Source organism: Anas platyrhynchos, chromosome 15 (assembly GCF_047663525.1).
Source record: "Anas platyrhynchos isolate ZD024472 breed Pekin duck chromosome 15, IASCAAS_PekinDuck_T2T, whole genome shotgun sequence".
NCBI lineage: Eukaryota > Metazoa > Chordata > Aves > Anseriformes > Anatidae > Anas > Anas platyrhynchos.
In genome coordinates this window covers 4,282,197-4,351,548 of record NC_092601.1, presented here as the reverse complement: position 1 = coordinate 4,351,548, position 69,352 = coordinate 4,282,197, and the positions used below count along the sequence as shown (strand labels likewise).

Below are 69,352 nucleotides of genomic sequence, written 5' to 3'. Positions count from 1 at the left end.
TCAAACAGATTAACTTCTTCTTTTTTTTTTTTTTCCTCTTATTTTTCAAAGTAGTTAAGTATCTGTATATTGAAACAAATCTCCTGCACCATCCTCATTCCAAACACACTTAGTGTTACCAACTGTGGCACATCATGAGTCAAGATACTAAACCTGTTCTAGATGAGGTATTTCTTTACCCATATATACATATATAGTAATATATATATATATTATTTTTTTTTCCCCACTGATTCACAGCTAAGGACCTGGCACACTGCTGCTAGACAACAGAAATGAATACAAACACTCCTTTTTAAGGGAAAACATGATGTGCCATGTGGACTGGAACAATTCAATTAAAAAAAAATAAAAAAAGAGCAAGAGCAGCAAAGCTTCAGAAAAAGAACTAGAGGAATTCACAGCAGGCAGAGAAGTATATTAAACACCTGATCACATTGCTACTCCTCTGTGATGATTTGGTCTAAGAAAACCCCAAATCCAAAGCTAACTCACAAAATATCTAACAAGACCAAATGGGTGCCACTGAAAACACGTCACAGGTACCTTTGAGCCAGGTTTTACTCATAGTAAACATGAAGCTACCAAACTTGTCCTGCCAGGAGTGGTCAGGTGCAGGCTCTTCAAAACTCTGACAGAGTTAAGCTGGCAAAGAAAACCAAATAAACCCTTCAGATGTTACAAAGCACAAAAATTTCCAGTGTGATCAGCCCCTCCAGGTCCTGCAGGCTGCCATGCCCTGGGCTTCCAGCAGACCTTCCTGGTTTTGCACAAGGGTATTTTAATGGAGATTGGGAGTTTCCTGGATGGCAAAGACACATACCCATGGGGCTGGCAGCATGCTGACACAGCCTTCTGCAGCTGTGCTCCTAATGGGGACACAGAGAATTAACAATAAATTTGAACTGAGTTGTTTAAGCATGCTTGTTCATTCTACATGTTGTACTTATGGTTGTATGCATTTATGATTATGCATTTATGATTTTCCCCATCATCTGAGCAAATAATTTCTCCTTAGCAAAGGCCAATGTCTAAAAAAAACCTCCCTCCCTTCTCTTTCCTCTGTTTCCTCCCCAAAATACAATCTAAAGGAGAAGGGGTAAGTTAGCTAATATTCCACCTACAAAAGAAAAGAACAATTTAAACCACAATATTTGGCTGTCGTTTCTTAATGACATGACATTGATTCAAGCCTGCTCTGTCACCAGGATGTGTCTCACCACCTCCACATCACATGTGAGCAGTGAGCCGGTTCAGGGAACCGATCGGACTGAAAACTAGTATTTTTCAAGCACAATAAGATAAAACAAGTAGTTTTCAAGCTGATCTAGTTTGCTATGGGGTACATGATTGTAAATGCTGACATAAGAGAAACCGGGGTTAAGTTTGTATGGGAGAGGACCAGGTGACTGCCCTAACTTTGGTTAAATGTGTCTTTGTTTTTTCACTGCCCCCATCTCCCAGGAAATGAAATAGGGGTGAGCTTAAAAGCTAAAAGTAGGCAGAGATGACCCAAACTGCCTAGAGCTGCAAAGCCAGAACCAGAACTTCAAATGTGGAGTCAAATGCAAAGAAAATACAGGGGGAATTTTTTTTATATTTTTTTTAAAGAAAGGAAACATATCCCATTTCCATGTTTATTGGATGGATTCAAGGGTCTGTTTCTGTTCTATTCCCAAGAGTAAAATACGGGAAGAGTTACAGAACATTTGCTGACAACAACGGACTATAGCTGGGGGGGTGGGGGGGAATATGTTCTGGAGTAAGCTCTCCAACATCCTCATAAATCCACACTGGAACAGACTATAACCATTGTATTTCCAAGACTGTTACAACAGAGCACAGCAGGACATACTCTCACCATAGCAACTCAGAGAATTGCCCCATCCAAGTGTTTCCAGTCTCTGCAACACCAGTCTTCCCCTGTCCTTGCGTCTCAAAGAAAATTGATATATTTGGGTCTTTAAATAGCACTTGAAGCCTGAGTCCCAGCTCCAATGCCACTTAAAGTCCTTAGTACCCTACAAACAACAGCAACAGGAAGCGTTAGTAACATCTCTCTTATGCTGCAGGGAGGTATTGAAAAATGGGGTCAAACATGGGAAAGAGTCCTTCAGGTTCCTTCAGTACACATCGACCCTACGGGGCCCAGCGCTCTCTCTTTATAGAGCATAGTGGAGAGGTTGCACAGAATCACAGAATTGTCTAGGTTGGAAGAGACCTCCAAGATCACTGAGTCCAACCTCTGACCTAACACTAACCAGTCCTCCACTAAACCATATCCCTAAGCTCTACATCTAAATGTCTTTTGAAGACTTCCAGGGATGGTGACTCCACCACCTCCCTGGGCAGCCTGTTCCAGTGTCTAACAACCCTTTCCGTAAAGAAGTTCTTCCTAAGATCCAACCTAAACCTCCCCTGGCGCAACTTAAGCCCATTCCCCATTGTCCTGTCACCAGGCACATGGGAGAACAGGCCAATCCCCACCTCGCTACAGCCTCCTTTAAGGTACTTATAAAGAGCAATAAGGTCGCCCCTGAGCCTCCTTTTCTCCAGGCTGAACAAGCCCAGCTCCCTCAGCCGCTCCTCATAGGACTTGTTCTCCAGGCCCCTCACCAGCTTCGTCGCCCTTCTCTGGACCCGCTCGAGCACCTCGATGTCCTTCTTGTAGTGAGGGGCCCAAAACTGAACACGGTACTCGAGGTGCGGCCTCACCAGAGCCGAGTACAGAGCCGAGTACACTTCCCTAGCCCTGCTGGTCACACTGCTTCTTATACAAGCCAGGATGCCGTTGGCCTTCTTGGCCACCTGAGCACACTGCTGGCTCATATTCAGCCGACTAGCCACCAATACTCCCAGGTCCTTCTCTGCCTGGCAGCTCTCCAACCACTCATCTCCCAGCCTGTAGCTCTGCTTGGGGTTGTTGTGCCCCAGGTGCAGGACCCGGCACTTGGCCTTGTTGAACTTCAAACAGCTGGCCCATCGGTCCAGCCTATCCAATGACCTGTTTAATGACCTGTTGGGGCTGCATGGGATGTGGTTTTAACTGTGCTCCTCCCAATGTTACCCTCCTAGCTAGCCCTTGATAAAGGGGTCCCAGTTCAGCGCTTGCCCTTGATGGAGGTGATTTTGGACAGACAGTGGCTGGGATGGTGAGAGGTGACATTCAGGCTCACGCACAGCTCTACTCCCCCTGCCCCTGCTTCTGGCACATGCCAGCCAGGCAGCTGGAGGTGATAAGGCCATGTTATGTCTGTTAATCCAGAACTGGTCTGTTAGACCGCTCATTCTTTAGTATTTCAGTAGTGTTTCATTCTAAATATTTCGTTAAAACTTCATGACAAACACCTCTTTCTTGTGTAATTTTCCTGGGGAAAAAAGACATTTAATTGCATGCTTACCGTGTGAATAGGACACCACTCTTACTTTCCTTGAACTAGAAAAAAAAGCATTTCAGAAGAGAAAACACAGACATCATCCCCTGAAACTGATAAACTAGTCCTTAGTTCCTACAAACAGGAATTACTCTGTTAACTTCCCCAGCTTACTGTCACGTCCTGTTTACTCAGGACAAACTAATAAGAAGATTTTAAAGAACTGGCAATATTGTGATCCCCGAAGAGATGGTCTTAATTCCATGCTTGTAATGGAATAGAAATTTATTATCTCCTTTACATAGGTGGATAATTTAGCAGAGAAGCTAGAAGACCCATTTTTGGGAGTTCTGTGCATCCTACTCCCACACAAACTAAATGAAGTCTTCCCTGGCCAGGGTCCCACGAGATTACTGGTATTCAAACAACTATTGAATCCTCCAATAGCTGAGCTGCAGAACTGCAAATATTATATTTAGCACTTCAAATGCTTTAAACTCGAACAGTCAGTCCTTACAACATGGGAGTAGGTGGTTTGATTTATTTTTTTTTGTCTACAAATTAGAAGAGTGTGGGGAGAGATGTGCCTTTTGAAAAAATCTGGTCAAGCAAGAAAGGACATTGCTGCTTAAGTTGGAATCAGAGATTTTGTATCTATCTCTGTCCATATTACTGATCACCTCTAGGCACATGCATTATAGGCATGCTTGCTCGTGTAAAGAAACATTTCAGTCAAATTCAGATGTCCTTGAGCAAGCAAAACGCCAGTGGCTTCAGTGGGGTTCTGCTGAGCCTCAAAGTTTTATCCAGGAGTTTGCTTTTCATGGCTTATTAGGCCTGCTAATCCCACTGAAAATGCCTCCTACAGAGCTCTGTAGGCACAGCTGAATCAGGCCCTCCTGCACTCCTGTTCATGTGATCTAGTCCAGTTGTGGGACCTGTGAGTGCAGCTGGGACAAACTCAGCTGTAGGACTGATGTGTGCTACTAGATAAAGGGAGGAAAATTATTCTTGTTTGTAACAGCATCAGGTGCAAAAACATTACGGGATCACTGCTTTTCAAAGCTATCTCCAGCAGTATAAAATGAGACTTGTTATGACAGTACCCAAAAATGTTATGTACCTGTCTACCTGCCACCCTGTACTCTACCTGCCACACAGTTTCTTCATAAAAGAAGCATTGAGTTATACAACATTACGATATGTATGCAGGTAAGTGTATGACAGAAAAATAAAGTTATTGGGATGGGACACTGGGTAGAAACAAAAAAACTCTGAGCACAGGGTTAACACAAGAAACACTCCTGCTGTCTGTGATTTCCAAACACTCTGCAAAGCCTGATACAGTAAGCTACTTTTTCTCCTATGGTCTATGATGCTCTAAAAAAAAAAAAAAAAAAAAAAAAAGACCTAAATGCTGATGTGATTTGTAACTGCCTTTGAGAGCATGCAGGCAACCTCCTGTAGACCTTTGGCATCCCGCTGATCCTTCAACTAATGAGCGACACTAAGTGGTGGAGGGCCCGCCAGCGGCAGCAATTCAGATAGTGCCAAATATCTCAACATCACACCACAAGATCTCTCAACATCACACCACAAGATCTCATGGAGACTTCTGCTTTCATTTATACTCTATTAAGGATTTTTAAAAGTCTTGGCTTCCTGTCTCATGAAGGCACAGGAGCAAGTCATGTACTCTACAAGCAAAGGAAACTCCACTCAGATGACCCACACAAGACGGCTTTTTCCAATATTTCATTTATTCTGTAGCCTTTTTGTTTTATAGGCCAGTCATATATCTGCACTAAGTGATCTAAGTGATTCAGACACTTTACAGTTAGACTTTGACCTGCAGTAATCAGAGATTATTGGATATTGCTTCTCCTCATGGACTGAATCTGCAGCCTTGGACCTGGCTTTGTGATTGGGTTTTGGGTAAAAACTTCCAAATTGGGCCAATAGTTATGGTAATCCCTTACTACTGACAATACTAGCTTCTGTATACACTAATAAACTCGTGTTATTAGACAGAGCAGTCAGCTGCTCATTCATTGTGTATCATGAAAATATGATACTGTCTTTTTTCTTTCTTTGTGTTTTAATTGCTAGTCTTTCACATCAGAAATTGTCTTTATTTGTGTACAACACACAGCAATAGGATCTTGTTCTTGAATATTATTGGGCTATGCAGAAATCATTTTTATTTCTGATGATGCACTGGAGATTTGAATCTGGGAAAAAAATGAAAAAAAAAAGTACTATTAACAAGCAGAGTTCTCCTTTCTGAGTGGGTCCTAAGGCATGAAGAAACATCAGGCTGCTCTGGAGTCCCAAGCAAAAGAACAACTGCATATTCACCATGTGCTTTACCTTGCTTTGCAAGAAACAGCATTTATTTCAGAATGAAACACATGGCAAGGTACCACCCAGTAAAAGAGAAAACTAAGTCTGCTTGGTAGGACTGGAATTCACACGTCAATGACCTGCACTTCTGTGCAGATGTGTGGCCTTTCTGACAAAAGGAGTCTTGCTCCTTGTCTGGACTGTGTAATCGTCTCAGTAACAGAGCCTCCATGTGAGGTTTTGAGAATCTTGTTCCCACCGAGTCAAACTGCTTTTCAACATAAGCTGGGAAAGAAATAGTTTTATCCTATTTCCCTTCTTTCCTGCTTCACAGGTTTTCTTCTTGTTCAGGTTATTCAGTGAGGAATAGTAGTAACAAGTCAATATATACATGTATAAAAGCCTAACGGATTACGTCAATAACAGGTTAAACAGTCTTGATTATCTGGTATGCTACAGTCAGCGTGCCATGTTCTTTGTAAGCCAGACTTCTCAGAGAAGAAACCTGCTGCTGGTTTGCTCCTGCTTACTTCAGCTTGACTTGGGCTGAAAACTTTTGCCTGAGAAACATTGCAATTTCCAGTTGAGCAATTTCCTTCCCTGCTTCCCTGCTTTTATTTACTTTTTTTTTTTATTATTTTTTTTTTAATTTTTTAGGATAGCATACCTAGAGTCTGATCCCAAAGGACGAAATAGAGAGGAGAAATGAAAATACTGTCACTCAGACAGGTTATTTTTAAGCTTTGGTGAAATGAATAGCTGATCTCTTCAGTTCCCCCAGTAGCCTAACCCATCATGAAAGTTCTCTTGTACAAGTATTCACAATTTTGGCCATAGCACTGAGGAACCATTTTCATGTCTACAATCAACCATCGAAACATTTAAATATTAAAAAATATTAGTGTTCCCTTTGAATACATGCCAGTCAATAAACCCTCCTCCTCTCCCAATTCTGTATTTTCCTATTTAAAAAATGTTTTTCATTATTTATCATTAAATTCAACTCCCAGTTAGAGTCTGCATAAGGGAATAAAACAAGTCTTCAGAGCCGTTTACAATTAGAATACCCTCATCATGCTCCAGTAATTATCCCCCCAGAGACTTCAGTTGGGATGCCACACTTCTCTCATCACTACCATGCTCCCATGGGGGAAATTAAGAGGCAAAACACCAAGATTACTCAGGTGCCACATTTGCCGTGCACAAATCAGTGATCTTTTAGTCTTTTTGCATTTGACTCTAGCCAACAAATGACTTACCAGCAACCAATAACAGCACAGCTGTGTTTGTTCCAGGCCACTTATGGCAGGTCATGATGGATTAGCACAGAACTTGTTCTTTATTTACAGAGAGGAAAAATTCTTTAATAAATCAATATTGCTTCACTTCTTTCCCAGGTCCCTATCTTCTTCCCTTTTTATCTTCATGTGGCATAAGGAAGTTAGTGTTGACCACATGAAAGTTCTTTAATCCATACTATCAAAAATGACATTTTCTCATTTTATGAACTACATGTAATTAAAATCTCTAAATCTGATCACATGCAGGAAAATTCAATACGCCAGTTCTCAACTATGCTAAGTGTCTTCCCACTACCGTCCCAGAAATTGCTTTAGTACAACTCAAATGTTACCCATCACCATTGATGTAATACACGTAGAAAGGCAAACAACCCTCTTAAAATCTCAGCAGTTTCTATCATATGTAGATATTTCCAAGAACTCTGTGTATCCAGGTCTCTCTAAACGAAACCAGGAAATTTGGCTGCTGTATTTTTACTCAGGATTATGTAACCTAGTGATGGCTTACATCTCCCTGCTTGATTTATACTGAATGGGCATCAGTCATAGCCAAATTTCAGGACTGCATGCTTGATAAATCATGACTAACACTACATTGTATTGCAGTAACCAACTGTTTATTTCAAAGTTGCCAACATTATGCAACTCTTTACAAATATTCAGAAAAACAGATGTGTTTCAAACAAAGTCCAGGATAACCACGTTCCCTGCTACACCAAGCTACATACACTCACTTCTGATCTCACACCTTACAGAGTGCAACTGCAAAACCCGCTGAAGTTGACAGAAGCATTTCTGCTCACCTTTTGATCAAGGTCTGATAAGATGGATTTAGTATTCTATTTATGGGAGTACTTGACTGCAATCCCATCACACATTCCTATTTGATGCCTTAAACAAATTAATAACCTAAAGAACGAATGTTTCCAAGTTGTAGGTAGTTTGTAAGAAATGATATTCAGTGGAGTGGATAGTTGATTTTTCTTTCATTCCTTTTTTCCCTTAACACAGCTGCACAGGAGAAAAATCCATTTCTCACAATAATACATACTAACTGGCTTACTGCTCAATATATGACTTACAAAGCAGAATTTTATTTATTGTCAACATTTAAGCTTTTATTTATTTATTTATTATTATTTTTGTAGTCTTTGTACATTCATAAAGGACCAATAGCTTGTACCTAGGCCTACTCCTAAGCCTGATGAAGTTATTAATCCTAAAGATGGACTTGACAGAGACATACCTAAAACGAAAACTAATATCCATGCTTCTGTGTACATACATTAAAAAAGCCAATGCCACAACTTCAGGTTAGAACACATGCACAGAGGCATGGATACTTTCCTCCTGTCTACTTACGTGTAGTAGCATAGCATAACCCAGAAGCAGGATGTCTCTAGTCTCAGTGGTCTAAATAAGATGATAGCCTGCAGCTTTAGTTTTTAGTAGTCTTCAAAGATCAAAAAAAAACACCGCACATGCAGTTCTCCTAACTATTTCTTCATGCCATCTCCTCCTCCACTACATATGCTTTTAGGCCTGATTACTCGTATGTTTTGGAAAGTTGTACGAAGATCCAGGTTCAAAATGAGAACAAGTATGGACTGAATGAAAAAGACGGTCCAGAGAGGAAACAATTCATAATGTTTGTGTTTCCAACATGTAGTGGGTTTGGGTCAGATGGATATGCATTACTATTAGTTTATGTATAACACCAGTTTAATAATATGGAAGAGCTGGTCTGAAATCCACTTTTTCACATGCAGCCTTGGCTCTGCAAACTTTGGGCAGAGGATATAAAACCAGCTGCAGGCGTATTTAGACTTTGCACCAGAGCAAAAACAAACAAACAAAACAAAACCCCCAAACCACCCAAAAGATGAGAAATCCTGCTTGGTATATGAAGATTGGCCATAAAGCAATGGAGGGACATTGGTTTTTATCATAATTCAGCCTGACCCATAAAATAACTTTTATGTCTTGGGAACAAAGTGATATAAACCTATTTTAATTCCACTTTAAATATCTCTAGAAGCATAAAGGACCTTGATGTTGCCCAACATCCTATATGACTCAGAGTATATTGTGCTGCTCACAAGACTAGTACAAGGAAAACTAAGGAAGCATTCTTGGAACTGCTGTAGTTGACATCAACACCATCCAGGAATTTTGGTAATTAAGAACAGCACAACTAGCTTACGTTGTAGCTGTGAAGTAACTTTGACTCACTGAGTTCCTACCTTAGGGCTGCATTAGAAAAAAACAAACAAACAAACAAACAAACCCCAAACAGTTAAATAAATGTTACAGCTAGCACGACAGTAAATTATATATCTATTGGTATCTAGCCTGTATCAGTATTTCCAGCTCCAGAATAGGGAATTACATACTTCCACGGGTATCATGCTTGTGCTAAAATTAAGATGCAGTAACTAGCTCAGTTCCCCTCTTCACCTGAGTGCGTCCTTGAGGTACAATTTCAGATATAAGCTTCTTCTTTTCTTTGGGATTGAAAGAAGTGGGTGGAGGCTTCACAGGAATTGCATCACCACTGTACTTCTCTTTCCCCTACTGAATCCACCGCCAGCCTCATCTCAGTCACGCACAAAACCCAGTCTTCTCCTAGGAAGCCAGAAGCTACCACGGCCCGTCCAGCCTCACGCCGGCGAAGGCTGCTCAATCTGCCGACTTCCCTGCTCGTTCTTGGCCCGGCTGCCTTGGAGACAGCACCTCGCTGAAGTCATCCTCCTCCTTCCTCGCTCTGACACACACATTCAGTCGTCTTCCCCCAGGTCTCCTCACTGGGCTGAGGAAATTTCATCCCTTGTGTTCCTCAGGCACTGCAGCACCGCCAGCAGTTCCCTGGCAGCTCTTGGAAACTACAACTCCCACAGTGCTGCACTCGGCGGGTGGCCGCAGCGCGGAGCTGAACCGGGCTCTGCCTTCAGACCGTGTGCTGGCTGCTGGCCCTGGGGGGATCCCCGCTCCCAGAGGATCCCCGTTCCCCTGGGGGCGCTGCGTTATGTCGGCTGCTCTGTCACTGGAGCCGTTTGTTGAGCTCCAAGTATTTCACAGAGGACACAGAGAGGCAAGCACAACGTGCCCGCCGACTCTTCGGTATTTCTACAGAAAATCACGGCGTGTCTTGCACAGGGGCTTGGAGGGGCATGAGTGTGACTTCAGCAGTTAAGACGTGAACGCGATTTCCACAGCTTTATTTTGAAGAGTGTGAGGTAAATGAGGGGCTTAGACACAAAGAAACTCCGGTTGCCAACACCTGATGGGAGCCGTGCCTCACGCCGCGCAAACGGACGATGCACAACGGCGACCCCCCGGCGGTGCAGCAGGGCCGCCCGGCAGCCATCTTCCCCGGGCAGCAGGGCCTAGGCCGGGCGGCGGCGGCGCCGTGCGGGGCGGGGACGAGCCCCGCCGCCGGGTCAGGGGGCGGCCGCCTGTCAGTGCCGGCAGCCGGGGGAAGCCCGAGGCGGGGCAACGCCTCGCCCGGCTCGGGGACGGCTCCGACGCCAAGATGGCAGGACCGTCCCGCCCCGCCCCGCCCCGCCCTCACGGCCCCGCGCCGCCGCCGCCTCAGGGCCCCCGGGGCCGCTCAGGGCCGCGGTCCCGGCGGGGGGCGAGGGGCGGCCGCGGGCGGAGCCGCCTCAGGGCTCCCGCCAGCGGGAGGGGCAAGGCCGGGCCGACGGCCGGGGGGAGGGGGCGGGAGGGGAGCCCCACTGCGCCTGCGCCTGGCGGCCGGCAACGTCTGCGCACGGGTCTGTGACGGGGTGACCAATCCGCGGCCCGCCCCCGCCCCTCGTGACGCGGCGCATTGATGGACGTGCGGGGCAGCCAATGGGACGGGGCGCTGCCGTTCAAACCGGAGGTGCCGGGGCAGCAGCGGCCAGTTGTGCTGCGGGGCGGGCGTTGGGCGGCGGCGCGTTCCCGGGCGGCTCCGCCGGGCTTTTACTGTGCTCGGGGCGGCGCCGGCGCTCAGTGTGTGCGCAGCCGACTGACGGAGCGGGCCGGGCCGCGCCCGGGAGCATGGGGGTGAGGTAGGGCCGGGCCGGGCGAGGAGGAAGAGGCGAGCGGGGCCGGCCGGCGGGGCCGGGCCTGCGCGGCGGGGTCGCGGAGCCGGCCGGAGGATGGAGGACAAGAAGGAGGAGGGCGAGGCGGAGATCCAGGAGCACGGCCCCGAGCACTGGTTCAGCAAGTGGGAGCGGCAGTGCCTGGCCGAGGCCGAGCAGGAGGAGGCGCTGGCCCCGGAGCTGCAGGACGAGGCGGCGGCGCAGCCCGAGCACAAGCAGCAGAAGCTCTGGCACCTCTTCCAGAACTCGGCCACCGCCGTGGCGCAGCTCTACAAGGGTGAGCGGGGACGGGGGGCACCCGCGGGGGGGGGGGCTGGGGGCGGTGGGAAGGGCCGGGGACGAGGGGGCGGCCGGCCCCGAGCGAGGCCGGGCGGGGGCCGCGCACAGCGGAGGGGGGAGCCCGGCGGTGCGGGGCCGGGCCGGGAGTGGGGCCCCGGGGTCGGGAGCGGGGCCGCGAAGGGGCTGCTGCGGCGACAGCGGCCCGGGCAGGGGGAGGAGCGGGCTTCCGGCCCGGGGCTCCGCGCCCGTCCATAGAGGCAGCCGGGAAAACAAAATGGCGTGAGGGGCGAGCCGCCGCCGCTGCCCGGCCCGAGCCCGTAGCGGCCCCCAGCGGAGGGGCCCGGGCCGGCTGCCGAGGCCCGGCCGGGGGCTCGGCCCCGGGGGGAGGCCGGAGAGGGCCCCGGGGCGCCCGGCGGCGGCTCCGGGAGAGGGCGGCCTCGACGGGGGGCCGCGCCCGGAGGGTGCCGGGCAGCGGGGGCGAGCCCCGCGGAGGGCCCGGGGAGCTGCGGGGGCGGGAGGGTTGGGGGGAGGCCGGCCCTGCCCGCGGCGGCTCCTGCCGCCCAGCCCGGGGAAGAGGCTCCGACAAAATGGCGAAGTGAGGGGCCGGCCCCATTGTGCGGCGGGGGCTGCGGGCGGGGGCAGGGCACGGCGCTTCCCCGTCGGGCTGCGGCCTCCGCCGTGCCCGGTGCCCCGGTCCGGGCAGCAGCCGGTCCGTCCCTCCCGGCCCCGCTCCCGAGTTGCCTTTGGAAGGTGGAACAAAATGGCGAAACCTAACATGGCCGTTCGGAGTTAGTGACTCCAAAATAAACAGCGTGTGTCCTTCCTTCCCTGCAGACCGGGTGTGCCAGCAGCCGGGGCTCTCCCTCTGGGTCCCCTTCCAGAATGCAGCCACTGCGGTCACCAACCTCTACAAAGGTAAGGGGCTGCTCCCACTGCCCTGGCAGCCCTCCTTGCCGAGTCCCACTCGGCCTCCTGCCTCGGCTTACTCATAAATAGGGACTGTTAATGTCTCTTATTCATGCTGATAAAATCTAACCCGAGACTGCTTCCTGAATCTTGCAAGTTTTCCCAGGGCCACTTTAGCTGACAGTAGTTGAATCTTTTCTGTTGCCTGATGCTAGTGATTAACAACTTAAAAGCTGTTTTATTCTGAGATCCTTGAAAGTGGGCGCTACTAATCTGCCTTGTGAATTCAAGGGGAGAGTGCAATAGCTTCTTCAGTACTAAAATTTCCTGCATATCGTGTATTTCATGGTGTATTAAATGTTGGGATATCAGTATGATAAATGCATATCTGTGAAGTATAAGTTAAGTTTAGTATTTGCAGAGTCCTGCATAGTTGCTTTGTGGCGAAAATAAAACTTGTTCTTGTGACAGTGAGGCTTCCTAAATAAGCCTCCTGGTTTATTTTAAGCACCTGAATCATGTAATGACTGTGTCTAGGGTGTCTATAAGAAAGCAATGTTAGCCAGAGCTTTGATAAGAATGCACTTTGTACATGGCTGTGCTTTTGTGCTGTTTGACTGTTTCTGTTGATCAAGGCCTGCTTCTGAACTCTGATGTTCTTTGGGTTGACACAAGAATTCTTTGCTGCAGAAGAATCAGTCAGTGGCTTCTAATTTGGTCAAAAGATTGTACAGAAATAATTTGAGTAGAGGCTTGAATTGGCACAGTATGAATCCCATTATTACTGTCTTCCATTACTGGGAAGAAACAGTAAGTTCCAAACTTCTTCTTCTGATAGAAGTTTTCCATGCTTTTTGAGTGTTTGGGGTGTTTTTTCCTTGGTTTGTACAGTAATACTTGTACATCCTGCAAGTTTTTTGCTTGAGTTCCCTGGTTTGTGGGAATTGCTTTAAACAACTGAATTTAGTAATGTTTGTGATAGCTTATCATGTTTCTGACAAATGTGGGGAAAGCAAAGAGTAAATGAAGGTAAATAACCTTCACTGATAGAGACTTGACTCTCCTGCAAAAAGTGCATGTGAATATTGTATATGTGTGATAGGTTGTATAAAGGGGCATTAGTTAACAGCACAAAGTTGGCCTGAGAGAGTTGGTCACTAAAACGTGGCCTGGGACACCAGTCATGTGAGCATGCAGCTGGAGTAGCAGTGGATATTTGTCTGTTTCACAAAATGTGTTGGCTTTTACAGCATCCTTGCTACAAAGTCTAAGGCTGCTTATTTTTGCTGAAATCAGTTGATTACTTTTGTTATAGGCAAAATGAGGCCTATCTTTCCCTGCAATAATGTGATTAACAGCTGAATGTGTGGTTTGTCAAGGATCGGGAAACAAGAATTTAAGTAGGAAGCAGTCTTCAGCCAGGTATGACTTAATACTTCAAAAGTAGCTCTGGAAGTCTTTCCTTAGAATGGTCTCAGTGCTGAAGTAATAGTACAGTCTGTCTTGGAATTTTCACTTAACTTCCTAAGTGGAGATATTTGAGAACATGCCTAGAACCATCTATGACCAATGTCATACCCCATAAGTTGGAGTTTCTTAAAGTGAATTTGCCTTTAGTCATAAACTGCTCATAAATATCCTGTGGCTTCTCCCATACTGAGGTTTGATTTGGAAGAATTTTGACAAAGCATTGTAGAACTACTTGGTATGGCTAAGGGTTGCAAACTGTCTTGCCCCATTAACAGATTTCTGATTTGCTAACTGAGGCATCCAAAGCTTTACAGTAGCAACACAAGGAACAATGTGTTAGGAGAATGTCATGGTATCTTGAATATCAGTGTTTTTTTTCTTTAAAATAGATTAAAAGTTGAATATACCACAGTGTGCAGGCCTTGGATTGCCAGTCTCAGAATGGGTGCTGGTGATCAAGGCCTAACTGAAAGACAAGACAACAGACTTTCTTCCAGGTGGCAGTGAAGAAGTGAAGGTTTGTTTTCTAAGGTAGGGCTTGGAACTTCAGAGCACTGTAGAAAGTTTTAGTCATTAGAATGACTTTCTGAGCCTATTGTTTACCTTATTAATAAATGCTGTATTTTTGGTGGTGGTAGTACTTCATAATTGCAAAATGTAGGCAGCTTGACTGCGTGTGTATTTTGCCATCTGAACTTTGTAAACAAAGCAGCTGTAGCTTTTAATGCAAGTCTAATCTTTCCCAGGGTAACAATGCTTGAAATTTGTCCAGGGTACATCAGTAGTCAGTGTTTGACCTCATAACAATTTCTAGTTAGCCCTTTGTTAAGTGTTCTTGTATACAAGAGCAGGTTGTTGATGTAAAGTTGGGCTCTTTATTTCTTAGGACTTTCTCAAGGTATTTCAGGAAGGGATTAAAGGAATGCTGCCAGTTTCCAAACTAGCTGTGAAGTGTTTGGGTAGCTTTTAGTAGTGCATTGGAGTCTTAGATGCTGTGGAGCATAAAATGGCTGGAGGAGTCATCTGTCATGTTGCCATTGCTTTGACAGGAATTAGCAATTGTAAGTCTTCTAGTCCTTTGGTTACAAAGCAGCATAGGGAAAAATTCTCTTAATAAAGAGTGGAAGTAATGTGTTAATGTTCTCAGTGTACCTGTACAGCTTACAGTAAAGTCTTGCGGCTTTTAAAGTATGATTAGTTTGAGATGTTTCTCCTGGTAAGTTGTATTCTGTTTGGAGAGCATTTGGTAGCGTTGGTTTTAGTGCTCTCTTCTGGGGGTTGTGCACTGGTGACTTAAATGTCTTTCTTAAACATTTTAAGTGATTATTCTTCATTTTTGTATGTGAGAACTATGTTAGATGTATATGTCAATTTGCCTGCAAACTAGTGTCTTGAACAGCTGTTCTTAAAAGCTGGCTGCCCAGAACAGTATTACATTAGACTTCATTAGTAATGCAAGAATACAAAAAGCAGTTTTAATTATCTTTGCCAGGTAAAAAAATATGGAAAATAGAGTAAGTGGAATTGGAGTGGATACTATTTTGCTTTTAATGGAGTAAGAGCTAACATGGTGGCAGCTTCTATAAAATTGAAACAGTTGCTGGCAAAGCTCTGAATCTATCTCAAGATAGGCATTACTGAGTAGAGAAATATGGCTTGTCCCACCTTTTACTTTTCTGTGAAATTTTCTTGTTATTAAACTAGTAGCCAGAAATGTACTTACTGAAGTTTGAAAGCAATGCAAATAATTTAGGAGTGCCTTTTAGAGGTGAAATGTACTTTTGTACGCGGATGACCATTAACATGAATGGGGAATTAAATTGCTTTTTGTAGCAGGTTTAATTACAAGCAGCACACTTCAAGCTTCTGTGTATAAAAATTCTAATGGGCCCTAAATAGGGAAAGAAAACTTGAGGCTTCCTTTGTGAATGTTGCTGCTTAATGGAGAGTCATTGGGGATACTGCTTTATTTTTTCATAAACTATGGTCTCCTGCAAATTGTTTCTGCAGAGAACTTAAATTAGAAGGACTCTAAAGAAATTGGAGTTTCCTGAAAATTCCTTCTGTTGGAATTGAGAAAATGTTATTCCTTTATGTGGGTTTTTCTAACTGTGCTGATCTCCTTCAAGAACGCAGTCAAAACATGCAGCTGCTCCTTAAGCCAATACTTGTCTGTTAAGTACCTGTTTCAGACTGACGACCTCTGATCTTAATGTTAATGCAGTATGATTTACTAACTAGTGCTGTGCTGTTGACATGTAGTATAGCAAATGTGCTATTTCTGTGGTGTTTGGGTTGTTAACTTTCTGACTTGTAACATTGGGTGGGAAGTGGAACTCCTTCTGTTAGTGTTCTGTTCCGGTTTAATATGCATCATTCCATAATGACAGGTAGAAGAAATGCTTAATGCTTACGGTTGACAGGAAGCCATATCGGTGATGTACCATGCTATATGTTTCACCTGTAACATGTACTAAGAATACTTTTCTGTCTTCTTGCAGAGAGTGTGGATGCCCATCAGCGAAGCTTTGATGTAGGAATTCAGATTGGCTATCAGCGTCGGAATAAGGATGTGTTAGCGTGGGTTAAAAAACGCAGAAGAACTATTCGTAGAGAAGACTTGATCAGCTTCCTATGTGGAAAAGTTCCTCCTCCAAGAAATTCTAGAGCTCCCCCAAGACTGACTGTAGTATCCCCTAACCGAGCTACTTCCACAGAAACTAGCTCATCTGTAGAGACTGATTTGCAACCCTTCCGTGAAGCCATAGCTCTGCATGGTAACAGTAATTTTTTCAATACTACTTGGTTAAAATTGGGTGGGGATTCTTAAAGTGTCTTCCTCTTATGCTTTGGCACTTGGTCACTGTTGGTGTCCTAATGTCATGTATGTGAGTTCCAGCTGATGGTATTTACCTAATTCTCTAAGAGCAGTTCTGCATGTATAAAGCTTGTTAGTAACTAAAAAGTTGCATTGTCACATTGTGAGTAAGGAAAAGGTACTGTATAAAAATATACTTTGGATCCTAACAGAGTTCAGAGCTATAGAACTAAGTATCAACTTCTGGTAGCATTTTTGAAGCACAAAGACTTGACATTTGTACCAATGCTAAAGTAAACAGAATTCTTGGAAAATGATAATACTATGCTAGCAACTAGTTAAATATTAAGTTTTGGCTAGTCACAAGTAGCTAACAGATCTGTGCAGGGTAGGGGAGGTAATCCAATGTCTGGAATTTTGTCTTTGGGGAGCCTTACCTCACTCTAGTGTCCTTTTTTGTTTTGCACAAGTTAACACAGTGGTCTTCTGCTTCAAGAAGTACACTGGAAAGGGGTGTTGTAGGCTCACCTCACGGCAAGAGTCCTGTTCAGAACTCAGTTCTAGTTCCCTGTCTTAGTATGTGAGAATTTTGAAGACACTGAGCTTCCTTGCTGTCATCAGCAATGGTGGTGGTGTAGATTTTTCTAAGGTAAGGATGTTCAGTAGCTAGTTCTATAATCCTCAGTGGGAATAGAATTAATGAGTTAACTAGATGAGTGGATTCCTGAAAATGCAGTCTTTGCTTCTGCTTTGTGGCAGTTTATCAAGATACGTAAGCCAGACACTGTTACTGTCTAGGTGACAGCCTAATACCAGCAGCCTGGTATTGTTTGCTGCTCTGTTGCCATTTCAATGAAGCATGCTGCTGCCACCTAGTCATGTAGTATTTGGCAGTTTTCCTTCTCATACTGGAGGCTGGCTAGAGAATTGTGTACCAGTACTGCTTATTCACTAGGTTAAGCTGATTTCATCAAGGCAACTGCTGCAGATACATATCAATGCAGATAGTTCTCTCAAGCACAGTCAGCTTGTGTTTTCACTGGTAGTATAGTTATTGTCACAATCACAGAATTGAAGGGGTTGGAAGGGACCCTGAAAGATCATTGGGTCCAACTCCCCTGCCAGAACAGGTTCCTTAGAGCAGATCCTTGTTTCTTAGCATCTGCTTGATAGAGGTATTTCATGGAAGTCACAAAACTGAAGGAGGAGTTAATGCAATATGAAAGACGTAAGGTTCAAGAGCACTGTGGGAAGTTCTCTGCACTGTAATGCATTGTAGGGGCTGGAAGTGTATTTGCCATCAGGTGGTTGATGAGATTACATGTTTGTCACCTGGATTAATTTTTCCCCAATATCAGTTTATATCTGGTCTTTCTTACTACTTATGCTACATCTTTAGTGACTAAGCTTGTGTTGGGCCCTATAATTGTTTCTAGGCTGTTGCTTACAATGAGCATTCCTACATCTACTTCCTGTCCTTTAGGGAACTAGTGACCAAACTACTCCTGAACTATTATCCTATTTATTGTTGGTCTTCTCAGAACTATTTTTGAAACCTGTGAATGATCTGCAGGTGTTCATGATTTGAAGTACTTTGTAGGGCTGTGCATGTGCATTTTTGTCAGGCTGTTTAAATGTGATCTGCTTCTAAGCATTGTGAGAAAACTTGATGGTAGTGAGTAGTAATCTTAGCCAGTGTTCAGGATTAAGGCTTTAAGCAGAGTTTTTGGCTACTGTGTAAAGAAGTGGCTTTTTATGCTGATAGGTTTCCTGTGGAAGTGGAGTATTTCCTCTGTTGGTAGCATGGATGGGTTGAAACAGTTGAGGGTGATACTGAAACTTGCTGTTTTAAGCATAGTCTCGTTTAATGGAACAGATAAGCATGCGTGTAAGACACAAAATAAGCTATGAAGCTTTAAGCTGTAGCTGTGCATGAAAGTGTTCTAAAACTGTATTTTTAACCTTGCTTCCGCAGTGTTAAACCTCGTTTTATCTGGCCTATATTGTAGCTTAGCAAGATGGTTAATGGCTTTCTTGACAAAAGCTAGGAATTTCAAAACAAACTTCATTTTGTGATACTTGGGGAAGACTCTTCACAGTAGCTAAAAACAATGTTAAGGCAAGCTACACTTGGAAAAAGCTTTTATAGTATGTGATCTATCTCTTCACAGTGTAGTTATATCAGTAATTGACCTGTTACTGAAATCCTGTAGTGTAACTTATAGGTACTGTAGGATGAGTTTTTTGGAATGAACTAATACTGAGAGAGTCTACTCTGGCAAGTAGAAATGTTAGCCCTCCATTATTGTTGTACTGGAGGGTACCCTTGAAATCAAGTATGGCTAGAAACTCAATATTAAAGACTAACTTTTCAGATCTTAAACACTGAGCAGTTAGCTCAAGGTAATGTATGATCTCTTACCCCAAGGTCCAAGTGGATGTTTCTGAAATGTGAAGAACTGCATCTAATGTCAATGAACTCTTAGATGTGATACTGAAATATGTTTTTGTTCAGCTCTTCAAAGTTGAGTTTTAACATCCACCTAACCCTAAATCATTCTTGCAGTTAGCATAGATGTAGATGCATTTTTATGTACTTCCTGAATGTGTATTAATGTATCCCAGTTCTGTAAAAGAAGACTTTCAAATAAAGATTACATCAAATTGAGCTGACAGTAGTAAAATTCCCCAAAGTTGACATGTGCCTGGTTGCTTCTTGTCTTGATACAGCTAACATGCTATGTTTGTCTGCAGGACTACATGTTGTGTGCTGGTGGTTCTCCACATCCTGCTTGTAAATGATATCTGATTTTAATCTGGGATGCTATCCATGCTCTACAAACCAGTCTTTCAGCATAATGGGAGAAAGTGCTATCACTTCAGCAAGATGTGAAGCAAGCCTAGGAAGGCAATATTGAAAAGCAGTATACTTAATACTAAAAGCATTAAGGGGATGCATTGGGGTCAACAGCACAGTGAGGGAGTGTTAGTGCTTTTGCTTGTTAGCTTTAATGTTGATGTATATCACTAATTCAGTCCCAAACAAGTGGGGCAAACCCTTATGTTACTATGTGTATGTGTGTGGCTTGGTTCCTTTAAAACCCTAAACTTCCATTAGGTCTTATCTTGTCTTGAAATATTAAATTGCAATATAGAGTGTCTTTAGTTTTAAAAAAAAGTGGTGAAGAAACAGCTGGTGGAAGTTGAGATGGGAGGACAGTACAGGTTAGTTTCATAGGGTTTAAATTGGCATGAAGATTCTGTATATGCATGTCATAGGATTGTGTTACGTGCTGCTGAAAGTTGGTCTATGAGCAGTAATGTAGAAGTACAGCATAGAAGGGTGAGAAGGATCTATGTATTGTTCTGTATGTATCTTGGGTTAATTCCTGCTTTAGGTGAACTTAAGGTGGATGTTCCTTTTGATACTTGCTGATTAAAACATCTGGAAAACAGTAGTTAATACTGCTGTGCTGAGCAGTAGTTAATCAGGATGTGATCCTTTGGTAGTGACCTGAAGTAACTTATTGTGGACATACATGTATATAGTGCAGGTAAAACTTCAACTTGTAGTTCATAAAGCTTCAGTTAAGTCAGTGCTAATATATACTATGACTGTAAATGAGAAGTTCGAAGCAGTGTGATGGTGTGATAGCCATATTCCTACTTTTCCTAGTAGTGTTATAAAATGATCTACATGCATTTTTCAGAAGCAAGTAGGTTTTTGTGAAAAAAGGAAGAGCAGGAATAAGAATGTAAGTAGTACTGTAAAGTATTTTGGATATGGCATGCAGTTCTGTCAAGTTTTAAAAAGGAGAGAAATACATGTTTCTTAAGTGTCTGTAGCGAAAAAGATTTCTAATGTAGGAAGTGAGAGACTTCAGAGGTAAGCATGGGGTAAGGAAAGAACTAAAGCCTTAGTAGCTATTTGAATCTGTCTTGTTGTGTAGATAAAAACTAATGTGCCTGTGATTAGGTCCTGTTAATCACAGTATAGAAGTTTGAGGCTGTGAAACGGTGTCGCTAACAATCATGTAATCTTTCTTAGTATATATATTACTGCCTCCTTTACTGCTTTAAATGTTTAAATGCTTTGGTAGATGTGTTGAAATACATTGAAAACTTTATCTCAGAATAATTCACAATAAATGGGTTTTGAGATTCTTTTTACATGACCACTTCTTTACTAGAAGAAATGAACTGTGGATCATTGCTTCAAAAAGGTGCTCTGTCAACAAGAACCACATCTCTTCAGTTGCATTGCTGAGTGTCTTTGAAGACACTGCTTCCATGAAATGGCAACTCGAGGTTTCAGTACATGCCTTGAATTTTCTTTGACTCTCCCATATTAATTTGATTGCTTGGTCTTAAACTGTAATGCGTTTGTAATGCTATGTAATACAGTAACTGAGACAACAGACTCACAGTAACAATTTTAGTGTACTATGTAAAGACTTGCTTATTACATCAGTATTACTAAATGTTGGTACCAGATGCAAAATTAAACAGTAATAGAAGTATGATATAATGCCCTCAAGTTCTGATCTCTGTAGAAACTAAATCAAAACAACTCTTCTGCCATTGGCACCAGGTTTGATTGAAGTTTTTACCTTCCAAATAGTTTCCTAGAGGGTGGTGTTGAATTTAAATTTGCATTGGTTCAGTATTATGTAAATATTGAAGAATAAATGCCTGCTTGAGGCATTGCTTGCAAACCTTGTCAGTGTGTTTTAGAATGTGTTGCAGCATATTGGATATGTATTTTAATTCTAAATTTGTATCTATTGTTTTAAAATGCTCCTTACTTGATAAAGCTCTATTTAAAAACAGCTCTTGGGTGCCTAAAAACATGTTCTTACCTCACAGGACAGTTTTTTGTTTTATTTAGAATACACTTGTGATTTTTTAGAAAAAGAACACAATGACCATTTAATTAAGAGCTGCATGTAACAACAGTAGATGACTGATGTAAGTAGTGTAAGCTGGTGATTCTCAGTGGAGGTAACAGTACTGAATCTGTGTTCAGAGCAGTTTGTGAAAACTTCCCCACACTGATTCCAAATCAAAGTATCAACTAGGCTTTGAAATGATGTCAGAACATCCACCCTCTGTGCTGTCAGTTTTTCCAACTGAAATGCATGGCATGAACTCATGCTTTAAGGTATATTGTATCAGTTGAAATTAAACTTGCTGCTGTCTTTGAATTGTGCAGTGATTTGTAACCTCCCCAAGTTTCTGCTCAAGTACTTTCTGCCACTGTAGATGGCAGATGACTACAGGATTCTAGTCAGGCTTTAAATCATGCTTCTTCTAAGTATGCACGGTATATCCTGTAATACTGAAAGAATGAGCTTTAAATATTAATTCAGCATTATTGTACAACAGTGAAATGGCTGGACCTGCCCCATCCTGATTTGTGTATTCACCTGCTGTCACTGCAGCTAGGTTTAGAAGCAATTTATCTTCTACCTGAGGTATTTAGTGTTTTTTTGTCTTAAACTCTTTGTCAGGAGATACTGTGTACTGTAGATAGCAGTCTAGGTGCTATTTCATAATTTGACAAGTGGTCAGGTTTCTGACTGGTTTGTTTAATGGCAGAGATATTCAGGGACCAAACCTGAAACAGTGGAGATTATCTAACCTAATACATGCTGACTGAGGGAATGTGTATGCTGTGTGCTGCATTTGTTGCAATGCAGCCTAGCTCTGGTAAAGAATAGGAATATCAGACTTTCAGAGCACACTTCTAATACTTTAATACTTACATGGAATGTAGTTCATCTGGTCAAGAAACATGCAGGATGTAAGCTGTTCTGTCAACTGTTCTGCCAGGTAACTGAATTTCTCCTAACCCCAAAGCAGAGCTTGTGTATAAGGTAGCTTCTACAGCTGAGCTTCACAGAGCCTTTGAAGCCAGTTGTTTGACCTATTGGCAGCTGATAGGTAGGGTTGGGTTAGGCTTTACTTGTCCCTGTGTGGCTGCTGGCTGCCTAGCTGCATATGATGTGGCAGTGCACACAGATCAGAGTGTGTGTGATGGCTGGACAAAGGTACAGGGTGCTTGTGACTGGTGAAGACATTGAAGAGCTCAAGATCGTCAGGGTTACTAATAAGGAAGTCTTATTGGAGAACTTAATTTGCTTGTTCTTACTGCTAGAAAGTCTACTGATCTAGATTTTGTTCTGTCAGTCTCACAATTCCTGCTGTGGTAGTTTTCTAGGGCTAGTAGACTTTTGTACTCTTTAATATTGGTATGAAGCAGTTAGGGCAGTGAAGATACTAAGCTCTTGCTTAGATTATAGCCTGAATTTCAAGTAGAGAAGGACTGTTAGTCTTGCATGTCCTGACCCTGTTGTGGAATGTCCTGTTCTTGCTAGCTAAGTTGTAATAGTAATGTTACTGAAGAGATGTTTAAATCAGCATGATGTATCTACAAGAAATTTATTTTAAACAAGAAAAATAAACAGTAACACCCTGCTGTTGCTTTGCTTTATGTTCAGGTTACTTGTGACATTGTTTTGGATCAGAACTGCCAGTAGTAAATTTTGGGGGTTTGACATGTGGTTTTGCTTTGCTGATTAAATGCTCTTCTGAATACTAATGTGTTGGCTAATAGTGGTAGCCCTAAAGTAGTTTTTCATTATTTAAATGAGTTGCTGTGCAAATGTATCTATAATCTGATGTCATACTGCAGTTTTCTTCAGAATTAAGGGGCCTTGATAAATAAACCCCTAGTTGGGAGACTTTCCTTCTGTGAAACTAATGGTTTAGGCTGAAGCCTTCACATTGAAGTAGCCTGTTCTGTGTGGTGTGTACACACTGCATAGCATGTCACTTGCTTATGGAGCTACCATTTATTCCAGTGTGCTGTTACAACCTGCTGTATAAGATCACTCTAAATATAAAAAGTGGTTCTTCTGATTTCTAGATGCACTAAATGCTGGGAAGGTGGACTAGACTTCACATAAGTAGGTGTGGTACAAACAGAATGAAGTGCCTGTAATATATCACTAAGTTAACTCAGTATCATCCCTTTTACACAGAAGTGAACTTTCTTTACTGTTTGACCTAAATGCTCTTTCTGTTTTTCCCCCTAGGTCTTAGTGGTGCAATGGCTAGTATAAGTGTTCGCTCAAGTACCCCAGGCTCTCCTACTCACGTGAGCAGTGGCTCCAATGCTAGTCGAAGGAGAAATGGACTCCATGATGTTGATTTGAACACTTTCATATCAGAAGAAATGGCACTCCACTTGGACAATGGTGGAACTAGAAAGCGTACCTCAGCCCAGTGTGGCGATGTCATTACAGACTCACCAACTCATAAACGCAACAGAATGATCTAAACTGCAAAAATTTCAAACCCACCATGCTGCTTGAAAGCCACTTGATCCTCAGAGTACTATTGAAAGGAAACGTGAGGCCATCTTCCCATATTCACTGTTTAAGACAAATGAATTCAATAATTGCCATAAGAAGTTTTAGATATTACATTAGATGCCTCTTGTTACTGCGGCTTTCTTAAACTATATTCTTAGCAGAGGACATCAGATATTGTGTAGTAGTTAGCAAGATCATCATAGGTGAACATGTATCCGTTCCAAGGCTAAAAGTGACCTTACTTGTATTCTTAAAGGGAAAGGAAATTTCAGATGTTTATTTGGTTATAGAATGCTTTTTTTGTCCTTTATTTCCTGCTGTGTTGAGTATTTGCTTAAACAGTATTGCCAGTTTGACTGAAATTGTCTACAACATGACTTGGCATCTTTGTCAAAACTGCAGGCTTCCATTTTTGCAGCACTGTACCATGCACCTAGTTTCTCTATAGTAACAGTGTGCAAGTTAAATATTGGACTGTACCCTTTTTAGTTTTTAAAAGCAGTTGATAATTCTGGTGATTGTGTGATAATGTAAAGAGGTGCTATGATGGTCATGCAATTAATACTTAATATTGAATCAATACAAGGATCTTTATTGGATTCACTTTGTGTGTTTTAGTGCTCTGAAGTAGCAATATTAAACTTCCCCAATTAACTTCATAGGCTTTTAAAACTTCAGTTTGAAGAAAATATATGTACTTATTGGTATTATCCTTGTGGTGGTAATACACAGTGCAGACTGCACCAGTGCTGACCTAAATTTAGAGGAAGATGTCCTGTAATTGGAAAATAGGCTTTTCTGTTCAGTATTAGTGGAGGGTAGGTTTTGTGTACACCCATATCCCATTTTACATTTCTTGTGAAGTAATTGCCCATTGCTGGGGAGGGGTGGGAGGAGAGGGAGTGCGGGGGAGTAGTTGGAAAAGGGGTGTTATCTTAACAAGTAAGACTTATGGTCATGTGGAAACTTGGGACTAACTTAAGGGTCTGTGTGATGCTATTTCCCTTGGGAGATGCACACAGGTTCTCTAAAGTGCTAAGAAAATAATTTAAAACTGGAAGTTAAAGATCTGGATAAACATGCTGTAAGGCTGAATTAAAAAGGATAAATGGCTTTCTTTTTGTGTTGAGCTTACATTCATAGGATCAAACTCTGGCTGCCATAACTTAAGCATAATCTACAATTGAAATGAAGATCAAGATTGATCTGCAAATCGGTTTCTGAATGGGGAAGGATATGTCTAAGAACTTTTATGTAGCTACAAGAAGTATTTCCTTTTGGGTGGAGATAGAATTTCTGCCAAAGGAGGGGATAATACAGGAGGAATAAAACAATGAAGAGATCCAAACCTGCAAGTTGGGAAAGGGATATTAGTGAGGTGGTATGCATGCCTAACTGGAAGCATATGCTGGTTTCTCTTACGTGAAATCTAGCTATGCTAGATCCACAATACTAAATTCTGGTGTTCTAGCGAAGTTAAGGCACCTTGAGTTCTAATATACAGCTCTTCAAGACTTATGTGCTTGTACACTCAGATCTTTTTTCATATTATCTTCCCTGTTATTTGAGGCAGACTTAACTGTAGTCTTGTTTCTTTTTACTCTGATGTCCTTTCATTGGTGTTCTGTAGTCAAGGCAGGACAGCAATGATGCATTTAAAATTCTTAGAATTCAAGGCTCTTTAAGAGCATGATTTCCTTGCTTTGTGGTGCTTCCATCAAATTTCTTTACATTGAAGAGCTCTCAAAGGTGTCAACAGTTGCACAGAGTTGCACAATATTATAGCTAGAGCTTTTGTAGTTTATGGGGCAAATGTAAGATCTTTCCAAAGCAAGATAGTAAAAACTGTTCAAAACTCCCTACCTGTGTTACATAGCTGAACTTGCACATCACCTGAAGACTGAGTATACGTTACTTTCAGTTACTGCTAATAACTACGATTCATAAGACTTTATGTAAAATATTAATACTGCATAAAACTAGTATTCATCTGGAGGCTACACTTTCAACTGGGACTTTGAAATAAGATAGTATCTAAATGTTAGTATTTATTTGGCTGAGAGAAGGATTTTTGTCCCAAAAGGAGAATCACAGGTTTGGAATTGTGAACATAGAGGACACATGTGGAAACTATTCTTCATCTATTCTGTTTGTTCATTAACTGGCTTGTACAATTAAGATGCTTATGCTCTGCAGCTTCTAACACTTTACTATTACATATAGTAAAGGTAACATACTGGTGTCAGAGTTCTGCATACAGCAGTGCTTCTGGTCTAGCCCAAATAGACAGAGCCTTTTCAATTATTTCTTTCTTGCAGTTAAATTCTATTAATATTCTGAAGCATTATTTCAGTCTAGCACCACATAAAACAAAATTTATCTATTTTTATTTGGTTTGTGCCATTTTTGAGAGAAAACATTAAACTAGTTGCAGTAATAGTTTTGCTTGTACTTTAAAGCTGTACCTTAAAGTATTTGGCAACTTGTTTGTTTTCCCATTTTAGTACCCTTTATTTGCTCTGTTAACCTCTGCCACAATGATCAAAAATGCATGTATTTACCTGATAAACACAGGGAGGACAGATTGTCTCAAGATGACAAAAGTTAAAGCCCAGTACCTATTGCTTGGAAGATTTCCTGTGCTAGTGTAGAAAATTGATGTGGAAAAATAGCATTTTGCTGTTATCCAAACTGTGGCTCCTGGAGCCAGAAACAAGTTGACTTTATGTAAGAAACACTGATTTGAGAACTGTTTTTGATTATTAAAAAAAAAGGTGCTTACTTTGCTTTCTCCTATGAATCGTATAGTTGACCGGTCTCTTCTCCATGTACATCAAATCTAACATGAATGTGCGGCAAGTTACATACAGTACATCCTGCACTGAAGCTACTGAGCTTGGCTTGCTTATTAATGAAGTAAGTTTTAAATGTTAAATTTAAAGCTATATTACAATAAAGTAATGCAAAAATGATTTTGGCTGAAACTGAAGTCCTGCAGTTAAACTTACTCAAATGTGGTTTACCCAGCTGGAGTAATAGAAACTAAGTCATAATAAACCTAATAAAAAAATAAATACAAATGTTAAGGCTGCTTGTAGTTATTGAGTAACATAGTCCACCGGAAAACCCCAAACTAGAAGATTAAAACCCACACCAGAAGATTAGAATGAGTTAGGCTTGTTTCTGCAGAGTAGAATTGTTCTTTAAGATTGTATTTTGATGGTGGTAGCTGTTTAAAACTAGTTATGCTTAGGCTTTCTGTTGCCTCTTGGATCACAAGCTGCTCTCTTACAGGCTCTACTTACAAACTCCAAAGTCTTAAGAATTGGGATGTTCTCTTTGCATTTGCACAAGGAATTTTGCAGAGTTCCCATGTCACACATCTAGGAAAAATGTTCAACTTTCTTAGAAATTTGTAATGTTAATTTTAGTAGTATAGCTTTTCTCTGGCCAGAGGACTTCTTGGATGTATGCGTAGCTTTTTCTTCATGTGGCAGTCCCTAAACCCGTAAATGTTTTTCCACTTATTTTACTAGCAGGCCTTTGAATTTGTTTTTTAAGGGAAGCTTTATTTTACAGGAACTTCAGGTTAAAAATGTTAATATTTTCCAACTTACAGTTATAATGTTCTAGGGGTGACCTAAAACTATTTTGAAGTGAGTCCTGATAAGTCTTGCCAATGTTAGCCTAGAGCTAGTAATTTGATGGTAACTTTTTTGGCAACATTAGGGAATGTACACCTGCCTTGTTCCACTGAATTCATTGCACCAGGTGGGGCTGATGTGTTTATCTGGGGAAGCCACAAGGCCCTGTGACTTTCTCCTTCCAGGTCCTCTCATTATTGAAGGTAATGGGGAAGGTGCTGGCACTTGTTAGGAACTATTTTAACACCTGTCTTTGAGTTTCCCTGTGTGCATTACAACTCCTTACAATGGAAGGGTCAAGCTGTGGATAGTGGGAGGCTGTTGAACTCCTTGACAGCTCACAAAGAAGTGGCTCTGTAGTGACCCTGATGCTTTCTGCTGTCTCATGTTGGGCCCCTTTCAGACAATCTCAAAAGAAAAATCTGTCTCAAGCTCACAATAAAAGTAGTGAATAAACAAAGTGTACTTGTTTCTGTGTAGCATGGAAGCATCACCAAGGTCTGTTATAGAAGTGGCTAGGAGAATGAATGCTTTTGAGTGGGGAAGTAAATTTCACAGTTTTCTATAACTGTTCTGACCAGTGATGCTGCTTTTGTAGTTCATGCAGCAGTATCTTGGGTGGGTGTTGGAACACTGGGACTCATGCACAGAGGCTGCATTTCATTGTCCAAGCTGGGGGTTGTGGTGAGGGAATGTGCAAGAATATGGCCTTGTTGGAGCTGGCTCTGGCACTTGTGCATATGCTAGTTTGTAGTATGGGGAGTACTGGTTAATTGGTTGTAGCTAGGGCAGTTTTTAATCATGTTTTGTAATATTTCACTGTTCTTGTATCAACCTTTTCTAATGTGAAGGTGGAAAAGGTGAAGTTGGTTTTGAATGCCGTATGAGCGGGGGTAGTAAATCATGCATAAAAAGAACAAGACTGAGGGCTGTCTTTGTATCATTATGGTATAACAGTGTTGTGTCTGTCAGCAGCTGGTGGTGTTCCAGTTCAAATCACTAAGCCATGGGAGTTGTTCCTGTATCTTTATTAATAGTGTCCTTTTCATAAAGCATCAAAGCAGGTGATACAAGATATTTATATTTAAGGTAGATGCATTAAATCTCTTAAAGCTTTTACTGGGGTTTTGACAGGGTCATTTCTAGCTCCTAACCACAGTCATGCTTAGCTTGGGCTCACAGAACATGATCAATTTTGAAAAGTTTAAAGGTCAACATTTGTTGCTTTTAATACATTCCTTCTTATGTTGATAACTATTTGAACCAAGCTTTATCTTTTTAAGTGAATTCTTTGTCTTACCTGACTTAACTGAAATACAGTATATGAGTAGGATTAATACTGTGAGAAAGTCCTAGGTTTGTTCTTTGTTTATCTGAACAATTCCTGGAATACAGTTAGTAATTCCATGCATCTATAGCATTGCTGCTTTACCAATTGATATTTTTAGACCACTTTAAAACCATGAATCTTCGAATCTTTAGAATGCTTTAGGGTGTTTTTAGTTTTTTTTTTTTTTTTTAAGATGCTCATGAATAGCTAGAACTGTAAAGCCCTGGGGAGGAATTTTTCTACAAGTTGGTGACAAATTTTTATATCTATTTTGTAAGGTGCAGCTGAAGATATCTAATGCTGTCTTCAGAAGTTTTCTACAGTCTGGTTTCCTCTTTTTTTAAACAGCACTGAGAAAAAGAAATGTGGGGATTGTACTTAGAGGTGAGGGGACTTAGCACAGGTGAACTTATAGACACTTGTATTGCATGTCCTGTCAGTAACTTAACCTTTAATTTTACTGAAGGAACCATAACATATATATGTAAATTTTGTTTGTCTCCAAGCTTTTTTTGCTAGAAAAGCTCATGCTAAGTCATGGCAATGTTTAAATGACTCTTGTGGAAGTGCATCTGCCATCTTTCATGTTAGGTATGCTATTTACCCCCCTCTTTCCAAAGAAACTTGTAGTTAACATGAATCACTGGAGATGTATTTCTCTGCTAAAATGAACTGAAGTCCTTGACTTAGGTGTTATGTGTTGGGTGTTCCTGAGTAGGAAACTACTGAAGATGCTCTTGAGTATTCTAGCCACAGAAACTTGCGTGCCACAGGATGACAGCGCAGCTCATCTAGATTTTAGCATATTCATTAAAAACTGATTATGGACTGACCTGATTCTTCAGATAGCTTAGCTTGCAAACAAATAAAGATTACAAGCTGTAGTGGGTTTATGTGGCAAGGTTTTGGTAGCAGGGGCCATAGGGGTGGCTTCTGTCGGAAGAATCTAGAAGCTGCCCTGTGTTAGGTAAGGGCCCTGCTGCTGACCAGAGCCAAGCCAATAAGTGATGTTGTTTTGCACCTCTGTGAGAGCATGTTTAAGAAAGGGAAACAAATACTGCATTGCACAGCAGCTGGGAGAGTGAGAGGAGCGAGAAACAGCCTTGCAGGCACCAAGGTCAGTGAAGGAGGAAGGGGAGAGGTGCTCCAGGCGCTGGAGCAGAAGTCCCCTGCAGCCTGTGGTGAGGACCATGGTGAAGCAGGATGTCCTCCTGCAGACCATGGAGTACCGCAGTGGAGCAGGGTTTGATGCTGCAGCCATTGGAAGACACTATGGTGGAGCAGGTGGCCCTGCACTGACGGGGGCTGCTGCCTGTGGAGGACTCCCCCAGGAGCAGGCCCCAGGTTGGACCTGTAGGCTGGTGAGAGGAGCCCATACAGGAGCAGGTGACCTGGCAGGAGCTGCTGCCCATGGGGGAACCAGGTTGGAGAAGTTTGCTCCTGATGGATGGACCCTGTGGTACACACCCATGCCTGGAGCAGTTCTTGAAGAGCTGCTGCCTGTGGGCAGCCCATGCTGGATCAGTTTGGGAAGGATGGCATCCCATCAGAGGGACCCCACAGCACAGGGGATGACAGTGACCGAGAAGGAGCGGCAGAGATGAAGTGCTGTAGACTGACCATAACCCCCATTCCCCTGCACTGCTCAGGGGGAGGAGGAGGAAGAGGGCAGATGGGGGGGAAGGTGTTTTTGGTTTCTTTCCCTTGTTTCTCATTTCTCTAGCTTGTTAGTTAGCAATAGGCAATGAATCTTACCATCTCCCTATGTTGAGTCTCTTTTGCCTGTCATAATTGTTGAGCGATCTTCCCGTCCTTATCACAGCCCTTGAGCTCCTTGCATCATATTTTCTCCCTCTTCCCCTTTGAGGAGGGGGAGTGAGAGAGCCACTGAGGTGGAGCTCAGCTGCCCACGAAGTAAAACCATCACAGTTCTTTTTGGCACCCAACATGTGGCTCAAACCCATGACCCTGGGATTCAAGAGCCCCATGCTCTACTGAATGGGCCATCCAGAGATCTGGATGGGAAGATTGCTTAACAATTACTGTGACAGGCAAAACAGACTCAGCATAGGGAGATAGTAAGATTTATTACCTATTGCTAACAGTGCAGGGCCACCTGCTCCACCATAGTGTCTTCCAATGGCTGCAGCGTGGAACCCTGCTCCACCGTGGTACTCCATGGGCTGCAGGGGGACATCCTGCTTCACCATGGTCCTCACCACAGGCTGCAGGGGACTTCTGCTCCAGCGCCTGGAGCACCTCTCCCCTTCCTCCTTCACTGACCTTGGTGCCTGCAAGGCTGTTTCTCGCTCCTCTCACTCTCCCAGCTGCTGTGCAATGCAGTATTTGTTTCCCTTTCTTAAACATGCTCTCACAGAGGTGCAAACAACATCACTTATTGGCTTGGCTCTGGTCAGCAGCAGGGCCCTTACCTAACACAGGGCAGCTTCTAGATTCTTCCGACAGAAGCCACCCCTATGGCCCCTGCTACCAAAACCTTGCCACGTAAACCCACTACAGAAGCAATGGACTGCCAGGCAAACCATTGCAAGCCCCAGAAGGAAGTGGCCTAGTTTGCCTCTACTTGCCTTTTAGTAGAACTTTGCATATGGTCTTGTCAAAATTCAGATTTCCTTAGGCCTAGGTGTATTTCCTAAAATACAGTCTCTCACACATTGAGCTTACTCGTCTGGAAATGTTCTACACATTTAAATTCCAGTAGTTGGGAATAAAAGCCTAAGAGTTCCTTCAGAGCTACTTTTCCATTTTTTTCCTAAAATGTACGCACATTATGTGTACATCTACATTTTCTCTCCTCTGCTCATGACTATGGTCCTTTTTGACCTCTTATGTGAAGTCTTGCGCCAAATGCAGCCTGACTTGTGAGGAAAAGCACTACAGAACATCTAGATATTTCTGGTAAGTGTACGCAATACATGTGATGTTTCCTTTAAATGAACATGGTCTTAGGTTGCCTATAGAAACTGTGTGGTCTTCAATCCTGGAGACAGTCACAACTCAACTAGACAGCTTAGAGCATCCTGCTCTTGTTGGACCTGCTTTGAACATGGATGGCCACAGAGAAATTTCAAGGCTCCCTTTTCACTTGAATTGGTCTGATTCTGATGGTTTGCAGCAGATTTATTCAGGAGGGAGGTTTAAGAAAAACAACCAACCAACCAAAAAAAAAAACCCCACAACTGTCCTTGTTGCCAAATAACAGATGATAATTTAACAGATGAATTTTCCTTTCCTTTGAGGCGTAGGCTATTTTGGAAATTTAAGGGTTATTCTATCAAAATTGCTGCTCTGTACTTTCCAAAGAATGCACAGCCCTGCTAAGTTGAAGCTGGTCTCAAATATGGAAACTGATCTCAAATCTGGCTACTTCAGCTCCTTGCCTGTCTTGTGTGTTTCATGGGCTTCAGAGTAGTAGAGCAGATCGAGGCTGAGTTGCAAAGTGGCCTCTGCATGATGGGTGTTTACAATCTCTGCCTGGCAGATGAAACATCAGCCTCTAGAGGGCAGGAAAGCATCTGCCCGAGCTTGGTTTTGGTAAGGCACAAAAATGGGTGTTTGGGCAATCTTGTAGGAGGTGATATTTTAGCTAGAAGTAATTAAGTGTTTTTATATCAAGGTCAAACCCTGTTAAAAATGTTCTGGTAGACTGGCAACTGATATTGGGAAATTTGTCATAAAAATGTGCGTGTTAGATGCTGTTGGTATGTTCTGAATCAATCAATCTATAGGGAAAGCAGGGTACAGATGTGAGGCTGTCAATTAAAAATAGACAATCATTTAACACTCTAATTGTAGTTACATCTGTTTCTCATGATTTATTGGAGACATCTGATAAAAATTACATCAGTTATAAAGGTCTAAAACTTTCAGCTTGCTAGATGTAGTCTATTCTGAAGATTCAGATAAGCATTAGGTGGACTAATGGCTTCTTGAAAGTGTTTTTTACAAACCTGGGATATTGCCTGGAAAGTAAAAGCTGTATTAATTACTTTGTTCCTGTCTACAGTCTCCAGAAATTCATTTTTTTTTCAAGTTGTTCCAGTGCCTGAGTTTGTTGGCTCTGAACTGAAATGCCTGAAACTGCGTTACTTTTCACTTCCTGAAATGCCTTCTGCATTTTCCACATAGACTAAGCAGCAGGTCCCAGCTATGCCTCCTTCCTTTCATGGGTGCTTCTAACTCGCAACAGAAACTGGTGGCACTCTAAAGCAAATGTAAAAAATCACATTGAATGTACATCAAATATTCCAGCTTGGGAGGAACCTAACTACCACCTGTTGGCCAAAAGCCCTTGCAAGTGTGTGCTGCAGTGTGTCTATGTTTTCCTTATCTATTTAACCAAATACCAGTATTTTGACTTCCAGGTTATGGCTTTGTTCATGGCATGCTGGAATATGTTCAACTCAGCCAGCAGTCACATTTTCTTGGATCTCCATAAATGGGCTTTACAGATCATAAATGTCACTGGAGCATGTCAAATAGGGTGGCAGACTGGAGATGGGTGGGTATGTTTGGCATCTGTGTGCACCAGTCTGATCTGACACCATTTGGAATAATGAGGCATCATCAGACTTGATCATGCTGACTTTTGCAGCTGTATTTCATTGGCTGTGAGCCACGTGAGGTTCCCTAACATGAGGTGACTAACTAGTCATACCAGAGTAACTATTGACTAAATAGTCACATGAGGTGACTAACCCTCCATGTTGCCTTTCTACCAGTTGACCAAAGGCTTATGAAATGAATATTGACTTTCAATTCCACCATTTACCTGTGCATGCACATCTGAGATGCTATTGTTAACTTTAAGTTCTGCCCACATTTTTGTGGCTATTTTGCCACAGCTGTTCTGAACAAAGATGACAAAGCTAAAATCAGTTTTACCCAACCTGCACTGCCAAAACCTTGCCCAATGCAGTGCTCCAGATCAAGCTGTAAATCCTTGTGGTAGTGGCATTAATGTGGAGCTAGAAGGCCATGTGGAGGCTCCAAGATGTTTTTTTTTTTTTTTTTAGCAGGAGTCTTGAGGAATGTAAAAACTATGTGATGGGAAAGAGGTGGCACAGAGGTTTGTGGAGGTAAAGTGAACTTGCCCACCTGCTCTTACAGCACTTAACTGCAACAGCTCCTTAGCCTGGACTGGATTAGCTTTGTATTCCTGTAGTCCAGCATTGGCTGTACTGGCTAATTGATGACTTCAAAAAAAGTAGTTTACAACTCTTGCATTGCTTAGAGCTAAATAAAACAAGTGGCTTAAGTTCCTGAATAAAGGTATGCTGCACTCCTAGGGAGAAGAATCCTTTCTCTTTAAGCTGTAGTTTGGTAAGTGGTTTAGGCTCAGTGGAGATGTCTCCATTTCAAAATATCACTGTGGGATTTTGCAGGGGTGATGCTGATGCTTTAAAGAATCTGAGTTTCTCAAAGCTTTAAAGGAATGCAAAGAGCCATTGGGATTACTTAACTAGCATGCCCAGTCCCTTTACCCAATTTGAAAACCAGTCGTTCAGCATGCAGAAACAATCCCTCGGGTGATTGTTTCTTGCCAGTGATTTTGAAATGGTTCTTTGTAAAGCAAAACATCCAGAGTTACATGAGCTGCACTCAGAGGCAGGAAGATGACACCGGAGCATGGGTCTAAAAACTGCTGATATGCTCTTGCTGCACCAAACATCTCATTGCTGCTTGCAGAAAAAACATGTACTGGCTATGAAAATGAAGTTTTGGCCTGAGGAATTTGTAGCTGTTGCAGATTAGGTGTCAGCTGTTTGTGGGCTGTGGTGTGGGGCAAAGTGGCAGGAATGCTTTGCCGCAGGCTTCCAGGAACACTGGGAAACTTGTCAGATGGCTGGAGAAGAAAGTTCAGCTCCTGCTGCCTAAGTGTTGCAGGGAGAGCAGATGCAGGTGGAGTCAACAATTGTTTTCTGCAAGACTGTTTGGTAATGGATACAATCTGCATGTGGAGGGAGAACAAGGTGTAACTCATCAGAAACAAACAAAAAAAAACCTCACAGATTATACAATAACATTTTATGCAAATTCAGCCTTTCCATATGGCTGTAGCTGGTTGCACTCATTAACATAACTGACCTGAAGTAGGGAGAGGGGACTTAACAAATCCTTATTCTATTCCTGCTCTCTCTCCAGACTACCTGATAAGCACTTGGATAGATACAAATAAAGATCTCTTGAAGGAATACAAAAAGGGCCACCAGAGGCCACCACCTTGAACTTGTCCTTTCAGGCATTATCTTTAAGTGTGGTCCCTCAGAGCAATCCAGCTGGCAACCTCTAGGTAAGCTCATCACAACCTCAGATAAAACTACTGTGAAGCAGAGCCAGATCTTCAGCTGCTTTATGGTGCTGTGCCTGTTCCCACTGCTTGGGAGTATGGATCACAGGAGCTTCTTCATGTGGTGAAGCCTTACAGCAGATTGGCAGCAGAAAAGAAGAGGTGAACCTTCCAGTGATGGGCAGGCTGCAGTTCCCTGATATTCATGGTGTGCAGGTAGAGAGGAAGAGGAGGAAATCCAGTGCAGACACTACGCCCTATAAATCCTCTGCGGTGGTAGAGCCCCTCATGTTCCAGGAACCATATGTCAGTGCATTCCACACACTGCTTCAGTGATTTGGCTGCTGCCTTTCTTAGGAGCAATCTGAAGCTCCAGTTGTTAACCATCAGATGTATCGAATGACTATCAGGGAGTCCTAACCGCTCATTTTTGCATCTTTCAGCCCTAGTTTCTGGACAGTGCATAGGAAATGTCTTCAAGTAGCATGAATCCTTGCATTAACTGGCAGAGAAAAAGATTAGATGACCTGAATGGTCCAAGGCATATGGAATGAACTCTAGCTCTCCTGAGCTCTGGAGGAATTCTGTTGCTTGTTTTTGTTTTAGCCCTGTTTTTTTCTTTTGTTTTTGGCATCCAGCATCTTGTGCCGTTAGCTGTGCTGCACTGTGCAGTGGCACTACTTGGGTTTGCATCTGTCACCAATGGATTTGCATTCTTCACCAGTGGGTTTGCTTCCAAATTATTCCTTTGCCTTCTAGTGCTTCAGATTGTTTTCCTCTGTATAACTGCTGAGGAATTAACACTTTTTTTAGCTGATGAACTAAGAACATCAGATGAACAGAACTATGGAACAGAAAAGCTCTCTTGAATTTACTAGCTGTATTTGTGTCCTTAAAGAGCTGTGTGTTGTCATCTGTCTTTTGTGAAGATTAAAATATATCTTGACAGATTGCTTTCCTACTTTCTCTGTGGCTGAGGGCAACTTTGCTGGCCCCTGGTACTGAAACTGTCACTTTTTGTTAATCCTACATGTTTTATGCATTAAAACTTTCAAATAAATCAGTAGAGTTGTTGTAATCTCCATAATCATAACATTATACAAGAATAATTCTTGCATGTCAAGCCCAAAGTTAGATTAGGCAGCTGTAAAATATAGGATGAGATGGCCAAGGTAGTACCTTTCGGATAACTTGGTTTTCTTGGTGAACCTGTGTCTTTGTGGCAGTGCCAACTGTCATTCCACATGCTGGTTTGCACCTCTTGCCTCAGAGGCCCAAGTACTCCTGTCTTGCTTGTGTCATTTACTGATTCACTTCCGGCTCATCCCCTGTGAAGCAGAGAATGTTATCTATTATTATAATAATGCTGTCTATATTGTTTACACACAGGCAGGAAACAGTGAGAGAGAGACTAAGAGCAGACACAAACAGTGCTACTGCCCAGCTGGGAAGTGCTCCGGCATGGACCTTCATCATATCAGGGTAATACGTGAGGCAGTGGATGGAGTTTTGACTTTTGTCTTGTGTTTTCCTGCTTCTGCAACTATCTCTTCAGTTCTATTTTTTTGAAGACACATTGTTTCTGTCACCTGCTAGAGTGACATTTAAACCTTCTAGCAAAATCCAGGTTTACCATTTCACATAATGAAACTTTGTTAATAAATTATGAATTAAATGACATTATTTGCTTTCTCCTTTGAACTTTGTTTTTATACAGAACACAAATAAATGCAAGATGGGGAAAAGAAAGTTGGTATTAATTGATGGTAAAATATTAATGCTCCTTCAAAATCAAAGGTGGAATAAATGACTTGATTTTCTTCTGCATGGCCTCAGGCCTGGAGAATTTCATTCCCAGGAATGAACTGCAAAGCTCATCGTAGCACAGGGATCTGCAGGTGAAGCTGGAGAGCAGAGTGAAAGGCAAGAGCAATCAAGGAGAGAAAAAACATCCAATATGAATTAGCAGGCATCCTCTTTCTCTCTTTTAGAGGAAAGGGTTGAGACTGGAGCAGGGCCTGGAGGAAGGGCCTGTTCATATGTCCTAAGAGTCATGGTAGTGGAGAAGCCTGCTCATAGGAGATGTATGGACAAGGTAGCATAGAGCAGTGTTTCATCACTACATCAGTTTTCACTGTCTGTGGGGAGACAGCTGTCCCCACCTGTACTTACCTTTGCAGGTCTCTCCAGATGGCAGGATGTGCCTGTTAACCCCGTGGGATCCTCACCTTGCCCAGCAGGTTTGGGATGCTGCTGGCTGGCAGCACCCCAAGTTTGACAGGTAAATAATATGAAAATCCCTTCAACTTTCTCTCCAACCTGCTTTGGAGTTCACACAGGGCTCTGGCACAGTGAGGCCCTGTATGGTACCTGTCGTATGTGCTGGCAGGGAAATGGCACCTGGCGCCATTTGCTGCAGCATGGGGCCTTTACAACTCCTTTTGGGCTGTGCTTGTGCTGCTGTCAGGTAGCGTACCAGGAACGTGTCTGTGAGCTGGGTCCCCAAAAAGCTGCTCATCCCTCTGACATGTGCTTGATGGGTGGCGGTGCTCATCTGGCCTATGAAAAGGATGAGCCACGTGCCCAGCACTATGGATAGATAGGGTGGTCAGAGGGAGAAGGGCCTGTGGGGCTGTGTGGTGGCTGCTTCGGGCTGGCCTGCACTGTGCCCCCATGCTAATGCCCTCTCTGTGCTTCTGGGCAGTGGTTTTCCTTGTGTCCAGGTGGGCACCTGGAGTGCGAAAAAAGACATACCTTCAGCAAGCTTACTGTAAGGTATGTGAGTACTGAAATGAGTAAAGTTATTTTAAGGTCTGGGCCGGACCTATGAACGTACTAGACAAATAGACATAGACTTTCCCCTGTTAAGACCGTCATCTTTACCCTATGGTTCAGCCTGCTGGTTACACGAAGCTGGTACATTTACAGGAGGTTTATTGCCATTATTATGACAGAAATGTGTGCCAATAGTAGAATGGAGCAGGCCATTCCCTCAGCTCTTTGCTGGCCATGCTTGCAGAGCTGGCTCCGTATGTAGCCAGCAAGCACAGTGGAGTTTAACCACAAGCTTTGTTTCAACTTTGTTAGGAAATGTCTTGGCTCACACTACACCTCTCTTCTTGTTCAGTCTCTTAGATTTATGTATTTCTTTGTTAAAGATTGAGGCCTTCAAGCAGGATTTATGTGGACATCTCAAGCAGATTTCTTCTGGTACGCTGTGTGTCAAAGCAGGCCGAGGGCCCAGGACGGATTTTGAGACACGTTCTTTGAATCATGCTGCCATCTAGGGTGTGAGCATGTAAAGACTTTTTCACAGACACAGGCATTCACATTCTCCAAATATTTTCCACAGAGTTTTCCAGATTGTTTACTCCCCGGGCAGGGTGGATGTACTGCCAGACCTCAGCCCACCTGGGCTGCTGGGGCAGAGCGCTGCTTGGAGATTAAACACACATCTAGGACGTTACACAATATTATTCCATGGAAAAAGATGCATAAAAAAAATGCAGAGCAGCATTACTTTGTGGCTCAGGAGTTAACATGGTGTTGGGAGACCAGGAACGAATTCTTGGCTTTGATGTTGGCCTCCTGCTTGGCCACTGGTGAAACCATTGCCACTTTCACTTGATGCAGGCTGTGGGTGGGCTGCCCCTACTGGGATTAGAGGTCTGATCTCAAATCATCCTTTTACACGTGCCCAGGCACATACAGTTATTTTTTTTTTTTACAAGTACCTGTACAGCTTGTCAGGTTTAGTGGAAGATATTAGGCTCTTGTTTAAGTCATAGGCTAACGGCTTTCTGTGGAGCAAGCCTTACTTGTGGTGCATATTCACGCTGTGCAAAATGTTGCTTAGCAGCTCCAGGGTTGTGCTTTTGCACCTTACAAAAAAATTTGCCTTGCTTTTATGTTAAATAGCCTTTTTTTTTTTTTTTGTAGGTCCAAGAAATTTTTACACATATGTAGGGAAAAACTGAGCCAAGGCCTGGCTACCAACCAGTTTCTGCCTGGGCTTGCAGGCATGGTTAGGGAACAGATGTTCAATTCAGCCTGAAATCCCGTGCTTGAAATCTGTACTAATGGCTCTGACCCCACATCAAGGACATTGAAGTAGAGTTTTTTTTATTATTATTTTTTTTATTTCCAGTTCAGGTGTAACTGAAATTGTTTAACAGAATATTTCCTGCAGACTTTGCATTTGTAAAGCCCAGCAACTGAGTCTCTCACTTTTCTGATTTAAACTTGAGCCTGTTTGAATTTGCTGAAGCTGCGTGTGTTTACCGTAAGCTTACCTTGGTGTATGAGTTAAAGACCTCAGTAAATCCAGCTGGTATTTTACCCTGAGCTCAAATTCCTAGTTAAATGAATTTATATACAGTCTTAAATTCCTCCTAGCTGGCTGTCTCAGTCAGAGACAGTCAAAGAGTGGCTGCCAGGGCTGTTTTGCAGTCCATCTGTATAGACAAACTTGGCACTTAATAGTCCAGATCAATACCTATTTTAATTCTTCCACAGTTATATTACTTTGACCTTCCTGATTGAAGTAATGGTATCTGGAAAAGCATGTGCCCTTTGGAAAGGGGAATATGGCAGATGTAGTGAAGTGAGTATATTTTTTTAAAATGCCTTTTATTTTTAACTGTTTATGGCTGTAAAGCAAAGGGTGTAGAGTTTACTAAGGATCTCCATCCTATTCCTGCATATCCCTTCCCCCTTATGTCCTTCTGTCAGTACCTTGCAGGGGTGGTTTGGAAATGGGTAGCCCAAGGAGCCCTGATGGCTTTGTTCTTTCCTGTCGCAGCCACTGACTTCTCCAGACAGTGGAGCAACATCATCACTTAGAAGCCCTTACCTTTGTGTGGTGCTAACAACTCCAAGACAGTTTTACCCAGGCAAGGTGACAGGAAGGAGAGAGAACCTGTAATCTCAGATCTCTCTGTGCGTGCAGGACTTCTGCCTGGGTGGGATTACTTAGGCTGTTCTGCATGTATTTTTCCACTGAAAATTTACTTAAAAACTCACTTTATTGACAAGCTGGACACAGGACTTTTTCCTCTGAAAGCAGTGGTTAATATTTTGGGGCTTATCTCAAGAGAAGCCTCTCGAGGGTACTTTCAAAGCTGTGTCATGTCCCAAGTCACTAGGTTAGTCACTGCTGCCACTTTCTGCCCATACCAACCAGGGAGCTCAGCTACATTGCACTGAAATCTGCCCAGAAAAAGCAGTTGCCATATTTTCATGGTGGGCAGCTGCAGTACCGTGCCTCGGCATGCCAGCAAGGAGACAGTGATAAGAAATATGGGCTGTCAGAGAAGCTTGGACAGACCCAGACAAAACTCACAGCCTAGATCCAGACCAAGCTTGGCTGTTTGAATAGCTCAGATGTAGCTCATGGAAATCTCTGGGGAAGGAATTACTACTGTGTGTATGAGATGTACGGTGTGGGCTGAATGTGCTCAGGACATCTCATCTGGGTCCTCCTAAATGCTTTGGGAAGTATAACCCTGAGCCCTGAAGTACACCTGTAGGCAGATTGCTTCCTAATCTCCTGGCTGCTAGGGGCATCTGAGTCTGATGGCTGCACTGGGAAGAACGATTCCAGACAGGAGTGCCATGGGGCACAGGAGGAACATGAGGAGGCCAGCCATGGTATTTTTATTGGAAAATCCTTGGATCTCTGTACTCTGTATCTCATCTAATTTGTTCCTCTAGTTGAAGCTGGTGCTTTGACTTGGACCATTTCAACATGTAATTCTCTAGATGCTGCCTCAGTTCAGTGGGTCTGGACTTATTTGAAAATAGTTTTTGCTTCAGTAGCCCCATACTGGCTCATATGGAGCATCTCATTTGATTCAAAAGATGTGTCAGTCCCTAATGCTCTCATCCATCATTTCTTTAAACTACAAAACCCCCATTAACCCAAAGTTAAGTTTCTGTTAAGGCCATGACAGCAAGAGACATAAAAACTCAATGGTGAAACTTATAGCTGTCTTTGCTCTTCTTTAGCCAACTCTGGGGCTTTCTATCCCTGTTCCACAGCAAGAAAGCAGAAGGAAGGTAATGGTTTCATACATCTGTGGGAGAGGTCCTTCACAGGTGTTTTTGTGTTATTTTAAACAACATTGTGATAAATTGATTGCATATTCCATAGTATTTATGGAGTTGAGGCAAAATTCACTGAAGGGCTAGCAGGAATTGTGTGCTCATTTGGTTTTATTGTTGCCTGTTTTTATTCTGATGAATTTTGACAACTTAGAGCACAGACTCTGGCATATTTTTAATATACTGTATGTAGAGCAAACTACAGATCAGGCTTCAAAAGCCCTAGCACATTTGAAATGATTTAACATATATTTATGGGTAGTCTCATGAAGGTATTTAAGCCATGCAGGTAATTTTCCCCTCTCCCCCTTTTTCTGCGAATCCATTCTGTATACAGATGCTGCAACCATTTGCTCTTTTGCAAATGTGGGGTTGATCAAACCTTAATATATCTTCAGTAGTGGATGCACAATTTGAAACCTGCAAGACCACATTGGAGTGAATTTGGCTGTTTTTTCTCATGGGTCAGATCTAGTTTTACACTGAGACTTTTTAAGGTTTATAGCTGGAGGTCTTGCCACATCTCTGAAATGCCTTTTGGAGTCCTGAAGTGCCAGTATGTTGGGTGACTCTGTTGTTTAAAAAAAAAATAAAAATAAAAATGTCTAGCTGTAGCTTTTTACAGTATTTTTCTTCAGATTCATCTCAAAGAGGTATTGCTAATGCAGTACTGATTTCAACATGCTTTGAACTTGACCTTTTTGTTATTTGTTAATGTATGTAGTTATCAGATAATTATTACAGATGGACTGAAATCTATCTGTTAATCAGAGCAATTAAATGCATCATTCTTTCTGGTATTTTAGACAGAGGCTAGTGACTTTATTATGAATGCATTTTTCACAGCTATCATACGTTATGCTCTTATTTATGAATTCTGTATGACTTGAACTGATGCTCTTTGGCAGTTAAGAGAAAAATCAAGTGTTTTGCTGAAGAAGCTGAACATGAAACACCAAGGATGGAGCTGTCCCTGCAGTGGTGATGCTATAACCCCAACACGTCCCTCCCCTGAACCAAATGCAGTTGCTGTTTCACTAGGGTAACCACTGCCTAAACCTGCCCTGACCACGTGGACCTGAGAAGTTCTGGAAACCACGCTCCCTGCAGGGCAGGCAGAAAGAGGGCTCTGGATGCCAGCCATGATTTCATGGAGAAAAGCTGCTTTTTAGACACAGACATCAGCTGGGAGTGGAAATTTCAGGAGAGACCTGTTGTGCTACAGATGTCTTTAAAGTCTATTGGTTAAATAATGTTTGTGTACTAGGTCATCTTCAGCAGCCTCCCTTGGTTTAAGGGAGAGTCATGGGGAGGAAAAGAAAAAGGATTTTTTGTAGACCCTGTCAACAGTGCTCTGAATCCATTTTGTGCTGGCAGATGTGGAGATGCAGAGTGTCTCAGATGCAGGGTGTGTGTCCACCTTCAACATCTGTAACCAGTCCTCATTGCCTCCTGAAAGGATGGCTCCATCCATGCCCTGGGTTGTGCCCTGACTGGTACCCTGTAGGTGATGCCTGCTCTTACAGCATATGAACTAGCTCAAGAAAATTTCAAGTTCAGCTGCTGCCATTTCAGTCCAGAAGATCCCCAAATCTGGTGTTTTTGGTATTAAGGAGCAGCAGCCTCCTGTACCTGATCTAACCAAGATGCTCTTCAGTCAGGTAGGCTCCTTGATATACTTCTTTCCCTTCATATATCAATTTAGGATTGATTTTACCAGAAATGTGGTATTATTTCCTGCTTGTACATATTTCTATGGTACAGCGACTGAATATGGAAATCTGTTGATGGCCTTTTCCAAGGAGGATTATTGCAATGCTACTGGTGTTTATAGTTACAGCCACAAACCACCTATTCATGGCTCCTTTTGAACTCCATCTAACCCAACTTATGGTACAGAAACACCTTTAGTGTCTTCTAAACCTAAATTCATTTTGATGTTCCCCTAGTTTCTGAAGTGCAGCCCTGCTTCATGGTCTGGAGTTCACAGCCCATGGGGTCTCCACTCCTAAAAGGTACTGCCTGTAAATAGGTTTATAGAAAGAAAATGACAGGAGACTTGGCAGCTGGTAACAAAATAATCATTTGTTATTTCTAATGGGTAGAGTACAAAGAATTAATTTAAGCTACCATACAGGTTACAACAACTTCTAAATTTTGGCAGACTATAGAAATACTGCTACTGATGAACTGGGAAATATTTTGGTACAGAGTTTTGGCTGACCTTTTAGTTTTATGTGGCATGGCAGCGGAGAAATATAAAGAGAAATATCCCATTTAAGGCTGCCCGTCACTGATCATAGAGGCTCTGTTCTCGCACTGGCCGTTCCTGATTCTTACTGGTGATGGTGAGAATAAGTCTAAAACCATGGAAGCAGCACAAAAAACACATTAGAGGGTGAACCACAACCACCTGCTCATCTGAACCCTGTGTTTAGACTAGTCAAACTGGTACTGTTCCAGTGGTAGCAACTTAAGTTTCAGAAGTCAGAGCATCCCCAGGAGTGAAGTGTGACTTGTCAGGTGGTACAGTCCACTCCTGACTGCCCATGGACGACTTCTCACTGTGCTGATGGCAACGGTGTCAACAAAGCCCTGCTCTGCCCAGCAGTGTCTGGAGTAGCTCCAGTTTCCTGCACAAGTCTGCTTGCAAGCTTGCTAAAGGTGAAAATGTGATAAATATGTTTGCACTGCTTAACTTGCATGTTTTTTGCTGTCCATATGTTCAGCATATTAGTATTTTCTTAGCCTGGCTGATGAGTTACACAGAGAATATATTTTTAATATGGTGGAAACAAAAACAACTGCTTTTTATGGAGGTGCAAAGGTGGTGGTAAGGGAGAGGTACTAATATATATATATATATTTTCATACAATAATGAAAAAAAAAATCCATTATCTGCTCAGGAAACCATTAAAAAACAAACAAACAAAACAACACCAAAACACTAATTTGAAATGTTTCTACTGACACAAAGTGCATTTTCTGTGTAAATGAGACAGTCCCTGCATTTCTTCCATTAGTTTAACAGTCAAAAACCATGCAGCAGTTTTATTTCATCCTTCCCATCCTTAGCCATTGGCTGGATCCAGCCCTGGCCACTGGAAAACCTAGGAATATATTAACACTGTGGCATTGACTGTGATGTGAAACAAATGGAAACTACTGACGATAGAAATATAGGTCAGTAAGTAGAGAATCCTATTTAATAGAAATGTCTTCACTGCTCAGTTTGCCTTGCAAGGTTGCTGATGTGCTCTGGAAGTCAGATATTGCTGGAGTTTGTTTTGGGGAGTTTTGAGTTTTTATTTGTCTTCTGAGTTTTGAGCCATAAAGTATCACTCTTCTCCAAGCACAAGAGTTAGAAACATTTTATTGTAATAGCCTGGCAACTGAAATTTTCACATTACAGCATGACTCCAGGCAGTGGTGATACAGAAGAAAAAGTTCCATCTAACGTGTCAGTAACAGTTCTGCGATTTCATTCCTGTCTGTCTAAGTTTTGACCATCCTAAGGCATCTGAGAGACCTTGTCTCTGGGAATAGTTCTGTCTTCCAACAGTGGAAAGGTTTGCTTCTTGTTCTTTTGATTCCCTCAGCTGTTTTACCATGGATGATAATATTGAACCAGAAAGCAACGTCATCAGAGGTCTTCTTGAGAAATCCTCAGGATGACTGAAAAGGGAGTTGTTGGAAAACATTCGGTAGCATCACCACTGCTTTTGCTGCTGTGGTAAAATGAGGATGAGTCTGTGCTGTTATTAAGGAATGGTGTGAAAAGTCTGGAATACAGTCCAGGTATAAAGGGAGTACAAACTACCCTGACTTCAGGCCTGCTAACAGCTTCCCTTTGGCTTCAGTTTCCTCCTCTGTGACTTTGAGAATGCATTAGACAGTGGCTGGAGTTCAAGTTACAGACACAAAGTGTAACTGCATGTCATTGCAGATGTGTGTTGGAAAGAAAATCCAAGCCTGCTTTACTTAATGGAATTAGATAGTTTGAGGATTACTTCTTCCTAAATGGCCCAGAGCAAGTGATAATTTTTCTGGGCTGTGACGAAGGGGATGCAGTGTCTAGGTAAGTTCTGCCACATTTTCACGTTTCTGCTAGCCACTATTTATTACTCTGTAGAGGAATGTCAGGCTATGTTTGGGAATATTTTCCACCAGCCTCTAGACACATGCAGACGTGCTGTGAAATGCATAGCTGGTGCACACTGAACAGGAGAGGGCACTGGCACTCCAGCAGTGGTGCCGGGGCTCAGCACCCTGCCGCAGCACGCTCTCTGTAAATGCGTCGGCTGTGCAGGACGAGCACCCAAGGTTTGATTTATTGCACTTCAGTGCACACTCTCTTCATCTTGCATGCTTAATATAAGGCAAGAGCCTAAAAAAAGTGAGTGAAGGAACTGCATTTGTTGTCTGTATATCTCCAGAGGCAGGGAAATCAAGGGTTAGGGCTAACTAGCACCAGCTGAGAATCTGCCCCTTTCTGTTTAGCACAGGCACATTCATCTGCTGTTGTCTGCTGGTATGTCTCCTCTGAGTTTTTTGAAAAGCTCTGATTTAGTGTTTCTATCTGTTTTGCACCTACATCAGGCATTTAATACAGAAGCTAATTTGACACTGTGACATTTGTGTTGTCCAAGGGAACCTCAGGAATTCACTGATTCTTCTGAGGCTGTAAAGGTGTGCGGTTCTTCACCCTGAGAGGCAGCATTTGCTGCTTCTCCACCTCCCCTTTCAGCCATCAGAAACTATGAAACACTGAATTTTCTTCCAGCTTCACAGCATTAACAAACAAAGCTGCGAAGCCATGAACACATGCACCCTAACAAGCAGGCAAAGAGTGCTTGGTCAGGATTTGTCCCTCTGGCTGCAGTCCTGGCATCTGCCAGCTCCACTGGTGATGCTGGTGAAGGGCTCCCTGCCCTGAGTCAAAAAACTGGGAACAGAACCTTGATTTTCTTAATTTCCATCCTTGTTTTCAACTCTTGGCCTTTTTGCTCAGCACATGTAAAGTGCCTGTAGTGTCAGGAAGGACCAAGTTCTGTTTGTTTTCCACTCTAATACATCTTAATTAGACCAAAAGTAAAGATCTAGTGAAGCTGTCAGCATAATTATGGGCTTCCATCCCAACCTGAAGCCTCCAAGGAGGTCTGATGCTGAAGGAGGAATGGGCTGGCTGTGGTTCAGTGAAGGGGAGGGGTTGTTTCAAACCTAGACCCAGCCTCTCATCTCCCTGATCCCATCAAAGTGTGGCAGAGGGATGGGAGGTGAGACAGGTGGCAGCGACCTGTTCGTTTCTCTTCCAAATCCCTTTGAAATTTGTTCCTGCACCACTTGAAGGTTTGCAGACAGCGAAGCAGAAAGTGTGTCTGACTGTGTTGGAGAGAAATATATCTAGAAACATGAAAAATACGAATGGAAAATAGTTTGTTTACATTATTCACCAGCTTCTATTTATGTTGCTGTATCACCGTATCACTTCTGCATCACTGCATAAGTCCCTCCCCTTCCCCCCCCCCCCCCCCCACTCCAAATAATTTTGCTTCTGGAGGGTGGCTTTATATTGCTGCAGCCTGTCTTTTAAATAGTCTCTGTATGTGAGACCTTGTTTGGCTATTTCATTGCTGCTTGGTTTAAATGATGAGTATGTCAGGTTGGGCTTAGACATGAATCCACAAACCTCAGTGACATTTGTGGCACCACCTTGTCCTCAGGCTCACCTAAACCAGAAGGCACCTCCTGGTCAGCCAAGGCCCGCTTGGGTCTTGCATAGGTGTGTTTAAGAGGTCACTGCTACCCAGTGGTGTTCTTGATGGGCTAAGGAGCAGCTGGTATTTCTGTCGGTATTTATCTCATCAGTCTTGATGTGCTCCTGCTTTGTGTCAAGGGCACAGGGATCACCTGGGGACAGTTATCTCATCTGTGGGTGGAAAAGGGAGGCTATATTGTTCTGACTCACCCTCAGAACGGGTTTAGGAGATATCTTCCATTTCTCCTTTGCTACTGTAGGCACAACCCCAGTTCATCAAGAAACTGGGACTTGCCCCCTTGTGTGGGTTTCCCCCGGCTCTGGCCAGCCTCAGAGATCTGCAGTTCCACACAGCAACAGCGCTTGGTTTAAGGGAAGCCCAACAAGTTAGGAGACATTTCTTGCATCTCTTTACAGACCCCAAGTTATTCCTCCTGCAGGTGCTTGTTTGCCTCCTCGATACAGGCAGAAGGAGAGGTGTGTGGTGCTTGGTTCCCTGTTGCTGTTTGGCAGATTTGTAGGAGCACCATCTCAGGGCAGTCCCTTGTTGCTACTGCAAGTGCTGCCTGGTGCTTCTACTATATATTTCTTTTTATTCATGAGACAAGCAAAACTTCTAGCTTGTCTAAATCTGCTTGTAGGACCTATTCCTTCTAATCTCTCTCCACTGGCAAGTATTTGCAGATATGCAAGAAAAACCTTATGTACTTGCAGGTTCTCATTCAGGTTCGGTTGTGCCACATGCCTCCTCTAATGAGGGTCTGCCTGGAAACCCAGCCTCAGTGTCCATCTGAAACAGGTGAACCCTTAAAGCCTCGGAAAAAATAACCAAAAATGTTTCTCTTTGAGGATGCATAAATATTCAAATGCTAAACTAAAAGGGCTCTCAATTCATCCTACAAGCCATTTGAGAGCATTGCTCATTCAGTCACAGGAGTATTTTAGTACTTAAAAAAAAAAAAAGCCACAAAACATCTGCAGTCTGCAAAGAGCTGTTCTGAAAAGCATCTTGTAGGCATTCTGTGATGTGTCCCCAAAGGATTTATTACCTCCAGTTGGCTGACTTGCAGCAAGTTCTCCTCTCTTCATCTAGATGGCACTCTGCAGTCTGAAAAAGCCTTTCACCGATTAATGTGGAGAGCAAACTTTCTGCAATGACAGCAGAGAGCCTGGATTTTTAGTTTTAATTTTGTCAAACTGGTTACATGAATGGGCAGGAAAGGAAAGGGAGGAGAAGAGAGGGAAAAAGTGACATCAATGGGATTTTTTTAGGTTTTATGAGCTCTGTGAAATTAGAGAAAAAGTCTTTTCTCCTGGAACAGGTGCTGGTCCTGTACCATTCCCTTGATAAATACATGCTGCGTATTTCAGAAAGCTGGTGCACAGTTGGATCTGCTTATCTTATCCTTAAAGGACCTGTTCCACCACTCACGCACTGATTTCTCGTCCTTGTAGGCTGTCCTACTTCTGAACCTTTCTGTTACAGAATACTTGGCCCATCCAGGATCGTTTGTTCTCTTCCTCAGGTCCCTACGTGTCATTCAAAGGCTTACAAGTAAGCACAGCGGGTTAGAAAACCAGGCCAAATGCTTCCTGTTTACATACAGCTATACTGCAGAAAGCAGTGCTAGTAGGACGGTGCTTTCTTCCTTCTTAAGGCAAATTTGTTGCCCTTTTCAAGTTTATTTTTTTTTCTGGCTATTCTAAGACAGCAATGGGAATGACTGGGGGACCAGATACAAAGCAGAATGTGACAAAGGCTGTTTGTGGAGGATGAGAAAAGGACATATGGGACATTTTACAATGACCAGGAGAATGTACAGTGAGATGGAAGTAAGAAGGAAGGCTCTTGTAACAGCAATGTGCATTTTAAAACTGTATTAAAATGCCTGGATCCCCAGTGGAAGCAGAACACCACTACTACAATCCTTCTGACAGTCTGAGCTCATGACATGGATGCAATTTAGACAGATAATGTCAAGCAGCCTTAATTTTTGGCCGAGCAGATGTCCAGGGGTGCCCAGGGTACATATGCCACATGTATATGTGATTCAAGGCTTGCTATAAAATTGTGGAATTTATTGGTCTAAATAGAAGGAAAGGTGAATATAGGGTGTGACTTCCTGGTGATTTCCTTACCTTAGCATGTGTTGGTGAAGGGAATTTTTGTCCATCCATATGGTCCTTGCCTGATAGGGAAACTGTGGCTGAGCATTCAACTGAGCATTTGCTAAATCTGGTGCAACTCTGTCAGGGGCCTTTGCTCAGAGTAAGACGGCTTCTAATTGAAGACATCAGTGCTGGAGATGGTGTCTGGGGACACTTAATTGAGGTATTTCACTGCAAGTCTCCCGTTGCTGCTTTAAGTGAGCTCTCTGACCACTGGTGACTCGTTTAGCTTTCACCAAGCACTCAGATCATCCCGAGCCCCTGGGGAAGCTGCCTTCCTCTGTGCTGTAGAGCACAGACCTGGCCATGGCCTCATCCCAGTACAAATCTCCAGTATACACAGACTTTTCAGTGGGCAGCATTTTGCTGGGTGGCAATTAGCAGAGGAGCAATAGGTTTGTCAATCCCATATCCATTTTCACCAGCTTGAGGTTCTGCCCCTAGCTGCCTACACATGGTGTCTGGGGACGGTGATGTGAGCGTGGCTCTCCCAGTCGTCCTCTTCCAGCTTCCTCCAGCTCCCTGCCTGTGGTCTTACTGGCATGATCGTGTGTGTGTCTGGATGTGTTTCCTGGAGTTACCTTTGCCCCTAAACGCTGTGCCTCTAGTGAGGGCTGTGTCTTGAGTCCAGCTGCTTTGTTCTGGTTTAGTTTGCAAAACCCACGTGCCTTCTTTGTTGTTCTGCATTTCCCTTGATGTTTGTCACCTGCCCGGGGCTAATGAGAGCTCTGGCATAGGGTTTTGTAAAGCTGCTGCCCTGTCCTTCAAATCTCTGCCCTTGAGGTTCATTACTGCGAAGGCAGAAGTTGTGCCAATTGGAAGATGTAAATAAAATGGCATGTTTTAAGGTTTGGCATACTCTCCCTACTTCTTGTGTCTGTCAACAGATGATGTGGCAAAAGAAAACCTAAATATGTGCGTGCATAATGGCCATCCTGGCTGCTCTGTCCCCATCCCTGTCCTTGTCCCCTTCCATTGGTCCCTTCCACAAAGTGCTTTCTTTTGAGCAATGCTTTGCCTTGCAGCTCAGAGCCTCACCTGTGTGCTCCTAAAATTGATAGGTACTCCAAAACCACGGTTGATGGTGGGCTTGTGTGGACCCACTTTCTTCAGAGTTGCTTGCTGCTGGTTTGGACAGTTTTTACATCTCATCTCTGGCTGCTACACCCCGTTTTCCAAGTTGCTTGAGGGCTGTCTGCCTCGCAGGGATGGTGGCAGGAGAAGAGTGCTGGGCATGGTCTGAGCAGGTTGTCACTTGTCACAGGGGCTGGGAGGTGTGACTGGATGGACCACAGGGCTGCTCATGCAGGATGTGAGTAACCTGAAGGAGCTGTCCTGATGCAGAGCAATTGGGGAGTGAGTAAGAGGTGACTGGTCATGCTGTCATGGAGAACCAAAACTAACTCCAGGCTCGGCAGAGGTGCAGCTGATGTGGCAAGAGGAGGAATTTCAGGCTTTTGGCAGTGTGGGGTGGCAGGGCTCCAGGTGGGGTTCCAGCATTTCCTCCTCCTCTAGGTTGGTTTAGGGGCTGTCCTGGCTCTGCTCTGCTGCCTTCCTTCTCGTCCCTGTGACCATTCTTACGTGCTTTGTCCGTACAAGGAATCTCTTGTACTAATGTGTGCAAAACATGTCTTAATTTGCTCTAATTATTCCAGTGTACAACTTGATTGTTAGGAGCTTGGTCTGCTGGCAAGCCTGTCTTTGGCCTGTCTTTGCATACAACAATCCTTACATTTTATCTTAAATAGAGCAAGGGGTTCAGGGCTAGAGCAGGGAGGAGGCAGTGGGTCCTCCAGAGGGTTTTCAGGATAAGTGCACGTACGGTGGAAGATGCAGTGGCTGTAGAAACACCAGCTTTTACCCTCCCTTTTTAATGGAAGTTTTATTTTAGAAAGCTTTAGTTAACGTCGTCATAAAGTTTATTGGAAATAAAATGGAGTTTTGTTTATTTTTGAAATAAACAGGCTATAATGCTCCTGGCTGGGCTTTCCAGTTTTGCTGGCTGGGGAGGAGAGGTGAGTTGGCTGCTGATCTCCTGTGGGGATGCTCCTGGCACTGCTCAGCCTGTTTCAGCTGGCAGCGCCTTGCAGCCTGACCTACCTATGGCTGTGACTCATCTGCTGCTGCTTTGGGGCAGGCGAGGATGTAAGGTGCACTCTTACAGCCTCAGGAGTTGTATCTATAGCATGCAACGCTTCATGCAAAACCCCTGGTGTGTGGGTTCCCTGCCAGCATTTATTTCCTGCCCATTTGGGTTTCCTTTGTTTCCTGGGCTGCTGATGCCCAAGCCTGTATACTCTTGCCAAAGTCCTCGTTAATGAAGGAATGATGAATCCATGTTTTGGTTACATGGCTGAGGCAGATGCTGCTGCCCTTGCTGGTGACCTGAGTGTTTTCATGGGGTTGAAGCAGCAGTCAGGGACCTGGGGCTGTGTCTGGGCAGTGCTGGCATATGGGGACTTGAACATCCCTGGTCCAAAATGTAGCACAAGGACAAAAATCTGCAACACTGCCAGGCAGGAGCTTGGTGTCATCTGGGGGCATCTCTGAGCAACAGGAGTGACCTGGAGTGGCTGCTGTAGCAGATATTTCACTTACATCAAACAGGCACAAGCAGAGTGCTTGCGCTTGGCCTCTGTGTTAGGCACAGGGCTGGCTGCACTGCCTGGAGCCAGGAAACATCACCCGCAGCAGGTAGGAGGGCGATGACTTCATGTTCTCATGGCAAACTTGGCTGAGAGCTATGCTGTTGACCCCCCTCCAGTTGTACTGGTGGCTACTGGTCTTGATCCTGACCATTTGGCTTTCCAAGGTAAGATTTTTTTGGTCAGATTTTGGGAATCTGTTTGGATTTCAGGCATTTCTATCAGTACAGCACTCAGCACGTGTGAGCCTGTCTCAGGGTCTGCTGTTTGATGCCTACGGCCAGAGGAGCTTCCAGTCTCAGAGTGCACTTTCTTCACCCAGTTTATTGCAACAATCTATTCAAATGAAAACAAATGGTGACGCTTATATGTTGAGACTTTGCACTGTCTTCTCTCTGCTCCTCTTATCTTGGCTGGATCAGTCACTCCCTGGAACGATGTCAATATACAAGTACACCTGAGCACTTTGTTGTTAAAGGTCTTTTTCAGTGATGCCAAATGTGTGGCATCTGAGTTGCATGTAATGTAAGCTTCTACTGAAGCAAGAGAGAGGCTCTTGGGTGGCAGTGCTCAATCTCAGGGATCTTGAGGTTTGCCCATCCCTTGCTTCTGCCTCCTGCTTTGCTCCCAGCAGCAGCATCCCACTCTCTTGGTGCATCAGCACCATTGGCCATGCTGTGAATGGATTCTACTTAAAAATAAAACAGAACAAAGGTTTCTTGGAGGATAGGTCAGGTCAGGAGTGATGGGAGCAGAGGTGGATGGGAACAGTATTGTGAAGCCAAGTTTGTGGGGCTGGCAGGTGAGGAGAGAGGTTTTTTTTTTTCCCTTTTCAGGCTGTTAACACAATATCAAAGTGCTGCTTTTTATCCTTAAGTGTTTCAACAGAGCAACATGTCTGATGGCATCAACCTGCATCACCAGGGATGTGCTGCAGATCCACAGTGCTCCTTGAAATGTATCATTCTAGAAACATCTTTTTCTCTAAGATTATTATTATTATTATTTGGTCAAGTAGCACTATGGATTTCATTCTATATATTTCAGTGTTCTTAGTAATTCTGAAAAAGAAAAACCTATAAAGTTGTTATTATTTTTTTTTTAATAGGCAACACTGGCACACAATAGGCTCTGACTTAAGAGCATTCATGTAAATGCAGCATTTGGGTCCTCAGGCTGAGCCCAGCACCATGTTAGGATGTTTGGACCCTAATAATCCCTTGTGCAGGCTGGATCTGGGTTTGCTAGTTTTGTTATTTTTCCATTTTCTTACCTGGAATTAGGGGAATGCTTAGAGTTATGAGCCTATGAATAAAGCTAAATCAAAACAATAAAGCATTTAATTCCAGACAGAGAGCATCCGCACAAGAATAACTACTCCAGAATAATTTATCACACAGGTGATCTATTTTAAACAGAAAAAAAAGGGAACAGAGCTTTGGGAGTCAAGCACGGCTCCTGAAAACACATGAATCACAGATCACAATAGGCTCTTTAAGAGCTATAGAAATGATAGCACTGTTTTTTGGTAACGGCACATAATGAGCCCAGCTATACATGCATGTAATATATTTATACTTCAGACACATATATTCCAATTTTTATTTCTATAATATAAGGATTCCAATTTGCTAGTGTGCACTTTAATTAAGAACTCTGACTTGTAATTTTTAGTAAAGAAATAATATGATAGGAAGGTGGTAATTTATCAGAAAAGACTGGTGAATTTATGATAGGAACAGAGAGATAATAGGATTTCTGAGATTGTATGGATGCTCTTTGAGGTGATTTAAGAGGATGAGATATGGAGGAACTTCAGTGAAAGAGTTCTCTTTTCCCTGAGATTGTTTTAAACCTAATCTATTTGCACTCCTCTCTTATTTTATGGATGCACACAGATTCTTATGTGAATACTGAATTTTTTAGAACATTTATTGTAACAAGTCTTTTCCGCCTGGAAAAGGTCTCATGCTGCAAGCCTCTGTTAATGCTGACAATATATCCTTTTGCAGTGCAAGTGTGTGTGTGGTTTTAAAAATCTTTCTATCAAATTCCAGGCTTGAATTAAAACTGCTGTTATGATATCTCCCCCTTTGCGACCTCGCCTCATCACTCTGGAGGTCTGTCACATTCTTTCTTCCTTGTAATCAGGCCATGTGTTGGGTCCTACCAGCTACTGAATGCACTAGGTGTGATTTAACTGCTCGTGACACTTTGGAAAGCACAACAGTCATGTGAGTGGATGTGGTAGCTCATTTCTGTATAATTAGGTGTGAAGGCTTGATGAGTCCTTCTGTGTTCCACTTGTGTGTGATAACTTGACCCCGGTGGACTTGCTAATGAATAAAAGAATATTTCTGCCTGCAACCCAGCTCTTCATTAGGTTGTTTTTGCTGTGTTTACAGCAAAAGCAACCTAATGTGATTACAGGTTTCTCTAAAGCAATCTGCAGTGACTCGGTAAGGCTTTCCTCTACAGGAGGCTTCTGTAATTTCTTTTTTGACCTGTTCATCCCCTTAGCGTGGTCACTTCGCACAGTGGCTGTTGGTGGAGGCCGTGGTTGCTGGTTTATTCCTCTGCACCCTGTGATGGTCTCAGCAGGGAGGGACAGCAATGCCACGTCTTTGTGCTGTGCACGAGTCCTCTTACAGGAATAAAACCCCAATGACCTCAATACCCTCCCTGCTGCAAATGGCTTGGGTGGCCAAAGCAGATGCCTCCACCAATACCTGTGGTGGCAGCAGGGCTCTGACTCACAGGTTTTGGCTCGGGTGGGTGCTTGACTAGCGCTGTGTGGGCTGAGGTTAGTGGCGCAGGGATGCTCCCGATGGAAGCAACCGTGTGTGCCTGTACCCTCCTCTGATGAGCATGGCATTTGTAGGTGTTGTCTCTGCATTCATTGGAAGAAAACCACATGTACCTTGTTCTGTTTAAAGTTATGGTGCCCCATAAGCACTGACATGGGTTAGTAAGCAGTGATGTAATTAAAATTTTGCTTATGGGCAAAAAGGAAAATCACCTTTATATAGATACGTATATATATTTACAGATATGAAAAGCCAAGAATATTATTTTAATACCATTGACATCTTAATCTTATTCAAGAATAATTACTAGTCTAGACTTAATTATTGGAGGAAAAAGTTTAGATAGGAATAACATAGATAAAATTGTTCTACACATCCCGATTTCTGCCCCTTTTCCTAACATTGTGCTCACATTGCCTGTGCTCCTCTGGGTCCTGGGGTCAGTGGCGACCCCCTGGGCTGCAGTGCCCTGGTCACCTGCCATGGCTATGATGTTCATCTGCCTCCTTTCAAGACACCATACAATGTGGTACCATATAAAGATGAGAAAAGGCAAACTGGTGATGGTGTGTAGAGGGTGGCTCACTCCGGCAGGCAGTGGCAGAGCTGGAGGCATGCCCCACGCACCCACCTGGGGCGGCCTTGAGCAGCCCTCGGCACAGTGCGTGAATGCTCCAGGCACCAGGGCTGAGGACTGGCCACGTTCTCCTTGAAGCCTTCCAACTGCTGCTCTCCTCATTTTCGGTACTGTAAAGGGATGCTGGAGCACATGGGACAGAGATGGGGCAGCAGGGGAGGTGATTTAAGCACAGCTGTGTGGTTTCTCACCCGCAGGACACCCAGAGCCTCCTGTGTGTGGATGTCCAATCTGGAAGGTGGGCTACAACTTCTGCCTGAGCACTGGCATTTTCTCCACATGTCACCCAAGCTTTTTGCTAAACTTCTTAGAGCTGATCGTATCCCAGGGCTGTGCTTCCAATGACTACTTGCCCTCTGCTTTAAAATATTTGCTTCACTTACTACTTCTGCAATGTATTAATTCTGGTTAGTCTAAGAGCTGTGTGCTATCAGAGTTTCTTCTTCTGGGACATAATTGTAGACTGCGGCTGAATTATCCCTGCTACCACTTGGGAAAACAGCACAGGCTGAGATTTGAAAGCCTCTTACTCTAAGGCAAGTTTTCCAGAGTCTTGTCTGAATCCTTCATATGCGTTCAAGACTATCCTTGAAATATGGTCACTAGAGCTGCTCACAGCTTTTAGTAATGGTTTCTTGGACAGATACCGAAATAGCACCGCTTCCTTGAGCTGGCTGGTTCATCTCCTATTTCTGTATCCCTGGATTGCTTCGACCCTCTTAGTAACAGCTTTCCGTTAGGAGTATGTGTGGCTGACTCTATGCAAACCTTCCCATTTCTTTTTCTTAATTGCTAATGACAAAAATCCTATCTTCCCTGTTGTTAGAGAGACCTGTGTGCTTGGTGCTGAGATAGGTGACGTGCCAGTCACCATTCAGAGCACTTTGTTCGGATGAGCTGGTGCCACCGAGCTTTCCAGATCTGCCCCCATCATTAATGCTGTGCCTGGCACGGAACTCTGCCACGCACAAATGGTATCAGCAGTGGTTTCATGTGCTTTCCAGATAGTTGGGGAATGTGCTGAATAGGGTTGGGTCAAGGATGGAAACTATTTGGCTAATTGTGTTTTTCATGTAGTGCCTATTGGAAAACTAGTTTTAAAGTATTTTGGATAGCCTTTTTTGTATAAATATGTTTAGATTGAAAATTTAGTGCTCATGAAAGTCAGCTTCAGGCTCTTGCACTTCACGCTCTCGTCAAACAGAGCTGACACAATTTAAATACCTGATTTGTCTGACGCTTAATTTTCCATGGTTGAGGATGATGTGCGCTAATGGTGCCACCGCCTTCTCCCACACACTGCTTTATGTGCCATATTGCTCTTCACCAGGTTTTTGCCCAGCACAGATTCAGACTGACTGGCTTTAGTTCCCAGATACCCTATATATATGTGTGTGTGTGTGTATATAATATATATATATATATATATATATATATATATAAAATTAATGGCTGGTGCTGAGTTTCATCCACAGTCCTCAGATGGATTTCACTATAGTTTTCAGATGTATTAATATGTTTGTATCAACTATTCAGGAGTCTCCTTGGGCACCTATTCTTCACGTTTTTGCTGAGAAGTGATAATACAAACCTGTTTAGGTAGCTTGTCATCAGAGAAGGGATTCTGGCCAGAGGTCTGAGTCCCAGCAGTACAGCAAAATGCGCTGTCATTTAAATTACAGCACTGCCACTGGTGACAACCAGCATCTTTAACCGCTACCTGCTCTGTGAGCCCTTCTGGAAGGGTTTGGCCCAGCTGGTGAGGGGACTTCTCACCCAGGAGGTGGCTGTGAGGGCAGTGCATGGGCACCATGGGCTGGCTCGAGGGAGGGGTGGCTCCGCAGTGTCCCTGGCTGCAGGCTCCCAGCTTAACCGTTCCCCAGCTAGTTTTAATAACAGAACAGCTCAGCTGCTCCTCAGGGTCTCTGAGCTTGAGCGAGGTGCCGACTGCAAATTCTGCTGTAGGTCACCAAACTTTGGTAACAGTCTGAAATGCTGGTGCCACCTTTTGGGGCAGTGCAAAGCCATGCCGTGGGCCAGCCTGGCCCAGCATGCAGAACAGGGGCCAGATGCCCAGTGCCTGAAGCTGTGGCAAACAGCCCCGGATCTGAAGCGAGGTGATTTCGCCAGCAGCCCGTCTCACATGTGTTTAAGCACCTATGGAGAATTATTGCTCCTACAAACGGGAAGGACTGGAGTGGCCCGGTTTGGGTTTCTATTTCAATGCTAATGAGCTTCACTCTGCAGCTTCCCCAGAGAGAGCGCAAATAATATTGGCTTTTATTCTCCTCCAGGGAGAGCATCTCTCGGTTGCAGGGGGCGAGTGAGCCTCAGCAGGAGCAGGGGGAGCACTTTGCCAGCTCTGAGGAACTGCATTCAAGCAGCCTGTGCCTAAAACTATAAGAAGCCACCTTGTCAGTAGGTGCAAAGCGCTGTTCACAGCCTTGGCTGGCTGTTGCCTGCCTCCTGAGCCTGAAGCTGAGTCTGGGCAGAGGCAAAGTGACCGGCCAGGTTGGCAGCACCGGTACCCATTGCATGTAGGCAGCAGGTGAGGAAACAAATGCAAAGCCCTCTCCATCACTCGCACCTATAAACTGCAAAAGGTAGAAACTGCTAGCCCCTAGGGCACAGTGCAAACAGGGAGTATTTTGCTTTGCTTCTGCAGCATGTGCTGCTGCAGCTGTTTTTGTACCTGGGTGCTTAAAAAGGGTTTGGGAGCTTTGCAAAGCAGTGCACCAGTGTTTCAGGAGGGATTTAGCTCAATCTGTCCCTGCTAGGGGACACTGGTTGGTTGCTCTGGTTTTCTTCTTCCTTTTGCATAGCCAGATTTTCTGCAGCCTCACAGGCCTCTAAGGATCTTCTGCATGAAGATTACTCATCCCTAGCGTTTCTTATTGTCTAAGCCACCAGGGCATATTCACCCTTCTGCCCATCAGATCAGTAAAATAAGAAGAAAAAAAAAAAAAAAGAAAAAGGAGGGGGTATTAAGCCAAGAACGATAGGTGAAAAGGCTGTTTCTAAAGAGTCTTGCAACTGCTGCAGAGCACTCTGCTTACTTGCCAGACCCCTGCAATGCACAGCAAATGTAGAGGTGTCTCGTTTTCCAGGGATAACTGCAAATGATCTGAAAGCCTGTTTCCTCTTGTGTTCATATTTCATCCCAGTGTATTACAGGATTTTGTGCAGGTTTTTTGATGGTCTCCTGGGTAACGTTTTATTACAGTGATAGCATGGAGTTCTCATCTGTAATAACGAGATCTATATAAATAATACGGATTCTGCTGCTTCCTGTAAAGCTGCTGCCTAAGAACACTTGAAAGCCTTTTGCAAACATTAATTTCCTAATATTTGGGATAGAGAAGTACCTTGAGGTGTTGCACAGAGCATTGCAACAGTGTGTTGTGCTGGCTAGCTGCCTGTAAAAGCCTGTGAATTATGGGTTTCAAATAATTGAGGGGCTTTCTGCACCCAGAGGGAGTCATTTAAATTTTCGATTATTTTATTTATTTATTTATTTTATTTTTCTGACACTGAAGTTTTAAAACGGATGCCAGATAGTATGAGACTAAACATAAATTTCCAAGAGCTGAAGATGCTATGAGAGGAGCATTGGCCTCAGAGAAGAATGAATGTTGGGAGAAAAGGATGATCATGGCATTTCACAGATTGTAACTTGATGTGCAAAGAGCTGAAGGATGCTGTGATGACAGAACGTGGTGCTGGGTCGGGCATGAGCATCTGGGCTCAGAGCATTGCCCTTGGTGCTGTGATAATACAGCTTTCCACATGGTGCTGCCCTGCTCTGGGTGCACATATCATTGGGTACCTGGGCATGGATAAACTTGGCGCTGATGTTGCCTTAAACTGCCTGTGCTGTGGTCAGGAAGAAAGGGGTGAGTTGGGGTGTGCTGCTAATGGCAGTGCTGGGGCGAGTGCCCAGGGGATGGGGAGATGCTCTGCTCGTTGTGGAGCGGAGCCTGGAATGCACACGTGGCACTGGCAAGTGGAAATGGCAGCTGTGATGAATGGAGTGAAGGTTTAATGGATTTCCTGGAACCGCGCTTTGTAAGGGTCTGGTTATAAGGATTTGCACCATGTCCACAGAGGTTTTCCAAGAAATGAGGACTGGGTTTTACAGCAATGGCTGTCACTTTACTTGGCTGACCTGCCATGCGTCCTCCTTTCAGGGTAACATTGAAATGAATATTGTATAACAGCGCACAGCACAATTGGCTGGAGACAACATCTGTGTCTGTACAATATCGATCGCTCCTAGACCATCTCTGTGTATCTGAACTCAGTCCATTAAGTGGCAGCCCCATTGGGCAGGCACCAATCTCTTCATGCTGTAGCGGCTCTCACTTTGTTTCTGCTGTGCTATGAGCCCTGTAGGCGACCTGCAGCTGTGCCACCCTGTGTGCAGCTGGGGACCCACAGGGCCCAACAGGCTTCTCCAGCCACCACCTCCCTGGGTGAGTTGTCTTTGCTCTGCCACCTGTCTCCCTCCTGGCACTGGTGGCTCCTGAGCCCCCCGGAGTCACAGTGATGCTGGGTGGCACTGGTGCTGGCTGTGACGTGATCTTCAGGGCTTGTGAGAGGCCGGAGCTAAATCACAAGGGGAAACCCTGCACTTCCTATAGGCAGAGGAATTAAGAGGAAAACTCCTTTCCTTCTGCTCCTCGTGGTGCATGGCCACATGCTGTTCCTGCACTGCGGACATTAATACCTATATTTGCATGAGTGTCTCTAAATACTACAGGACAGCGCTTTCCTGGGTGGTGGTAGATAACCCAGGTTTAGGTGCTTGGAAAGGCCTTCCCAAAGTGCTTCAGTGATTCAGCCAGAATAGCTGCCTCCTCGCCTAGCACTGTGGCCTGCCAGAGATGAGTCTTGGAGGTTGGGAACCCAAGCAGAGCGATGCAGCAGCTGCTGAGACGCATCTAGATTGCAGCTGGTTTGAGAAGGCAAAAGCTGGGCAGGGTTCTACAGCTCGGTCCTGCTGGAGCTGTGCCTGGTTGGTACCGTGCTGGTGCAGCCACCCAGGGCCACGTGCTGCCTCTGCTCACCACACAGGCTCTCTGCCGAGCCCTCAGGGGAACAGTGACACAGCAGATTTCTTGGTGGCCAGCAAAGTGCCTTATTCAGTCTGTTTGCTTTGTTACATTTTACTTCTTTAGAGGCTCCCAAGTCTCTGCTCAGCGCAGAGCAGCGCTGCTTTTCCACCAGTGAAGGGACAGAAAGAGGAAAGGTCCGCACTGCTCTCCTCCAGCCTTCTGGCACAGCTCCCCACTTCTCACTCAGCAGACTGAAATGCACTGCAGCCGTTCCCAAGCACGTGTTTTAAGACCTAACCCAGAAGGTATTAATTACCAGCATTAGTACATACAGCACGCGCTGATGGGTGTGCTCGGTGGGTGCAGCTCAGGGCCGCTCACACTGCTGCAGGGCTTCAGGCATGCTGCGGAGCAGAGGTGCTCAGCTGCAGATCTCGCTGTGCCCGGCAGCACCGTGTAGTACAGAGCAACCCCACTCTGCAGCTCGTTGGAACCGGGCTCCATCTAGTCCTGCATCTTCACAAATGCACACAATTTATATCTATCTAAATACTTGAGAATTATTCTTTTAATTAAAAAAAAATTCTTTTTTCCTATAAGTAATGTTCTAGCAGATATATTGATATATCTGATAATATATCTGATAATATTGATATATCTGAGTAATAAATTGATCCTTATTGTTCTGTTAATCAGGTCCACAAAAACATCCAGCAGTGAGATCTTTTGACCTATTGATTGATTTATAATGCTTTATTAGCAGATGGTGAATTATGAGAGCTGCTGTGTGGCTGTCAGGTACTGCTGCTGGCTTTGTGCTGCAGGGGGCTGTTTCAGGGTCAGTGTCTCAGCCTGTGCGTTACATATAGAAGGAGTGTGTAAAGGTCTGGGGGAAAAGGACTTTTTCATGGAGTTAAAGCTCAAATAGAGTGGGAAAAAAGTCTGTTTTCCTTACCTCACATCATATGTTTTAGATGGATAGATAAGAGCAATATGTTGAGATTTGACAGACTGCTAGAATCAACAGCTGAACTTCTCAAAATAGTCCAGAAGTGGCTAAGAGGCTCGATTATTAACTCCTGCTGAGCTACTGGTGGCAGCAATGGATGCTAGAGCAGGGCCTTGCTTTTGATTTTAAAGGAAAAGCTTGAGCAGATTTTTTTCCTCATTATTGAATTAATTAGGTATATAATCAACTGAAATAAGATAATTTTAACCTACTAACTTCCCTCCATGGTTTTCACCTTCCTGTTACTGTCACCATCAGACCACGGACCAGTCCCATGGGGCTCTGTTGATGTGATATAACCATCGGCTGTCACCTGGGGAAGGCACCTGGCTGCAGCTGCTCTCAGCACTGCTCTTCTTGCTCTCCTTTGGGTTACAGAACAGGAGGGAGGCTGATGCCTGAGGGCTGCAGGTTGCTCCAGCTGCAGCATCTCCCCAGTGCCCTGGGGTTTCACCCAGCTGGGACAGGCTGCGGTGGTTCTCCAAGGCTGATGTCCAATAACAGTAACAGAGACCAAACACGGAAAGTGAACTGAGGCCACTGAGAGTCAGAAGCCAGCACAGTTCACGTGCCTTTTGGTGTCCCCTGTACAAGTGTTGGCCCAGGGGACCTCTGTGACTTTATGCTGGTGGGTGGCCAAGCACAAGCTGGTTCTTTGGTGTCTGTCCTGTGTTGTCTGTGCCTGTGCAGAGCCTCGGCCCTTCAGCACAGGTGCAGTCTGCAGCCATAGCCACAGGCATGAAAGGGCTCTGAGCTTCACCAGGCATTCTTGTAACACAAGTGAACAGCTAGAACAATCTTCCAATAAGAGATAGTAGGAGTTATGCTGGACACCTGAAACTTCCTGACATACCACACAACATGCACATCTATGATATTTCTCCTGTCTCTTGGTTCACTGAAAACACAGATTTAAGGTTTGGGTACATCTCACCTAAGGTTTGGCATTTCTTGAAGGAAACAGGGTGCTTAATCCCTCTGGGCTGGCTCTGCAGGAAGCAGAGCGTGATGCACAGCTGGGTTGTTGCTCAGCCCACCTCGGATTTCTCCCACTCTATAGTTGGAAGTATGCAGTTTGTGGGCTGGGGGCATTTTACACTTCAAGTAAATGCTTCATATTTAGGTGGGATGCATATGTGCTTAGGTATGCAACTGATTTTTTTTTTAACCCCCTGCCTACGATCTGTTAACATGAAAGGTGTTAATTATAAATTGTGCTTGGTTTTGGCTACAAATAACACTAGTTAACTGTGTGTTTCGCTAAGCTGATGAATCTCATGGAGCTGCAAGTGTGTGGGTACAGTGTCCTCCTGTGCCTTGGCGTGGAGGCAGGAGCCAGGAGAGGAGGGAAGTCCAAAAGAGGGTTTCATGGTACAGCTAGTGGCTTTCTCTGTAGCTGCTTTCTGCTGGTTTAATTTCCTGAATTGGCCCTTTCTAGGGTAAGATGGGTGGCCAAGCAGGCCCAAAGGCCACAGCAGGATTATACGTTCGTTTTGGTGACTGACCATGGTTATACTGGCTCTGTCCCACTGTGGAAGCAGAAGGGAAAATCTTAATCTCCTCACTCCTGATGGGTCATCTTTTCCATCAGGGGTATTGGTCCTGTGCTGTTTTGTGCCCTTTTCACTGTGGAGGTGAGGTTGAGATTTAGGAAAATCAACACCAATATGTGAATTATTCACAGTGCCCTTCAGCAAGGACCAGCCTCTGAGGAGGAGCTTGGGGAAAGAGTTCTGGTTAAGTCCTGAGAACAATGCAAATTTGCACTCATTTCATAAATTTGAGGCTTGGAAAGCCTAAGGTTGAAGTCATTGATCCAAGACTGGACAGTGAGAAGCATGAGCCTGCTCTGAGTAGCTCACGAAGTGGTGAGCTTTAAGCTTCCATTAGGTGTGTTTGCTGTATTTCTATTGTCACAAAATTTTGCCTTTATTGGCATTAAAAATGGAAAAAAAATATATTATTCTAGTTTCTCTTTTGACTTGGATGGATTTGGTTTCAAAACCGTAGGTTGCAAAACCTTAGGATGCAATACAGGAAAGCCCGGGAAGAGAAGATGGAGAAAGGTGCAGAGTTACAGCATGGGCTGAGCACTTGGGAAACTCCAGAGTTCAGCTCAGTTCATAAGTCAGTCTGATTTTCTGCATGACCTTACCCACATTCTTAATTTTTAATCTTCTGAAAAGTAAAAGCACAATCTTAAGTGCTTGGCTGAATCATTTAATCTCTGTGCTTGGCTTTTTGCTGGTGAAATGGTGATAGTGATATTTCATTTTTCCCATCATTAGATAAAGAAGACTATTTGGCCTGTAGGCTCTTGGAACAGGAATTAGCTGTCACTGTGTGTCTGTGCAGCACCTATAGCATCGTGGTTCTGATCTTGGTGTTCCATAACTCTATAAAAGAATGATTTTTGCTTAGTTGAATCCTGAATTGGATATTTTACAGTTGAACTTGTTATATCTATCAGCTTTCTTCTCAGTTAAAATGGTTATAAAGTGGTAAAATGACAGCAGTGTTTTTTTTTTTTTTTTTTTTTTTTGTGGACTAATCCACAGTTTTCCCTGACAAATACATCACTTGCTTGAAGCAGGGACTTCTTCTGAACTATAAATTGTGAACCTCTTTTCTTCAAAAGTAAATGAAATCTAACAGTTTATTTGTTTCTCTATTTGCATCCACTCACAGTATAGGATCACAATAAGCTGCAGATGCAGAACCTGATGAATTACTCACATCTGTCAAGTCTTTAGGTTATCCACAGTCTCTATACTCTGATATTGCACTTATTCTTGAAAATTTTTGGAGATAAATATATTACTTCTGATCTCTTCCTTCAGTTTTACTCATCAAAATCTGCAAATTTATCAATAAAACTAGAAGAAACCACTGTTTTTGTTCTTGCTTTGGCATTATTTGCCAGTTTAAAAACAAATAGAAACCTCCCTGGAGCACTCCAGAAAGTGTTCTCAGGTATAGCCCAAACAGTGAAATATTCTCCGTGAAGATGGTTTTGCAAGTGCAGCAGACCATGAGTTTGTGATGCAACAAAGGGTAGTTTTTCCATGCTAACAGCAGTCAATTCTTTTTCCTAAGAGCAATGTTTTTTTTTTTGTTTGTTTTTTTTTGTTTTGTTTTTTGTTTTGTTTTTTTTTTTTCCTCCCCCAATGCATTTCTCAACCCCTCAAAACCAAAACTAAATGAAAAGGAAAGGTAAGCTAAAAAAAGAAAAAGTTCATTCCTTTGACTAACTTAGAATTCTTAGGATTTTTTGTTACAGCTTTATTTGGTTGAGGGTCTCAGTTCCCCAGATTGCTCTGCAGAAGGGATGCACAGGATTGATTCATGTAGTTGAAGTGCCTCTTCCTGATTCTACCCAGTAATTTCACAAGGAAATAAGGACTGGTTTTAAAAAGCTTAGAGCATGGACAGCAGCAAATAATTCAAACAATAAATATGATATCATTTAAAGGGAAATTACGGAAGGTCTGGACTCTCTTCAGAGCTGCACAGCAAAAGGCTTGAGGCCCTTCTGGGCCCAGTTCTGGTCAAGGAGGAGAAACTTGTCCACCGTGACGGTGGTCGGACATTGCAGCAGGGGCCCAGAGAGGTTGTGCCACCTCTGTCCCTGGAGTCACTTGAAGTTTAACAGGCCGCAGCCCAATTGACCTGATCTAAGGTTGAAGTTGTCCCTGCTCTGAGCAGCGGTTGGGGTGGAGACCTCCCGTGGCACCTTTGAATCTCATTTGTTCTCTGCCTGTCATTCACAGGAGCCAGCTCTGTTACTGTTAAGGTATCACTTCACAGATTATTTTTATCCTGAAAATACATTGTTTCATGAGCAGTGATATCTCCGAGCATTCATTATTCAGAAAAAGTTTGTTTTCCAATTACACACGATCTTAAGAAGAAAAGTGACTGGTTTGTCAGAACTGCAAAGCTAAAATAAGCTGCAGCAAGCACATTTTCTTGGCATGGAGCTGGTGTCTCTAATTAGAAAAGCTCTGGAGAGTTAATCTGCTTCGGTAGTGAGACCTGTGTTGTCTTCCTGCAGTGTGTGAGCTGGCTGGAGCTGAGTGTCTCAGAAAAGGGCCTGGAGTCTGGGCTGCAGATAACAAATACCTCTTATTTGGGAACTTATACATATGACTTTCCCAAACGTTAGGCTTGGTGCACTCCTGGCATATGGCAGAAGTGCAGCAGGGCTGGGAACTGGCTTACAGATGAAAATTCTTACATCTTTTTTTTTTTAAAGAAAAACTTGGAAGTCCTAACATCTTGAAAACAGTTACTGTGAAGTGGAGTAAGTTACTGCAACATCTAGATGGGTTAAAGAAGCGTCCTCAAAAGGCACAAACAAAAAGCAGTCGCTCAAGAGTACACAAGGCTGAGTTGGTTTCTTGTTTGGGGAAACTGTACCTCTGCTGTTACAGACGTACCAGCAGCAGGAGGGGAACAGGTTGTGATAATTAGCTGAGTCGCTTTTGGTCTGATAACCTCATCCACACTGCTAAACAGATATTTCAGTATATACTGAAGCTATCAAGGTTATCTTCTGCTCTCATGCTAATGCTCCCCAGAGCAGGGGGAACGACTAATCAGAAGGCTGCAGCAATCAGTCAGGTTTACATTGACACATGGAGTGTAATTATTTTGCAGTTCATTCCACGTTCTTGTTAACCACAGTGATGTTTATTCTGGGAGATATCATGTTTATTCTAGGTTGGTGCAAGGGTTTTAACTTCAAACAATAGATTGGCAAGTTGGCTTTTTTGTCTGGGCTCCAAATTTCAAGGGATTCTGTGGAGCACTGTTTGGCTCTATCAGCATGCTCACTGTTGGGAAAAACAGCTCAATTTTCCAGAAGCTTAAGGGAGGGGAAAAAAATAAATCCAACACTGCAGCAGGTTTTATCTGAATAGTATTTTATTCACCTATATATTAGAGCAGGATAGCTAACAGAACTGTTTGGCCATTTTTTTACACTGAAGCTCGTGACTGTATGTGATGCAGATGGCTTCTGAGATGAAAATCATCTATCCTGAACACAGTGGAGGATGTTTCATCTAATAGGGACATAACTGGAACCAGAGACAAGAGGCGAAAAAGAAAAACACACAAGACAAACAAAAAGTTCAAATAAATTGAGAAATTAGGTGGTTATTTTAATGCTTTAAATGAGGCGGTTAACCTCCAAAAGAAGAGGAAAGAGAGAGAGGAGTCTCTTCCTCTTGAAGTATTCAAACCACAACTGGGTACATCTATCATGTATATACAAGGCACACTAAATGAAAATTTGCTGCCTTTGTTACAGGCAAACAAATGATTAAATATAAGAATACTGTTAAACTTGGTTTCCTACATATTTCAACAGTAACAATACATGGACCTGCCTTATCCTTGTGCCTTCATCCTTAATTTTTTCTGAGTTGTATTGAAAAAGAATGGTTTAATTTGTCTCAATAGTCCTTAGTTCCTCTTTTGAGACATCTACCATGTGTGACAGTTTCGTTGTAGATGCTGATGTACTAGTGTTGACTGAATGGCATTGGACAAAAATAACTTACATTTATTTGTGTTTTGAACCAAACTGCTTGATTTAAAAGCAAAAGCTGTGTGTGACTTGGCCAGCATACTCTATCTCCTCAGCAAAATTTCTAAACTGCATTTCTGCTGAGCAATTCATGTGCTGAAGATGTATTAATGCACTGTTAGAGCAGGCGGCTTGTGAAGAGGGGCCTATACACATTATTGCTGCAATAACTCTCATCTGAGTTCTGGGAGAACACAGCTAATGCCTTGCTGTGCTAAATGCGTGCTGATATACCTCCTCTAGCATAGCTGTGCTGCTGCCTGGGACTTCAAAACCCCTTCCTGGTGTGGTGGGCAGCTCCCTTTTAAACTCTCCGCAACCATTTAGCATTGGCTTAGACCCCGTGCTTACTCCAGAAACCCTTACTGTGTTAGTGAAAAGATCAGCAGGATGGTCTCAGCTTTCAGATAGGTGAACATTTGCTCTCAGATGGAAGCTCCTTTGTCCAATTGCACCTGAATAGAGCCAATGGCAACTTCTCTCATTTTAATATCATTTATAGTCACTTACATCCACACCTTAACTGTCTCACATCCAGATTGCTAAAAATTTGCGATTTTATCATCTCAAACCCTACAAATAATAATAAAAAGTGACGCTGTAGGATTTTTTTAATCTCTACTGTCAGTCCCCCTATTACTTTGCAAGCTACAAGAAATATTTTTGTTGTTACATACAAGCTCCCTGGGAATGTGCAATCGATTATTCAAATTCAAAGCTCATGGTACTGCCGCAGGGATCTGTGTGGCTCTGGCTGACTTTGATTCCCAGATAGCCTGCCTCATGCTCCTGTTCCCTACCGTAGCTGATAGTGTTAAGTCCTGCAGTTAACCAAGTGAAAGAAATTGCTTTTCCTTATCCAAATGCCTGGTGCCTTTATCTGACTGGGAGGGTCTCCAACAGAATGAGATGAAAAGTAGGTGAGATAAAAAAAAAAAACATCCGCAGGACTCAATGTGCAGTACAGTAGGAGTCCTTCCAAGATCTTCAAACTAGGAATAGAAAAATACATAAAATAATCTATTGACAACAACAGCCCTCTGTATTAGTGTATTTTTTTTCTCTGTTAAGAATCTAAAGATCAAGAGTAAATGAAGTCCAGGTAATTATACATGGAATTGTTAATTTAAATGTGGAGAGAGAACTCAGCTCACCAGCAGGCTGCTCGGGCACTAATACAGCACGGAGCGCAGTAATTCCATAGAGAAAGCAGCTGGCAAGGACAGGTGCAAAGTTCCATGTTTATCTTTGTGTGCACTGGTTCATGTGTATTATTTCCATCAGTGATAACGAGGAATTTAAACATAACTCATTAATGTATGAAAAAGTTCTTCTCAGGGCTGGGTATAGCCAGGTAATGGTTATTCTGATAATTTAATTTTATTTCAGGAGGCTCGTGAGGGAGCATATTCCCTCCTTTTCCTGCTACCCCATCACAACACTGCTCTCTGCAAAACTAATTTGGCTATTAGGTTATTCCCAGTAAAATTAAGCAGAGGTATTTATAAGTATCCTTGCAGGATTTGCTGCAAGTAGACACCAGAGTGCTGTGTATCTTCCAGTGCTGTTGGCTTGAATTTGCATCCGCCCCATCACCTACTTTCTCTGCTTTGTGGAGTTGTTCTCTCTGATACACAGCACTTGTGCATTACTGGAGGGTGGCAACAGGCAGAGCAGGGCACGCTCACCCCTTCGCAGGTTGTTAGTAAGAATGCAATAGGGGAGCAGAAGCACCGCATAGGAGTTTGCCTCCTGCACTGGGCTTGGCTGAAGTTTGCCTGTCATGGTGAGAGTCCACTGCTGCCCAAACTCCAGTGCTACTTGCAGCCACGTACATGTTTCAGGCTCATCTCTCTCATACGCTCTGTGTGACAGGTCCTTACTAAGAATTTCCCTGAGAGCTTGTGAATGATGGCTTTCTTCTTATAGTTTCTTGTTCTGTGTTCATGGTGGATTTCCATCCCCTGATGATGGGCCAAGGCTTGGGAAACCCAACCAGCAGTTGTGTCCATGCAGACCACTTGGAGAAAATCACCTTGTCTGTGATTGTTGCTTTTTTCCTAGTGGTTGGGACATTTTTTAAGCCTTTCATCATCAATTCTGTTGATCTAGGAAAATGGTAAGCAAATGAGCCTGATTTCCCTTTCCCATTCCCATTACATATGAATTTAATATATGATATTTGAAATAAATGTATATGAAGGGTTAGGGTCCCTCTGAGTTCTCTAGGGTGCAATGGGAGGCTCCTAGGGCACCTGAGCATGCTGTGGAGTACCCTGGGAGTCTTCACAGGTGTACTTGGAGACTCGTAGTAGATGTTGGAGTGCACTGGGAGTGTTGG

General features: G+C 43.5%; 1 protein-coding gene and 1 long non-coding RNA gene across 2 annotated transcripts; both read left to right on the top strand.

Moving 5' to 3' along the window:
• Window positions 1-10,902: 10,902 nt before the first annotated feature.
• Window positions 10,903-27,038, top strand: HAPSTR1 (HUWE1 associated protein modifying stress responses). Its single transcript, XM_038187082.2, has 4 exons — window positions 10,903-11,380; window positions 12,217-12,297; window positions 16,260-16,535; window positions 23,674-27,038. The coding sequence occupies exons 1-4, from the start codon at window positions 11,161-11,163 to the stop codon at window positions 23,916-23,918; spliced, it is 822 nt and encodes a 273-aa protein (XP_038043010.1). The 5' UTR covers window positions 10,903-11,160; the 3' UTR covers window positions 23,919-27,038.
• A 4,219-nt stretch (window positions 27,039-31,257) lies between these two features.
• Window positions 31,258-36,914, top strand: LOC139998742 (uncharacterized). Its single transcript, XR_011803595.1, has 2 exons — window positions 31,258-35,239; window positions 36,626-36,914. It is a non-coding gene; the product is annotated as an uncharacterized lncRNA (long non-coding RNA).
• Window positions 36,915-69,352: the final 32,438 nt, after the last annotated feature.

Excerpts from the sequence above, each read along its gene's own strand:
- HAPSTR1 (XM_038187082.2), top strand. The coding sequence starts at position 11,161 with ATGGAGGACAAGAAGGAGGAGGGCGAGGCGGAGATCCAGGAGCACGGC. Across the intron at positions 12,298-16,259 it reads GGTCACCAACCTCTACAAAG|AGAGTGTGGATGCCCATCAG; the intron begins GTAAGGGGCTGC and ends GTCTTCTTGCAG. Across the intron at positions 16,536-23,673 it reads TGAAGCCATAGCTCTGCATG|GTCTTAGTGGTGCAATGGCT; the intron begins GTAACAGTAATT and ends TTTTCCCCCTAG.